At 42.7% G+C, this 60,003-nt stretch overlaps 2 protein-coding genes across 6 annotated transcripts; both read left to right on the forward strand.

Annotated features, from left to right (window-relative positions):
* The first annotated feature begins 8,089 nt into the window (after positions 1-8,089).
* Positions 8,090-13,169, forward strand: LOC141108158 (ankyrin repeat and SOCS box protein 12-like). 2 transcript variants are annotated; one of them, XM_073599463.1, is made up of 2 exons: positions 8,090-9,000; positions 12,449-13,169. In XM_073599463.1, the coding sequence occupies exons 1-2, from the start codon at positions 8,364-8,366 to the stop codon at positions 12,583-12,585; spliced, it is 774 nt and encodes a 257-aa protein (XP_073455564.1). In that variant the 5' UTR covers positions 8,090-8,363; the 3' UTR covers positions 12,586-13,169. The 2 variants fall into 2 exon arrangements, with proteins under 2 accessions (XP_073455564.1, XP_073455563.1); XM_073599462.1 differs by having other exon boundaries at positions 8,091-9,117.
* Positions 13,170-30,547: 17,378 nt separating this feature from the next.
* Positions 30,548-59,153, forward strand: AMER1 (APC membrane recruitment protein 1). Of its 4 annotated transcripts, none has more exons than XM_073599465.1 (4): positions 30,548-30,694; positions 44,755-44,923; positions 45,309-45,461; positions 53,807-59,153. In XM_073599465.1, exon 4 carries the CDS (start codon positions 53,902-53,904, stop codon positions 57,160-57,162), a length of 3,261 nt encoding a protein of 1,086 aa, XP_073455566.1. In that variant the 5' UTR covers positions 30,548-30,694; positions 44,755-44,923; positions 45,309-45,461; positions 53,807-53,901; the 3' UTR covers positions 57,163-59,153. The 4 variants fall into 4 exon arrangements, with proteins under 4 accessions (XP_073455566.1, XP_073455567.1, XP_073455565.1 ...); XM_073599466.1 differs by lacking the exon at positions 44,755-44,923 and adding an exon at positions 45,542-45,653; XM_073599464.1 differs by lacking the exon at positions 44,755-44,923.
* Positions 59,154-60,003: the final 850 nt, after the last annotated feature.

Here is a 60,003-nt window from a genome sequence, read left to right on the forward strand (position 1 = left end):
ACAGAGCACTGTTCAATTCATCTTTCGGAAATGGAAAGGGTATGGCACAGTGGCAAACCTACCTATATGGCCCTCCACCTAAACTGACAGGCCGGGCAAGGAGAACATTAATCAGAGAAGCAGCCAAGAGGCCCATGGTAACTCTGGAGGAGCTGCAGAGATCCACAGCTTAGGTGGGAGAATCTGTCCAAAGGACAACTATTAGTCATGCACTCCACAAATCTGGCCTTCATGGAAGAGTGGCAAGAAAAAAGCCATTGTTGAAAGAAAACCATAAGAAGTCCCGTTTGCAGCTTACGAGAAGCCATGTGGGGTTACAGCAAACATGTGAAAGAAGGTGCTCTGGTCAAATGAGGCCAAAATATGTGTGTGGCAGGAAACTAACATTGCACATCACCCTGAATACACCATCCACACTGTGAAACATGGTGGTGGCAGCATCATGTTATGGGGATGCTTTTCTTCAGCAGGGACAGGGAAGCTGGTCAGAGTTTATTGGAAGATGGATGGAGCCAAATACAGGGCAATCTTAGAAGAAAACCTGTTAGAGCCTGCAAAAAACTTGAGACTGGGGCGGATGTTCACTTTCCAGCAGGACAACGACAATGAACATACAGCCAGGGCTATAATGGAATGGGTTAGATCAGAATGGCCCAGTCAAACTCCAGACCTAAATCCAATTGAGAATCAGTGGCAAGACAAAAATTGCTGTTCACAGACGCTCTCCATCCAATCTGACAGAGCTTGAGCTATTTTGCATATAAGAATCGGCAAAAATTTCACTCTAGATGTGCAAAGCTGGTAGAGACATCCCCAAAAAGACTTGCAGCTGTAATTGCAGCAAAAGTTGGTTCTACAAAGTATTGACTCAGGGGGCTGAATACAAATGCATGCCACACTTTTCACATATTTATTTGTAAACAATTTTGAAAACCATTTATCATTTTTCTTCCACTTCACAGTTATGTGCCACTTTGTGTTGGTCTATCACATAAAATCCCAATAAAATACATTTACCTTTTTGGTTGTAACATGACAAATTTTCAAAGCGTATGAATACTTTTTCAAGACACTGTATATAACTTATGAAAACAGGAAACTAATTATAAAATGGTCACAAGATGGCGCTGTACTCCCCTCATTCTTACAAGAATTTCCCTAAGTCAATCCACATCTGGTAATAGTGTCTATTAATAAAAGATTTCTAAGAACAGATACACAAAAAAAAAGAACAAATTACTCATACGTCTCCCACATTCCACCCATCACTTTATCTTTTACATCATAATTCACCTTTAGTAAGGAAATATATAGAAAAAAATTAACTATTTATTTGGTTTTCTTTAATTTCACTTCAACGGACTCCTCTAAAGTAAAATTGTTGGTAATAAGCTGTGCTAATTATGTCTTTGAAATTGAAATTATTATAAATAAAAATGTAGTTCTGGTGACTTAATCTTAAAGTGTATTTCAATTTTTCTTCTTTTGCAGACAAACTGGGATAACATCTACATTATATTTGTTACTTGTTCTCATTCACATAACATAATTTGAAGAGGGGGCTGGGGAGATTAATGTCTACCATAATAACCCTGTCTGTAGTGTACTGACCAATCTCATTATCAATTGTAATCTAGATTTGAACACTGTTTGTCCTAATAAAAGGTTAAAGATCTAGAAGCTGGACTAGGTTGTATGTTATGGAGGGAAACTCAAACAGGGGAATTCATAAATTGTGTCACAGAGACTCTTTAGAACTCCGTCAGGGTGCAGCCCTGAAAGTTCCAGCGCTTGCACCCAATCATGTACCAGTTGTGGACAGGTTCATCAATCTGTCTGTGTCTGCACTGTGCAGTCATTAGCCCGCCTCCTTCCCTCCCCAGCCACTGTGCCCCTCTTACCGAAAGGCGCATAGTTGAGAAGTTTTGTACTGGGGTGGGCAGAGCCTAATGGGGAACTGAAAGACTAATTCCCCATCAGGTCTTCTTCACTTTTGATTTACAGCGGGCAGGAGTAGGCCAATCAATAAGCGAGTGCTCAACTGTTTTCACATCCTAGCAACAAGTCAGAACATGGAGAAGTGGGTGTTTTTCAACTAGGCTTCCAGGAGGACCCAAATAGCTACAGGTATAAGAATAAAATTAATAAACATTTTGCAAAATGGCAGTTTTTTTAATAGAAAAAGATATAACTAGCATACTGTGTAGACACATATACAGTGGGGACGGAAAGTATTCAGACCCCCTTAAATTTTTCACTCTTTGTTATATTGCAGCCATTTGCTAAAATCATTAAAGTTCTTTTTTTTTTCCTCATTAATGTACACACAGCACCCCATATTGACAGAAAAAAACAGAATTGTTGACATTTTTGCAGATTTATTAAAAAAGAAAAACTGAAATATCACATGGTCCTAAGTATTCAGACCCTTTGCTCAGTATTTAGTAGAAGCACCCTTTTGATCTAATACAGCCATGAGTCTTTTTGGGAAAGATGCAACAAGTTTTTCACACCTGGATTTGGGGATCCTCTGCCATTCCTCCTTGCAGTTCTGTCAGTTCTCCTTCCTCTCCAGTTCTGTCAGGTTGAATGGTAAACGTTGGTGGACAGACATTTTTAGGTCTCTCCAGAGATGCTCAATTGGGTTTAAGTCAGGGCCCTGGCTGGGCCATTCAAGAACACTCACGGAGTTGTTGTGAAGCCACTCCTTCATTATTTTAGCTGTGCACTTAGGGTCATTGTCTTTTTGGAGGGTAAATATTCGGCCCAGTCTGAGGTCCTGAGCACTCAGGATGAGGTTTTCATCCAGGATATCCCTGTACTTGGCCGCATTCATCTCTCCCTCGATTGCAAGCAGTCGTCCTGTCCCTGCAGCTGAAAAACACCCCCACAGCATGCTGCTGCCACCACCATGCTTTACTGTTTGGACTGTATTGGACAGGTGATGAGCAGTGCCTGGTTTTCTCCACACATACCGCTTAGAATTAAGGCCAAGAAGTTCTATCTTGGTCTCATCAGACTAGAGAATCTTATTTCTCACCATCTTGGAGTCCTTCAGGTGTTTTTTTAGCAAACTCCATGCGGGCTTTCATGTGTCTTGCACTGAGGAGAGGCTTCTGTCGGGCCACTCTGCCATAAAGCCCCGACTGGTGGAGGGCTGCAGTGTTGGTTGATGTTCTACAACTTTCTCCCATCTCCCGACTGAATCTCTGGAGCTCAGCCACAGTGATCTTTGGGTTCTTCTTTACCTCTCTCACCAAGGCTCTTCTCCCCCGATAGCTCAGTTTGGCTGGACGGCCAGCTCTAGGAAGGGTTCTGGTGGTCCCAAACGTCTTCCATTTAAGGATCATGGAGGCCACTGTGCTCTTAGGAACCTTAAGTGCAGCAGAAATTTTTTCGTAACCTTGGCCAGATCTGTGCCTTGCCACAATTCTGTCTCTGAGCTCTTCAGGCAGTTCCTTTGACCTCATGATTCTCATTTGCTCTGACATGCACTGTGAGCTGTAAGGTCTTATATAGACAGGTGTGTGGCTTTCCTAATCAAGTCCAATCAGTATAATCAAACACAGCTGGACTCAAATGAAGGTGTAGAACCATCTTAAGGATGATCAGAATAAATGGACAGCACCTGAGTTAAATATATGAGTGTCACAGCAAAGGGTCTGAATAATTAGGACCATGTAATATTTCAGTTTTTCTTTTTGAATAAATCTGCAAAAATGTCAACAATTCTGTGTTTTTCTGTCTATATGGGGTGCTGTGTGTACATTAATGAGGAAAAAAAATGAACTTAAATGATTTTAGCAAATGGCTGCAATATAACAAAGAGTGAAAAATTTAAGGGGGTCTGAATACTTTCCGTCCCCACTATATAAACAGCATGCTGGCATACTATATAGATACATATATGAATAGATAACTGCATAGATACAGATACAGTGCTTTAAAAAGGTATTCATACCCTTTGAAATTTTCCACATTTTGTCATGTTACAACCAAAAACGTAAATGTATTTTATGTAATAGACAAACACAAAGTGGCACATAATTGTGAAGTGGAAGGAAAATGATAAATGATTTTCACATTTTTTTTACAAATTAATATCTGAAAAGTGTGGCATACATTTGTATTCAGCCCCCCTGAATCAATACTTTGTAGAATCATCTTTCTCTGCAATTACAGCTACAAGTCTTTTTGGGGATGTCTCTACCAGCTTTGCACATCTAGAGAGTGAAATGTTTGCCCATTCTTCTTTGCAAAATAGCGCAAGCTCTGTCAGATTGGATGGAGAGCGTCTGTGAACAGCAATTTCAAGTCTTGCCACAGATTCTCAATTGGATTTAGGTCTGGACTCTGACTGGGTCATTCTAACACATGAATATGCTTTGATCTTAACCATTCCATTGTAGTTCTGGCTGTATGTTTAGGGTTATTACCCTGCTGGAAGGTGAACCTCTGTCCCAGTTTCAAGTCTTTTGCAGTCTCTGGGATTTCTTTCACAATTGCCCTGTAATTGGCTCCTTCCATCTTTCCATCAACTCTGACCAGCTTCCCTGTCCCTGTTGAAGAAAAGCATCCCCACAATGCTGTACCCACACAAAATTTGTGTCTTTTTTTCCCACAAATAGAGCTTTCTTTTGGTGGTATTTGATCACCTCTGCTGCTTTTAATTTTTGCACTATAAACAAAAAAAGAGCAACAATTTTGAAAAAAAAAACAATATTTTTTACTTAAAAAAATATCCCCCAATTTAAAAAAAAAAACACATTTCTTCATCAGTTTAGGCCAATATGTATTCTTCTACATATTTTTGGTAAAAAAAAAATCTCACTAAGCATATATTGATTGGTTTGCGCAAAAGTTATATCATCTACAAACTATGGGAAAGATTTATGGCATTTTTAATATTATTTTTTTTACTAGTAATAGCGGTGATCTGCGATCTTTAGCGGTATTGCGAAGGACAGATCGGACACTTTTGACACATTTTTGGGACCATTGACAATTATACAGCGATCAGTGCTATAAAAATGTAGATTATTGTGTAAATGTCACTGGCAGGGAAGGGGATAACACTAGGGGCAATCAAGAGGTTAAATGTGTGTTCTCTCAGTGTGTTCTAACTGTATGGGGATAGGACTGACTGGGGGAGGAGACATATCGCTGTTCCTACTTACTAGGAACAAACGTCATGTCTCCTCTCCTCTGACGTCACAGGGATTTGTGTGTTCACACACATCATAGGGATTTGTATGTTTAGACACACAAATCCCTGTGCTGGTGCTCGTGCACCTGATCGCGTGTGGCAGGCAGCGATCGTGACCGCCGGCCACATGCATCGGGTCCCCCGCCATGCAGCGGGCGCGCAGACCCCCTGGTGGCTGAAAAGGGTAAGGACGTACCTGTACGGGGTTTCACCCAGGAGAGCCATTCTGCCACAGTATATCTGCGTGAGCCGGTCGGGAACCGGTTAATGTGACCTATAAACTGTACAAATCAGTTGAACAACAAACTGAAATCTTTTAGATGGATGGAAGTAAAAATAAAAAACTAAAATAATATGGTTGCATAAGTGTGCACACCCTTAAACTAATACTTTGTTGAAGCCCCTTTTGATTTTATTACAGCACTCAGTCTTTTTGAGTATGAGTCTATCAGCATGGCACATCTTGACTTGGCAATATTTGCCCACTCCAAATTTGTCAGATTGTGAGGGCATCTACTGTGCACAGCCCTCTTCAGATCACCCCACAGATTTTCAATCGGATTCAGATCTGGGCTCTCGCTGGGCCATTCCAAAACGTTAATCTTCTGGTGGAGCCATTCATTTGTTAAATTGGATGTATGTTTTGGGTCATTGCCATGCTGAAATATATAGTTCCTCTTCATGTTCATCTTTCTAGCAGAAGCCTGAAGGTTTTTTGCCAATATTGACTGGTATTTGGAACTGTTCATAATTCCCTCTGCCTTGACTAAGGTCCCTGTTCCAGCTGAAGAAAAACAGCCCCAAAACATGATGCTGCCACCACCATGCTTCACAGTGGGTATGGTGTTCTTTTGGTGATGTGCAGTGTTGTTTTTGTGCCATACATATCTTTTGGAATTATAGCCAAAAAAAGTTCAACCTTGGGTTCATCAGACCATAACACATATTTTCCCACAAGCTTTTCGGAGACTTCAGATGTGTTTTTGCAAAATTTTGGATGTTTTTCTTCGAAAGAAAAGGCTTCTGTCTTGCCACTCTACCCCACAGCCCAAAAAATATGAAGAATAAAAGAGATTGTTGTCATATGTACCACACAGTCAGTACTTGCCAGATATTCCTCAGCTCCTTTAATATTGCAATTTTGGAGGGACGTCCAGTTCTTGGTAATGTCACTGTTGTGCCATATTTTCTCCACTTGATGATGACTCTCTTCATTCATAGTGTTCCATGGTATATCTAATGCCTTGGAAATTATTTGTACCCTTCTCCTGATACCTTTTAATAATTAGATCCCTCTGATGCTTTGGAAGCTCTCTGCGGACCATGGCTTTTTAGGATGAGTGCCGGTTCACACAAGGGCGACTTGTCAGGCGACCTAGTCGCCTGACAAGTCGCCTCCCGTTCTGTGCTACGGAACCGTTCTAATAGGAGCGACGCAAGTCGCTCCGACTTAGAAAAAGGTTCCTGTACTACTTTGGGGGCGACTTGCATAGACTTCTATGCAGAAGTCGTTTTGCAAGTCGCCTCGGAAGTAGTTTGCAGGTCGCCTCGCTGAGGCGACCTGCAAGTCGTGCCGCCCCTGTGTGAACCGGGGCTTAGACTAAGAAAATGTCAGGGAAGACCTACTAGAACAGCTGAACTTTATTTGGGGTTAATCAGAGGCACTCTAAATGATGGCAGGTGTGTACTGACTTCTATTTAACGTGAGTTTGAATGTGATTGCTTAATTCTGAACACAGCTACATCCCCAGTTATAAGAGGGTGTGCACACTTATGCAACCACATTATTTTATTTTTTTATTTTTACTTCGAATTCCCCCCCCCCCAAATAAAAAGATTTCAGTTTGTTTCTCAATTGAATTGTAAAGTTTATAGGTCACATTAAATGTGGAAAAAGTTCTGAAATTATTTATCTTTGTCTCATTTTTTTACATCACAGAAACCTGACATTTTAACAGGGGTGTGTAGACTTTTTATATCCACTGTAGCTATACACAGCACACTGTATAGACACTGCTATAAATAGAACACTGTATAGATACAGAATTAACTGGCATACTGTATAGATAGATATATAAATAGCGCACTGTAAAGATACAGATATAAGCTGTACACTATATTATAGATATAGATACAAGTCGCAGACTGTATACAGATATAAATGGCAGACTGTATACAGATACAGATATAAATGGCAGACTGTATATATACAGTAAATGGCAGACTGTATACAGATATAAATGGCAGACTGTATACAGATATAAATGATAGACTGTATACAGATATAAATTACAGACTGTATACAGATATAAATGATAGACTGTATACAGATATAAATGGCAGACTGTATACAGATATAAATGACAGACTGTATACAGATATAAATGACAGACTGTATACAGATATAAATGGCAGACTGTATATAGATACAGATATACATGGCAGACTGTATACAGATATAAATGGCAGACTGTATACAGATATAAATGGCAGACTGTATACAGATATAAATGACAGACTGTATACAGATATACATGACAGACTGTATATATACAGTACATGGCACACAGGACACGTTGTTTGGAGACGTCTTTACAAGAAGACGACATGAGTTTGTAACGATCTGCCATCTAGCGGTGAATTGAGGGAACTTGATCTAGGAAGTGGTCAGCGATGTGATGAACTCTCCTCTGTAGATGATATTATAATACACAGCGATCGTGTAGAAGAAGTATTACATGATGAATGCATTCCGGCGATCTAACTCTCTCCCCCGTGCTGTGTGTTATCCTGTACAATAGCAAGTACATCGGCTGGCCTCCAATGCTTGTCTTTGCCCGCCCTATGTGAGCTGTGATTGGTTCAGCCTGTTGTCAATCATAAGCAGGAGCAGGAAGTGTTGACTTCTGGTAGACAGGATCCTCCTTTCTGGGTGTCATTACACTGATGGATACAGCTTGGATACAAGCTGAGGTTATATGAAGGTTTCAGGAAGTCCCAGCTATTTGGAGAAGGCCATGTCTGCTGTGCTGTAGAGGATTGTCTCCATAGGATTACACTCCTCCTGGTTACATGTCAGCCAACTGAGCCTTAAAGTGGGTTGGAAATTGAAGTGTTCCTGTGTTTGGACTATTTCAGGCACCCCCAAGAATCCCCCATGCTAAGATACAGAGGACTTGAGGATGATCATATGGAAAGTCAGGAGCTCCATCTTGCTGTGTCAATGGACAACCCAGAACTCCTATCCAAGTTGTTATTTAAAGAGAGATATAAGAACTATGTAGACAGCAGGAGTGGTTGGGGTGTTCCCATGACTCCTCTACGATTGGCTGCTTCTAATGGCTTTGTGGAATGCCTGAACATCCTTCTGGCCAATGGCTCAGAGGTGGACTGCCTGGATGTAAAAGCCCAGACTCCCCTCTTTGCTGCTGTCAGCGCTGGTCATTATGAGTGTGTTAGAGCATTGCTAAAGGCTGGAGCCAATCCCCGGGGCAGCATCCACAATAACAGCACCCCTGTACTTACAGCAGCTAGAGATGGTAATGCCAAAATCCTTGAGGAACTTCTTGATTATGGAGCTGAAGCCAACGTCAGAGCAAACCTGACAAACAGAGCTACTCCCAACCCAAGCTATAGTGGACCTTTATACCTTGCGGCAGTGTACGGCCACTTGGAGTGTTTCAGAAGTCTTCTTCTTCATGGTGCTGACCCAAATTACAATTGTCCAGAACTCCAACTTATCCAAAACATGAAGCGTCCACAGTCTGTGCTTGAGATATGTTTGAAGCACCGATGTGAGTGGGAATTTGTGAAACTACTTATTGATTTTGGTGCTGACTTGTATTTACCCAATGTGCATGCTATGTCATTGGCAGACAGTCCATCATTAAAACTTATCGAGAGGGAAAAAGGTAAAGGCCATTTTTATCCTGAGTAATAATGGAAATTCATCGACAATTTGCAAAGTGTAATAATTTGGTCGGTCAGCATTCAGATTATATTAACCAGTTAAGGGGTGATTTTTGATCGGATACTTTTTACTCAATCTATATCCCATATTTTGCATAAATTTCTGTTTTTTTAGGGTCCTTTCACACGGGTATAATCCGGATACAGTTTACATCAGTTTTTACATCCATCTTCAGTTCAGTTCAGTTTACATCTGTCAACATCCAGTTTTGCATCCGTTTTTTTTTTTTTTTTTTACTTGTTGCAGAAACCAAGCAAATGTATGATCAAAAAATGTATCATGCCTAAAAATGGACATAAATGGAACAGATGTATATGGACAGCTTCTGTATAGATCTGTCTAAATGAAAAAAGATGCAGGCTTGTTCCATTAACAAAAAAAACCCCGAACAGACACCGATGTAAGCAGATGTAAATGCATGCTCATCCATTTACATCCGCCCACCTATAGACATATTGTGGTTCAGTCTGTACCGTTTGAAAAACTGATAGATGGATCTAGGCTGAACACCCCCGTGAAAGGGCCCTAAAAGCTGAAGTTTTTCTTCTTTTTTGAGGGGAGGTGGAGGGAATACGGTACCAAACACTTCAGCTATATGTAATGGAGTGTATCCCATTACCTGCAGGTCTCTGCTTCTGCTAAAAAGATTCCCTGTTGTGCTTCTTTCTTAAAGAGGAAGTAAACCCTGATGGGTTTTTCTTCCTTTCTTCTTCTCTGCAAAGCAAAGGCATAATGTGCTAGTATGCATTGCATACTAGCACATTATGTGACCCTTACCTGCAAACAAAGCCCGTGCTGTCCCCACTGCAGGCCGCATCCATGTTCACCCGTCTTCCTTCCTGGGCCGCGTACTCTGGCTGTGTGACTGGCCGGAGCCACGTGACGTCACTCTTGGGCATGCGTGCAGGAGCTGCCGGTCACGGCACACGCTCCTGAAGAAATGGCACGGGCGGCCCCGATGACATCGTCGGCGCAGTATACAGTTCATATCTCATAAACGGGGCACGTTTAGGAGATATTTACAATACCTACTGTATCTCACAAAAGTGAGCACACCCCTCACATTTATAAATGAATCAATAATTTGTAAAAGCGCTGCAAATGCGAACTGAATCGCCTCAAGGCGCTAAATGCGTTTGTGTTGAACAGCTTCTTAGAAGAGGAAGGTTTTGAGTTTTTTCCTAAAGGCCAGATGGTTTTCTTCCATGCGGATGTGAGTCGGAAGAGTATTCCATAGCCGAGGTCCCTGGACTGCGAATCTGCGTTCTTCCCTTGCTTTGTAGCGGTATTTGGGAACGAGGAGGAGATTTTGGTTGGATGATCGCAGATTGCGATTGGGTGTGTAGTGTTTTATTTTCTCTCGGAGGTATTGAGGGGCGTTTCCTTGTATGCATTTGTGTGTGAGGCAGAGGGTCTTGAATGTGATCCGATTCTTTACCGTTAGCCAATGTAGGCTCCTCAGGGATGGGGAGATGGACTCCCAGGGTTTTTTTCCTGTTAACAGTCTTGCCGCCGCGTTTTGAATGGCCTGTAGGCGCGCAAGCTGATATTGGGGTAAACCTGTGTAGAGTGAGTTTGCGTAGTTGAGACGGGAATTGATGATTGTTCCAACTACTGCTGCTTTGTCCTTTTCTGGGATAAAGGGAATGAGTCTGCATAGCAGACGGAGGAGATGGTGAGATCCGCTAACTACTGATCCTATTTGTGCATCCATTGTCATTTCTGAGTCAAAGATAACTCCGAGACTCTTGGCTTTGGTGCTCGGAGAGATGGTCTGTCCAAAGATGGTGGGAGGTGTCCATGGAGTCTTGGTTTTAACAGATGGTCAGCAGTAGCAGCAAAGAACCTTGCAGCTGCCTGCATTGCCCAACAAGGCCACAACATTACCTTCCATGTGATGGTACAGAGCTGGAATGGCCTTACTTGAAAAGAAACAGCGACAGAGAACCTGCCATTGTGGTACAGCACATTCTGCAAAATCACAGAAGGAGGCAGAATCCACCAGATGGAAAGGCAGGAGTTGTAAAGCCAGCAGCTTTGACAAGCTTAAATTTAAAAGCTGGGCATGTGTGTGGCAGTGACTGTATTTTTTTTTTCTCTGCAGCAGATGGGGCAAAGAATTTTGTCTGCTATAGTCTACAGCTGGTGGTGTGCTATAGATAAAATGACACTAAAGTAAAAATGAACGGTCGCACTACTTTCACACTGTACTATCACTAGATTCACACTAAACTGATACTTTACACTCACAATAGAAGCACAATAGCACATTATAGCACCCTAACTTGCTAATAGCACTGAACAAAGCCCTGTTCTATCTCTCTCCATGTCAATATCACACTGCAAATGGCTGCAATGGGAAGAATATTTTTATAGGGTGGGGTGGGACTAAGAACAATAAGCCATGATTGGATAAAGTCATCATTACAGTGTCCAATCTTGGCTCAGTGCTATGTGCCCCGATTGGGCCAAGCTTTCATTGCTTCAGCCAATCAGGGCTTCCAATGCACTGTGCGGTGGTGCAGTGCATTGTGGTTGTTCGGCCTGCCGAATGAACGGTCGAACGTCCCAGTAGATTAAGACCCTCTAGTCAAGCATCCATCGGGGGAAAAGGGAGGAGGATACCCCACAATTGGAACTCCACCATAAGGCTTCTGACATTCTGGAGTGAGGTGAGAGTTCTGTGAGCACAATGGTGTTTTGGAGGAAGCACACAGCTATTAGTCTTACATCGAATGGGAGCGGATCACAGAAGTGGATTAAACATTTTATTGCACTTGGACATTCAATTTTAGTTAAGTTTATGCTGAGGCACCTGTGATTCATGAGATGTTGGTTTAATTTGTGTTTGATTAGGGTATTTACAGTATTATGTGGGTTTTTGTAGCACAAACTGCACATTATACAGTTATGTAAATACTTATATACAGATTGCACAACATCATGTAGATTTGATTTAATAAAGCACGACACAATAAAATTACCAACAGCAATTAGTACCAAATAAAACTAAATTAAAACTATACCCGAATAAATGTTCATACTATTAAAATACAACATAGAATAAATAAGACAGACTAAAAAATAACAGGAAATCAAACTACCAAAATGCAAATAGTACACCACTTTCTATAGCATTACCCAAAATCATAATTAACCGAATATCAACATACTACAAAAGCTAAATAAAAATCTGTTTTAATGTTTTTGTCAAAGAATTTAAAAATATGCTAAATACAATTACTTAATTTTTTTTTTCCTTTGCATTTTAGGCCACCCAAGGTCTCTTATGTCCCAATGTCGTGTGACAATACGGAGACTGCTTAAGCAAATGGGAAAACTACATCTCATTGATCAGCTGGAGATTCCTAATAGCATAGTGGGCTACTTACAGCACCACAACAGTTAATGTCAAAGACAATACCTAGACAATACTGTATGTAGTCAAATGGTGTAACACAAGTGAATCAAGTGAGCATTCTGCTACTAATCTAATGCAGCTCAGCTCCCCCTTAACCAGAGGCAGCAAGAATTGAACTAAGAGTGTATGACTTGTAAATGATGTGATGGCTATTAGAAGGGTTGTCTTCTTCCTATAGGGTGGATAAAACTTGTGGCAATGTTTACTCTTTCTGTGAATCCTCCTATGAGTTGGGTATTAATTTTATTCTCCTTCGTTTTATGGGAACATTTTAGAATTCCAATAAATTGGCAATGCTAATTTGAACTACGTACAATATCATTTATAAATCATGTAATGAGATCCATGTATTCTGGTACATGTTTGATAAAAAAACTCTAGTTTACCTGGTTTTTGTATGACCTACTACATGCCCATTTATGTACTTCTTAATAATTCCTTTCAAAGGGTTAGAATTACAGAACTAAGGCTGACCAGGAATTTCATATGAAATGAGGAAATTAGAGTGGGAGAACTTTTGTGAAATGTTTTAATAATGACAACAGGTATTACAAACAGAAAGATCAGCATAACTTGGTGTGTGTGTATTTATTTATTACAGGTATCGATAATTTACACAGCTCTTTACATGTATATTTCACATTCAGATCAGTTCCTGCCCTCAAGGAGCTTAAAGGTTTTCATCAGCTGTTGGGTGCTGCCACCGCCATTGCGGATAAGGGAACTTGGCAGTGTAGCATTACGGCTTCACGTGGAGTCCCTACTGCGCATGCGCATGCTCAAGGCACCACTGTGCTCTCCTACTGGCCCAGCAGCAGGGAAGGAGGGAAGAGGAGGAGGGAGCCAGGCTGTGGCGAAATTCGTCATGGCCCAGACTCCGGTGAAATGGTGACAGGATACCTGTCGGAGACAGGTATCCGCTCCCCCCTCCCCCCTGAAAAGGTGCCCAATGTGGCACCGGAGGGGGGAGGAGACAAATGAGCGGAAGTTCCACTTTTGGGTGGAACTCTGCTTTAACATGAAAATTACACTGAAACCTCCTAAAATGATTCTTGACTGAGAAAAAGTTATAATAGCTTTTTTTAAAAATCACAAGATACTTATTTAAAGCATTAGACCGAACAGCCTTGTGAAGATAATCCTCAAGTGTGTGCTTAAATGCCCCTTTCAGAGCAGGGTCATGGATAAGGGGTTACCACTGATCCTCCTGTATGGGGCCCGGGCCAGTAGGGGAGCCCAGGCATCAGGGTGAATTGGATGTGGGCAGGGAGGGAGAGTAATGTTGCACTTACTGGAACCAATCCCCTGTATGGTTCTCTCTGCAGCAGCTGAAAGCTGTTGTTTTATGTCCCACGGCTGAGCAGAGAGAGAGCCATACAGGGGACTGGTTCCAGTAGTTAAAAATAGAGGTAATCTCCGCACTCAGGATAGCATAAGGTTGCAGCCTCCCCTATTCAGTTCCAGTAATTGCCCCCCCCCCCCCCCCCCATCCGGTCACACTGATCAGCCTCCCTGTGCACCATACGTTTCCCCCTTGCAGCCCAGGCCCCCCTGTATGCCCCTACCCCTGCAGTGCTTCTGATTTCCCTCCTCTCCTTCCCGCTGGCAGCACCAAGCACACAATAGGATCCTTCAAGATGAAGAGTGGGGGAAGGGTTCGGTAAATATGTCATATTTACCAGCCCCTTCATTTTCTGAATGAACACAATGAGTAATGGGTAATGGTTCATTCATAACTCAAGCATTGGCAGTAGGGGGCCCCATGGTTTCTAACAGCAGTCCTGTTTCAGAGTGCCCGACTCCACACTTAACATTATCAAGTGGTATGAACCTTAAGTCTACAAACATCTACAGTATTATTAGATGATTCTGAACTGGAAATAATTTGGGAGCAGTGAAGGTTGTATTTATTTTTGTTTAGAATATTGCTTTTATTTTTGCTAAAAAATTGATTTTAAATAACACATAAGTGTCTGCTTGGTATTGCCATGTCAGACACCATGTTCATGGGTTAACAAGGACATCTTGAAACAGTTCTCCACTCATGCTTGTAACAGTTATGTGAAACAAATCACATTCACATTCCTAGGATAGAATCAAAGTATCAATAATATATAATCTTATTCCATATACCAACACATACTCCTAGCTACCGATCAGTATGGGAGACATCCCTAATATAGTTATGCTTATATTATATATTCAAGTATTCTAGATACACAGGGGAAACATTGAGATCAAGGGCACCACATCCCAATTGAAAATGCATCATTGGAAAAGATACCTTAGGATTTTAAGGTGCCACAAATAAAGAAAACTTAATAAAAAAAGCAAATTATGAAAAAATCTTGCGAGCCACAGATGGATTAATGCCTCTGGAATGTATACCAATTATAGACAAGCTGCAAACACTAATCACGTTTCATTTAGTGTGTATGCAAAAAATATATATAAATAATTGTGTCTGCGCTAAAAACTAAAACTAAAAAATATATAAAAAATGTGCTGAATAAAGAACAACAATATTGTAAAACCTAAAAATGCCAGTGCAAAACAAATACGTATAGTAAACAATGTTAACTGCAATCCTTTTGTGAAAATATGCTCAAAAGTGCAACATGCAAAAAGGAAAACAATATATACATATAACTATGAATATAAAATCCAAGTGCTGGTTGTGTAGCGATCAAGTGTCCACTTCAAAATAAAAATCAACTCATAGATGGCAAAACTTAAAATGCAAATATATAGTATCCATAAAAGTTAGTGTCCAACATGCTCCTCCTGAATAGTGTCCACAATAAAGCATGCTTCAGTGCTCTCCTGTGACCCCCCAATCGTGCTTGCGCTCACCTCTAGGCGTGTGACACGGTAATTAAACAGTGTCTAAACACGCATTAGAGCCACTCCTGGGCTCATTCAGGGTATGCTGATGTAAACTCCAACCCTCTCAGATGACATCAATAGTTCCACATACAAGTAAGGAAAATTTCCATAGTGTGATATAGCCAAGAATTTATTAAAAGTAAATTTAAAATTCCCATCAGGAGGGTACTCACAATATACAGGTGCGTGAGTGCACCAACCTATCCAGAGTGTAGTATACAAACAACTGCTCGTATGGCGTGCGGTGTGGTGTGCTTCCTCTACTCCTCCGTGCTGACAGCTCCGTCCTACCCCTCCCCTACGCGTATTCGGCACAGGGATCACGTGCCTTCATCTGCAGGATCTGATGAAGCAACATAGGCAAATAAATTGCTTGTTGTATTAGGAATAGGGGGTGAAAAGAAAAATATGCCCACAGAAAGGATGTTTTTTTTTTTAAATCAATGTCAAGACTAATCAGAAAGTGCACTCTATGACAAAACCCTGGTGGGTGGAGTGAAATGCGCCAGAGGGCGTAGCCAGAGCAGCACTGGCTGAGGCCATACACAGTTACATTCATATCTGAAGCACATCTGCTCACACTTCTATACTCAGTCACCTTACACTTAAAAAAGTACATGAGCTTTTCCCTGCTGGCCTCTCCTCAGAAACATCCATACATGCTGGCCTGGGAGAGGGACCTTGCATGTGACTCCTACAAAGGGATATTAAATGTTCCTCTGATAGAGGCAGGTATCAAAGTCCTGATAACATGGTAGTTGGTCCTTGCTTGCCTGGCCAGAATGTATCCAACGGCATAGGCAGAGTGTTACAGAGGATGCTCCCTGTGTGGCACTATGCTCCACATTTGGTGGGAATGCCCTAGGATCCGCAGTTATTCAAACAGGTTCTTCTGTATGCTTTGCAAATTGACAGGTGCCCCTATTGCTCAACTGGTCCATATTTTTTTGCTCAATGATTCCCCATCAGGATTATCATGCCCTATGTGGCACTTTGCTTACTTTGTATTGGCAGCCAAAATCACTATTGCGGGATCATGGAAGTCATCCTCTGTCTCCATCTGCCATTTGAAACACAAGGTTTCCTGGATTATGGCCCATTAACAGATTGCTAGTGTGATCAATGATAAACAAGCTTTGTTCCACCAAACTTGGGAACCATGGGCAACCTATATGAAGGTATCTTTATCTTCTTCCCAACTGTTATTGCCAGATGCATATGCTACCTGTGATCTCTAGGTCTCCTGTCTTCTCCTTCATCTCCTCTGCTTCTCTTCTCTTTCCCTTTTCTTTTGGGTTTATTCTGCTGTGTTTTTCTATCCTCTTCTCTTAATTCCTTTGGATTTATGGTTACATGGATGTCATTATCAGCCTTTCTCTCAATTATTGTATCTTCTGATATGTGACCTCTGACAGTCTACAGTGTGAAATTATTCTTTGGTCCCTGTTTTGTATTCAGTATTGTAATAACAGAGTCGTGTGGGGGCCATCATTCCCTCACTCGACTTCCTGTCCATCAGGGGAAAGGATCGGATCGCCTCTGGCACTACCACGGCTCCGGTAAGCGGCAAAGATGATGGGACGTGGCAGGAGGGGGCACCTCTCCCATCGCCAGTAAAAGTGATTTCACGGGGGGCGTGGCTGGCCGCGGAGCGAGATGGCCACCTGATACCTCAGCTCCGCTCAGCCGTGGGACATAAAGCAACCCACAGCACTCAATCTCAGTAAATTCCCCCTCTCTGTCACACCAGAGGGGAGAAGAACCAACTGGAACCCGAGCGGCATGTCCAGAAGGAGAGGTACTAGCCTACACAAGCCGCGCCACCTCACTGACTATGCAGAACGGCAAAGATGGTGCCGACGCGGCGCCCTGCGCCTCATCCCCAGACAACAGAGACCCACAGGACCATCTCACCAGCCCTGAGTAGATAGCACAGCTCCGGACACAGATTCCTCTTAGCCTTCTCCCGCTGATCAAGGTAAGAGAGACGCTCAGTCTCCAGCCCTCTCGCCTAATAAAGCTCCCCTGCTCAAAAGCAACACTGGGATCCTCCAGTAGCTATAGGCCCTGAAATATTTTGCTCTGACTCCCTAGCCACTCTGCCTGCCTCTGACCAGCCAGCATCTGAGCACACTTTCAAGCTCATGCTGTTTTCCCTGCAGAATGATATGCGCAATGAACTAAGGTCCTCAATCTCTATATTACACTTCAGAATTGATCAGGTAGAAGACCGCACTGATGATCTGGAAAAACAAGTCACTGAACACACTGCGGCCTATAATGAAATGGCGGATGCCCATGATCAGCACACTGAGGAGATGCACTATCTGCAAGCCAAAGTCGCAGATTTAGAGTACCGTTCGAGCAGGAATAACAAGTTTCGGGGTGTGTACCAGAAACTGTTAAACCTCCCGATTTGATCCTCTACATCCAACAACTATTCCTCACACCCATTCCTCAATTGCGCCAAACCAACATGGTTATTGACCTGGCACATCGCATTGTCATCTTTCCCTCGTGACATATTAGCCTGCATCCACTTCTTTCAGGTGAAATAAAAAATCATGGCGGCTGCCAGATCCATCTCTACACTACCTGACCCCTAGCCTGCATTCTCTCATCTCAACAATGTCCCTGATGAGTGTAATACTGACTGTGCTCTTTACTCTCTCCCTGAGAGTAACAGTTCTTTTTTTTTTTTTTTTACATATATATTTTTACTTTTATTTCTTACCGGTTCTGTTTTATTGCAATACTATACTACTGGTTAACTTTAGACTGTTAGCTGTGTTTTGCCTACTGTGTAACACTATTACAGGTATAACACCTCTTACACCTATCTGTGTGCGACAACTGAAATTGTAATCCTCCCCCCCATTAAATACTTGCCAAGATGTCTATCACCTTCACTTCCATCAACGCAAAAGGCTTAAATTCCCCTTACAAACAAAATTTATTATGGAAGGAAGCATTAGCCCAAATTTCTGACATACTATGCGTACAGGAAACTCATTTTATCTCCAGCACTTCGTTACTTCGCTGACTCCGCCAAGAAAAAAGCGGGGTTTATGCTTGCCATACGTTCCTCAGTTTCCTTCCAGCCATTTCACACCGAAATAGATCCTGAGGGCAGATTTATAATTCTAAATGCCGCTGTCAACAACCATACAATGACTATTGCTAACATTTACTCCCCCAATACCAATCAGCTCCGCTTCTACAAAACCATAATGAAGAAATTGGAACCTTTCAAACAAGGTCCCTTGATCATATGCAGTGACTTTAACCAAATTGGAGATCCCTCACTAGACACCTCAAACCCTGCCTGTAAACGTTCTACCTCTCTTTCCTCCCTGATCCACTCGGAGTAACTATGTGACCCCTGGAGATGCCTCCATGATACAGAAAGGGATTACACTTTCTTTTCACACACACAAAATGCATATTCTCGGATAGATCTCGTTTGACTGACAAACATACTTTACAACTGGTCCAAGAAACTAAAATTGGACTTATTACGTGGTCTGACCACGCACCGATCTCAAAGAAGCTGTTTCCAGCACTCACAACCAAAAACAACACCATTTGGAGGCTCAACACCTCTATTATTGCACGCCCACAATATCAAAAACAGATCCTACCCGAACTGCAACGGTATTTCATGACCAATGTTGGAACTATAGACAACCCCACCACACTGTGGAACGCCCACAAGGCCTACATAAGAGGCCTCCTGATTAAGTTGGGGGCCCACGAGAAAAAAACAATACAATACCACCACGAACAAACTTCTAGAGAAAATACGCATACTCAAACTAGCCAACAAACCTCGCCCCCCCTCGCTTAGCTCTGAACTACATACAGCTAGAAAAGCTCTCAGTGACCACCTCCACACAAACTTTGACTACCACTTTAAACGCCTCCGCCTACAATCCTACTCACAACACAACAAACCTGGAGCATATCTAGCCAGACAACTTAAACGCAAACTAACACAAACTAAAATCCCATACCTTACTGACCATCTCAGTACATGACTCACCAATCCTAAAGACATTGCTGATCAATTCAGCTCCTTTTACTCTAAATTATACAATCTCACCAACTCCAATTCTGCCCCACCACCCTCCTTTGCTGACATAGATAACTTCCTGAAAGACATACACCTTCCCTCACTATCACAGGACCAATTACACTACCTGTCGTCTCCCCATTAGAAGTAGAAACAGCCATTGTTGCCCTACCACTTCATAAAGCTCCAGGCCCTGACGGGTTCAGCAACGAGTACTATAAAACTTTCTCTAAGCTCCTTACCCACATCTATGCCACGCCTTCAACTTCGCTGCTAACACTGGCTCCATCCCACCAGAATCTCTCCAAGCCACCATTGCCACTATTCCAAAACCAGGCAAACCCGACCGATGACCCTGCCAGCTACAGACCCATCTCCCTACTAAACACTGACACTAAACTATATGCCAAACTCTTAACTACATTCAAACATCAAAAATTATCCCACAACTAGTATATATCGACCAAGTGGGATTTGTGGCTGGCAGACAAGCATCGGACAGTACCCGCAGATTTATCGACCTACTACAGTGGGTGGAACACCACCAAACGCCTTCTCTGCTCATCTCCCTTGATGCAGAGAAGGAATTTAACAGGGTGGACTGGTCCTATTTGACAGCGGTCTGGTGGAACCCCATGCAACAAACCACCTGGTTTCAAATAGAAAGAGCAGCAATCGCCTTCCATCCCAAACAGATTCTCAGCGTCCTCCTCCTGCAACACCAAGAGACTCACTCATTCCTCAATACTATCAATGCTACGATCAAGACATGGAAAACCACTATACAATCTTCTAAAGGCATCCCACTATGTCTACTCTCACATATACCTCTGGAAGCACTCCACACTCTCACACCTAACATCAATTTCTCCGACTGGATCACCACAGGCATCTCAACTATCGGAAACTTATATGAAGGTCCCACTCTCATGTCCTTCCAACAACTACAAGCTACCCGGCATTTTGGAACTAAAGATTTTTCAAATACCTCAGGACACTCTCAATCCTCTCTAAAGTAAAATGGTTTGAAAACCTACTACCATGGCATGTGACAAGATTTTTCAACCCCAACGCGCCTTATTGGCGTGGAATCTCATTTATCTATAAGCTCATCAATGATACCTGCCACACCTCTAAGACCACGACACCGCTACTGCAATGCTCCTACACCTCCCAGCAATGGTACCACTCGCTCCATGCGCCTTTGAAAATCTCAAGATGTGTACTACATTGGGAAACTGTCCAAAAGTTATTCCACAACTGGTACGTCACATCAACTAAGCTCACCCGCATCTACTCAACCTCCACCAATCTCTGTTGGAGAAAATGTGGAACCCCAGGAACTCCACTACACATTTGGTGGGACTGCCCAATCCTCATCGCATTTTGGACTATGTTCTCGAGACTCCTCCTCTCCATTCTACCAACTTCTGTATCCCTAACGCCTCAAATGGTACTATTGGGCCTGGACATGGATTTATGGCCCTGACCTTCCCATATGGTCATCTCCCATGTACTTATTGCTACTCGACTAGCTATTGCCAAAAACTGGAAAACCCCCAACCCCCCCTCTAGCTCAGAGCTAATTGCTCTTCTGAATAACCACTGCCTGACGGAATTTATGTACGCCAAAGCCCACTTACAAATTCCTAAATTCCAAAAGCACTGGGATCTTTGGCTCAAACACCCTAAATGCCTACCTCTCATGAATGCTCTACCACAGTGATGGTGAACCTTGGCACCCCAGATGATTTGGAACTACATTTTCCATGATGCTCAACTACACTGCAGAGTGCACGAGTATCATGGGAAATGTAGTTCCAAAACATCTGGGGTGCCAAGGTTCGCCATCACTGCTCTACCACATATCTGAAACCCTAATGCCTTGTCCAATCCTATTTGCCATATCTTTGCTCATATACCTGTCATACACAACACAGTACAAATGTTTACCTCTACCTTTAATTGCTAAACCTCTGTTAGAAGTATTCAACTGCTTCTTAAATGTCTTATGTATACCTTCTATTGATATGGTAACCTGCTTTTCACCTGACTATTCATATGTTGATCAACTGTTTGACTTTGTATTTTTCTTACTCTGTATAATTTACAATAAAATTGAGTTTAAAAAAAAAAAAAAGTGATCCCATGACAAATCAGCCACTGAGACCACTTTTACCTTAAAGCGAGCCGCCAGCTGTTTAAAAAAATATCAAGATTATGGCAGCTATTTGCTGCCATAAAAACGTTTTTTAACGTCAAAGTATCGACGTATATCGGCGATGGGCGGTGAATTGATGGAAGTGGGGCTACAAGAGGGAACTAGACTAACCTCTATAACAATTGAGCAAACTGAGGGCCTAATTCAATCCTAGGCTTACCATGCATTAAGTCAAAGAGGAAGATTTTTTGTAGATCTGTTAAAAAATCTCCCTCTTCGCCATAGTGCATGGTAAGCCTGAATCTGAATTAAGCCGTCAGTTTAAAAAAAAATAAAAATAGAACATTATTATGAACCTTGAAGTAAAAATGCAAATGGTACAATACATGAAAACAATGCCATAACCGTGACCATCCAGCAGAACAATAGTGAACGGAAGGACCCCACCATGGCATAGTTGAAAAGACATAAGACATAAAGCACCAGGATAAGATAGCCTCCAATAAACAGTAGGATATCATAAGAGGGCCATGTCCTTATTACAGTGGCACATGTAGATGAAAAAATATATATATAAAACACAAAGCGCTGTGATGCTAAATAGCTGATAATTACACATAAAACCAAGTGAGTCTGCTATCAAAAGAGAGTGTTTTCAGAGTCACTTAAAAAGAATAAATAATAATATTTGAAGCGCTTCACAATGTGCATGAAAATGAATATATAAGAATAAATATAAATAGTCAAATAAATCCAGCGGTGAGTAAAAATTCCTAAAAAATCCAGCAATCAAAATAGTGTAAAATTATAAAAAATTAGTGACACCAAATGTGTAAAAAAATTCACATAAAAAATCCACATAAGAAATAAATATATAGGGATGTATTCAGAAGGTTCAATTATACAGGTGTAGAATCCTGATTGGTATAGAGCTTTTGATCACTAGCAAAGCTGTTTAAAAACACTTGCTTAATTAAGGTGCTCATTGACCTTCATAGTAACAATGTGCTTTTTGCTTCTATTCACAACCAATGTGAGAATCATAAACAGGCAGATAAGAGAAAAAAACAATCATTGTGCAATAGTTAGGATACCAAGGTACACAGGCAAACTTCAATCCACTCACGTGTGCCTTATAATGATAAGGCATATGCAGGTTTTACTATAGCAGTCAGCCGCCTTAGACAGGAGCAGATTCAGTGCAGTACACTGTGTGATACTGCTGATCTGCACAGAGCGTCCTTGGCTCCTCCCACGCGTTACATCACAGTCACGTGACTTTTTCAAGGATGAAAAAAAAAGTCACGTGACTGTGATGTAACGCGTGGGAACCCATTGGAAAACATGGTGTGTGACTTGTCATGTCACAAGTCGCAGAACAAGTTGCACAAGTGTGAATGGAATCTAAAGAAGATAGGTGCCATGGGGACCTGAGATATGGGGAGAGTGTAGTGAATTAGTAAACCTTTAACCCTTCTGCATTGCAGAGACCAGAAAAAACATTTCTAATAAGTTCTGCATAAAAAATTCTAAATCTAATATTGTAGCCACTCAGTTAATACCAAGATATGAAAAAGGAGCTGGAGAAATATAACGCAAGCTTTAGGACTGTCGTTCCTCTTGGCGGCTCCAATGTCATTACAGGACATAGTAGTGAAGTAGGGGCGATGGATTGAACCAGAGAACAGCATTGGACCAGGAATAGGGATGAGTCGAACACCCCCCTGTTCGGTTCGCACCAGAACATGCGAACAGGAAAAAAGTTCGCTTGAACACGCAAACACCGTTAAAGTCTATGGGACACGAACATGAATAATCAAAAGTGCTAATTTTAAAGGCTTATATGCAAGTTATTGTCATAAAAAGTGTTTGGGGACCCGGGTCCTGCCCCAGGGGACATGGATCAATGCAAATAAAGTTTTAAAAACGGCCATTTTTTCAGGAGCAGTGATTTTAATAATGCTTAAAGTCAAACAATAAAAGTGTAATATCCCTTTAAATCTCGTACCTGGGGGGTGTCTATAGTATGCCTGTAAAGGGGCGCATGTTTCCCGTGTTTAGAACAGTCTGACAGCAAAATGACATTTGGAAGGAAAAAAACCCATTTAAAACTACCCATGGCTATTGCATTGCCGACAATACACATAGAAGTTCATTGATAAAAACGGCATGGGAATTCCCCACAGGGAAACCCCGAACCAAAATTAAAAAAAAAAAATGACGTGGGAGTCCCCCTAAATTCCATACCAGGCCCTTCAGGTCTGGTGTGGATATTAAGGGGAACCCCGGCCAAAATTAAAAAAAAAAAATGACGTGGGGTTCCCCCTAAATTCCATACCAGACCCTTCAGGTCTGGTATGGATTTTAAGGGGAACCCCGCACCCCAAAAAAAAAAAAAAACGGCGTGGGGTCCCCCCAAACATCCATACCAGACCCTTATCCGAGCACGCAACCTGGCAGGCCGCAGGAAAAGAGGGGGGGACGAGAGTGCGCCCCCCCCTCCTGAACTGTACCAGGCCACTTGCCCTCAACATTGGGAGGGTGCTTTGGGGTAGCCCCCCAAAACACCTTGTCCCCATGTTGATGAGGACAAGGGCCTCATCCCCACAACCCTGGCCGGTGGTTGTGGGGGTCTGCGGGCGGGGGGCTTATCGGAATCTGGAAGCCCCTTTAACAAGGGGATGCCCAGATCCCGGCCCCCCCCCTGTGTGAAATGGTAAGGGGGTACTTACCCCTACCATTTCACTAAAAAACTGTCAAAAATGTGAAAAATGACAAGAGACAGTTTTTGACAATTCCTTTATTTAAATGCTTCTTCTTTCTTCTATCTTCCTTCATCTTCTTCTTCTTCTGGCTCTTCTGGTTCTTCCTCCGGCATTCTCGTCCAGCATCTCCTCCGCGGCGTCTTCTATCTTCTTCTCCTCGGGCCGCTCTGCACCCATGGCATGGGGGGAGGCTCCCGCTCTTCTCTTCATCTTCTTCATCCTCTTCTCTTCTTCCTTCTTCTCTTCTTCTCTTCTTCATTTTCTTCTCCGGGCCGCTCCGCACCCATGCTGGCATGGAGGGAGGCTCCCGCTGTGTGACGGAGTCTCCTCGTCTGACGGTTCTTAAATATTGGGGGGCGGGGCCACTCAGTGACCCCGCCCCCCTCTGACGCACGGTGACTTGACGGGACTTCCCTGTGACGTCACGGGGAATGCCACAGGGAAGCCCCGTCATGTCCCGTGCGTCAGAGGGGGCGGGGTCACCGGGTGGCCCGCCCCCCGTTATTTAAGAACCGTCAGACAAGGAGACGCCGTCACACAGCGGGAGCCTCCCTCCATGCCAGCATGGATGCGGAGCGGCCTGGAGAAGAAAATGAAGAAGAGAAGAAGGAAGAAGAGAAGAGGATGAAGAAGAAGATGAAGAGAAGAGCGGGAGCCTCCCCCCATGCCATGGGTGCGGAGCGGCCCGAGGAGAAGAAGATAGAAGATGCCGCGGAGGAGATGCTGGACGAGAACGCCGGAGGAAGAACCAGAAGAGCCAGAAGAACCAGAAGAAGATGAAGGAAAATAGAAGAAAGAAGAAGCATTTAAATAAAGGAATTATCAAAAACTGTCTCTTGTCATTTTTAACATTTTTGACAGTTTTTTAGTGAAACGGTAGGGGTAAGTACCCCCTTACCATTTCACACAGGGGGGGGCCGGGATCTGAGGGTCCCCTTGTTAAAGGGGGCTTCCAGATTCCGATAAGCCCCCCGCCCGCAGACCCCCACAACCACCGGCCAGGGTTGTGGGGATGAGGCCCTTGTCCTCATCAACATGGGGACAAGGTGTTTTGGGGGGCTACCCCAAAGCACCCTCCCAATGTTGAGGGCATGTGGCCTGGTACGGTTCAGGAGGGGGGGGCGCACTCTCGTCCCCCCCTCTTTTCCTGCGGCCTGCCAGGTTGCGTGCTCGGATAAGGGTCTGGTATGGATTTTTGGGGGGACCCCACGCCGTTTTTTTTTTTTTTTTTGGGGTGCGGGGTTCCCCTTAAAATCCATACCAGACCTGAAGGGTCTGGTATGGAATTTAGGGGGAACCCCACGTCATTTTTTTTTTTTAATTTTGGCCGGGGTTCCCCTTAATATCCATACCAGACCTGAAGGGCCTGGTATGGAATTTAGGGGGACTCCCACATCATTTTTTTTTTTTTTATTTTGGTTCGGGGTTTCCCTGTGGGGAATTCCCATGCCGTTTTTATCAATGAACTTCTATGTGTATTGTCGGCAATGCAATAGCCGCGGGTAGTTTTAAATGGGTTTTTTCCTTCCAAATGTCATTTTGCTGTCGAACTGTTCTAAACACGGGAAACATGCGTCCCTTTACAGGCATACTATAGACACCCCCCAGGTACGAAATTTAAAGGGATATTACACTTTTATTGTTTGACTTTAAGCATTATTAAAATCACTGCTCCTGAAAAAACGGCCGTTTTTAAAACTTTTTTTTGCATTGATCCATGTCCCCTGGGGCAGGACCCGGGTCCCCAAACACTTTTTATGACAATAACTTGCATATAAGCCTTTAAAATTAGCACTTTTGATTTCTCCCATAGACTTTTAAAGGGTGTTCTGCGGCATTCGAATTTGCCGCGAACACCCCAAATTGTTCGCTGTTCGGCGAACTTGCGAACAGCTAATGTTCGAGTCGAACATGAGTTCGACTCCAACTCGAAGCTCATCCCTAACCAGGAATCCAATGTTCCTGGAAGTCTAGGATTCTGCAGGATCAAGTGGAGCTCCCACTCGCCTGCTGACCTCTTTGGACAGCCGACTTTTGGGTACCGATTACTGTCTGCTTTCATTGGCTGGGCCAAAATTACATCACTTCCACACATGCATTGGAGTTCGTTCATTTTGGCATTGCCACATTTCTACAATGAGCTGCACATGAGCAGCTCAGTGTACAGGAGCAGATAGGCAGGTAAGTAACTTTTAATGCAGAAGAGACAAAGGGGTTTATTTAATAAAACTGGAGAGTGCAACTCTGCATAGAAACCAATCAGCTTCTAGGTTTTACTGGCAAAGATTAATTAAACAAGGTGAAGTTAGAAGCTGATTGGCTACCATGCACAGTTGCACCAGATTCCAAGTGCAGGAGCTTTAGTGAATCAACACCAATGCATCAAATAGAGACAGTACAAAACACGTAAACAAATTCAAAAAGGGCAGACTCGATGGACCGCTTGGTCTTTTTTCTGCCATCACTTTTCTATGTTTCTATGTATGTGTTTTCTGCATTAGAAATCCTGCTAGTTCCTCAACTTTATATTATTTTCATGAAGTTCCACTTTAAAGTGTTTTCCCACTTTTGCAAAGAAAGGTGGATAACACCTACTTTATGTGTGTTATACGTTTAGATGGCATAACTTTAATTACAAATTGCTGCTTACATTTTATGCTCTTTTATGAAAACTATGGAGAAGGGGGCTATGGAGTTAAAGCCTAAGTTTAGTATAGAAAAAAATCAGCACAAGGGACATTACTTACTATTATTCCAATGTATCCCTTGTGCTGCTGGCTCCTGCATTTGTTGAAATCCTTCTCCTCCAATCTCCCCCTACCCCCACTGCCATAATTGTCTAATGCAGTGAGGGTTAATAGAGCTGAGGAACCTGTCATATGTACTCATCAAGAGTACCAAGAGAACCCACCCTTTCCGCCCACCTCCACCATTCATAGAAGCTTTAAACTGTACTATAAACATTCTGGTATCTTTATTTCAAGGTTACAACTTTTTTTGGGAATGAGTAGGGGTACTATGTACCCCATATTCACTCACTTGTATGGGGGGCAGTATCTGATGCCCCCCTCGTTATTAAAGTGGGATTACCGATTCCAATGAGCTCCCCTGCCTGTAGATCCCCACGACAACTTGGCAAGGGTTGTGGGTAAAAAGCCCTGGCAAGGCATTCCCGTTCCCTATGTGGCCTGGTATGGTTCAGGCATAGGAGATTGCATACTCATCTCCCCCCTCCTTTCCTGCCCATACTGGTTGCATGCTCAGATTCACAGTCTTATATGGGTTTCCTGAAGGACCCAGCACAGAGACCGAGCTGTCTCAGACAGCTCCAGGGCTTGTACTAAAGATCAGCTATCACAGTGATCAGTAATTGTGCAGCCTGCCTGTGTTATTTTCTCCTTTTGAATGGAGAAAAAGATACATTGTATCTTTTTCTCCTCGCTAGGGCTGGACAGCGTGCTCTGTGATCAGCGAGTCCATGAGACTGGGCTGATCACAGATCAAAGTAAGGGGCCGATCCTGGCTCTTTACCACGTGATCAGCTGTCAGCCAATGACAGCTGTTAACGTGATGTGAACAGAAGCCGAGGGGGGAAAAAAAGCATGATTATCGGCTTGTATAAACGGGACATCGGTCCTGCACACGGACACCCACTGCTGCTAAACAGTGCCCACCAGTGCCACCTACCAGTGAATATCAGTACTGCTAAGCAGTGCCCACCGGTGCCACCTATCAATGCCCACCAGTGCCACCTACCAGTGAATATCAGTACTGCTAAGCAGTGCCCACCAGTGCCACCTATCAATACCCACCAGTGCCACCTATCAGTGCCTCATCATTAGTGCAACCTATCAGTGCTGCCTATCAGTTTCACCTACCAGTGCCCACCAGTGCCACCTATCAGTGCCCATCAGTGCTGCCAATCAGTGCCTCATCATCAGTGCAACCTATCAGTGCTGCCTATCAGTGTCACCTACCAGTGCCCACCAGTGCCACCTATCAGTGCCCATCAGTGCTGCCAATCAGTGCCTCATCATCAGTGCAACCTATCAGTGCTGCCTATCAGTGTCACCTACCAGTGCCCACCAGTGCCACCTATCAGTGCCCATCAGTGCTGCCAATCAGTGCCTCATCATCAGTGCAACCTATCAGTGCTGCCTATCAGTGTCACCTACCAGTGCCCACCAGTGCCACCTATAAGTGCTGCCAATCAGTGCCTCATCATCAGTGCAACCTATCAGTGCTGCCCATCAGTGCCACCTTTCAGTGCCCATCAGTGCCACCTTTCAGTGCCCATCAGTGTCACCTTTCAGTGCCCATCAGTGCCACCTATCAGTGCCCATCCGTGTCACCTATCAGTGCAGCCTCATTAGTGCTTCCTGATCAGTGCCCACCAGTGCCGCCTCATCAGTGCCCTTCAGTAAAGGAGAAAAATGACCTGTTTGCAAAATTGTATAACAAACTATGAAAACTGATTTTTGTTTTTTTCTGAATTTTCGGTCTTTTTTTGTTTGTTTAGCAAAAAATAAAAACCCCAGTAGTGATTACATACCACCAAAAGAAAGCTCTATTTGTGTGAAAAAAATATATAAAACTGTAATTTGGGTACAGTGTTGTATGACCGCACAATTGTCATTCAAAGAGTGACAATGCTGAAAGCTGAAAATTGGCCTAGGCAGGAGGGGGGTTTAAGTGCCCAGTAAGCAAGTGGTTAATGTAAGGGGGGAGGGAGTGTCTGCTCTAATGTCTGGCTCCAGCTAAAATATTTTCTTTTATTTTGGTCAGAGTGGGGAAGAGTTAGCAATGCTCTCCAGCTTATATCAGCATCTGTGTATTTCCCCTCATTTCCTCCTAGGATGGGAAGTGATAGGCAGCAAGGACACAGACATTTCTAGTAAAGTGAGGAAGGATCAGAACTTCTTACAGTGTAGTTATTGCTGTCCGTGACTTCCTGTTCCAGGGATGACGGCCTTCCTATTTCTTGTTAGCACAGGAAGTGAAGGAAAATCTCCCCAATGGGGTCACAGACAGAACAAAAAACATAGAAGAGATTTTTTTTTTTTTTTTGTAAATTCTTTATACAAGACACAGATGTCATTATTAATATTATACAGGATTTATATAGCTCCAACAGTTTGTGCAGCACTTCACAAACATAGCAATGACAGTGTGGAACAAAAGGCAACTTTTTGTTTTCTTTTAGATAGATTAAGGGATCAGAACACCTGTCAGGTTCTTTGTGCTGTCAGCGTCCTCTGTGGAGAGACTTGCCCTCTCTATTTGTCCTGGTGACCGTTATCACAGGGTGAAAGGGAAAGAAAATTCCACATTTTGAGTGTCCACCAGAACAGAAATAGAGGGGAAATCTACCAATGGGGACACTAGTTCTAGTGACTACCAGGGATTTCCTTTCACTTCCTGTTTTGGCTCTGGGACAGGAAGTGAGTAGAAATCTCCCCAATGGGAAAAAACTGACAGGGGTTATAACCTCCTCTTGCTCTATCCAAAATGAAACATCTTATAAAACAAAAAAGTTTGCCTTCACTTCTACTTTCATCCAACGTACAGAAAAATATACAGCACTGGATACTAAACTGTAAAATGTTGTTACTGTTTGTTAGATAGGGGAGGAATGTATTGAGAAAAGAGGAGACTGACAAAGATTTAAGTTCTCACTTTACCCAAAAACTAAAAAAGAAAAATCTTTCTGGAGACTTGCTTTAAAAAAGCCCAGTGCCTCCTCAATATGGACCTCAACACACAGAAAGGAGTGCTCCTCGGTACACAGCATCGCCCAGTCTCTAAAAATCAGGACATTTGGCGTACCATAACAGCCGCCCTGATAACTGTCGTAGTAAACTGGAGTGTCAACACAAAGCCCAGAGGTGACAATGTAGTAGGCGGAGAGTCAATTTGTATATTTACTGTCTGATTGGCTGCCTCTGCAGTCAATTTCACAACGCGCCAATAAGCTGACTGTTTGCTATTCCCTGATTTGTTGGTCGTTGGCTTATCCGCAGAGGGTAAGCGAATGTCGGTGAGCGCGCTGATTGGTCGGCAGGGCTGCCAGTCACCGGATTCCTGGGGGGGGAGGTGGTCAGGTAGAGGCCGCGCTGGTACAGAAGCATCAGTTTGCTGAGAAGGGAAGCTGGAGTCCAGGGCGGCCAGAGCAGGAGACGGCGGAGGCTCGGGGCCTAGTGCGGAGTGCTGCAGGTTAGATATGTACGAGCTATGCAGGTGATACCTGAGCCGGGGAGAGATACACACACAGCGGGGTTATTGTGCTTCGGATTACAACATGGCCCCATGTATAGACAGGGAGTGCAGGGACCTGTAGGAGGGGAGGAGTGTGTCTGATCCCATCGCCTGTCCTCCTCTACAGGCTGAAGTCACTGTTCTATGTGCCTCATATCCATCCTGGGGGTATAGAACCCCTGCAAGGGTTTGTGTGGGAAGATTTCCTTCCACTTCCTGTCCTGGACACTTAACAGGAAGTCAGGGGATCTCTTCCCACTCTCAACACATCCCTGCCTAAGCTGACCATACAATCTGATAGGCCCTGGCACTGCATAGTAGATGGGCAAACAGCTGGCATAGTCTAATCCAATTCATGACATTACCAGCCTGGAGTTTGCATGTTCTCCCTGTGCCTGGGTGGGTTTCCTCCGGGTACTCCGGTTTCCTCCCATGCTCCAAAGACATGCTGGTAGGATAATTGATAATGTCTAAATTGTCCCTAGTATGTGAGTTAGGGTCCTTAGATTGTAAGCTCCTTGAGAGCAGGGACTGATGTGAATGTACAATATATCAGGGGCGGCCCGTTCATTAGGGGCACCCCCCGGTCTATCCATGCATCTGGCCCCCTTTTCAAGAGGAACTGCAGTCTGATCACATAATTTGTAATAAAAACATCTTTGCCATTCTGAAGCTTCCCTCCAACCACTTTGCATATTTTATTAATATTGTGATTCTGTACTTGCCAGATATGCAGCAGAAATCTCCCTCTACTGAGTCTGGCTGCATCCATTTTAACCAATTTTAACACCCCCCCCCCCCCCTTTCCTGCCCAGGCCAATTTCCAGCTTTCAGCGTTGTCGCTGTTTAAATGACAATTGCGCGGTCATACAACACTGTACAGAATAATTTTTATCATTTTCTTCCCACAAATAGAGCCTTCTTTTGGTGCTATTTGATCACCTCTGCAGTTTTTTATTTGTTGCTAAACAAATAAAAAAAACATTTTTTTTCTTTTGTTTCTGTTATAAAATGTTGTAAATAAAGGGCCACTGAAAGGCGACAGAGGGCCACTGAAAGGCGACACTGAGGGCCACTGAAAGGCTGCACTGATGGATACTGATGATTTGGCATCACTGATTAGGAGGCACTGGCAGGTATTGCTAGTGGGCACTCATTGCCACCCATGGGCACCAGGGATACCATACCTGGTGGACATCCGAGGGGGGGCTGCGCTGATAAACAATCAGCGCAGACCCCCCTGTCAGAGGAGGGGCCGATTGGCTCTCCTCTACTCACGTCTATCAGACGCGAGTGAGGAAAATCCAATAAAAGGCTCTTCCTGTTTACATCGTGATTGGACACGGCTGATCACGTGATAAAGAGTCTCTGTCAGAGACTCTTTACCTAGATCAGAGTTGCGGTGTGTCAGAGTGACACGCCGCGATGCACGCCCCCCGAGGGTGCGCAGCGGTTTGTTATCCTGACCACGTCATATAACATCCGGTCAGGATATCGCAACCACTTTGCTCACGTCATTTTTCTATATGGCAGGCGGCAAGTGGTTAACTGTGGGCAGCTGAAGCTGCTGCCTGTTCACTTCCTGGATTTTCACAGACACACCTCCAGCTGTGCGGCTGTCATTAGCTCTAGTATGACTTCCGTTTCCCGATTGGGGGGGGGGGGGTTGCCACTGTTTGCTGCCCCCCCCCCCTAAAAAAAAAATTGCCACTGTCCGCCATTGCAATATATGTGTAAATAGTGAGTTCATTGAACAAGCGTGCCACCACCTTAAGAAAAACTCACCAGATGGCAAGCAAAACCAGTATATGGCTATAGCCCAGCCAAGGCCTTTGCTTGCACTGAAGATCGCAGAGATAGGCAATGGATAGATTGCACAGATAATTTCAAACACTGGTGACACCGCTCAATCCAGGACCATTAAACCAGCAAATCACTCAGCAGTAACCTTTAAGAGGCATTTATCCCCAAACTAACTCAGGACCATGACTCCGCACCAAGGTTTTCCTTATGATCAGCATGAGCTGCATTCAGGGGGAGAAAAGAAAGTTATCTGAGAAACTTGTAGACTGCATGTAGAGGTGCTGTGGTATTGTGTGTGTGGTTATCCAGGACGGTAGACTGGAGGGCTGCTGAGAATGTCCAGACCCACTGGAGATGGCAACTGGGGCTGACGGCATAAGCAACTACCAAGACTCCCACCGCCGAATGACCAAAGGGTAAGGTCCCGATGGAGAGACGTCCCGATGGAGAGACACAATACCACAGCACCTCTACATGCAGTCTACAAGTTTCTCAGATAACTTTCTTTTCTCCCCCTGAATGCAGCTCATGCTGATCATAAGGAAAGCCTTGGTGCGGAGTCATGGTCCTGAGTTAGTTTGGGGATAAATGCCTCTTAAAGGTTACTGCTGAGTGATTTGCTGGTTTAATGGAATTGAGCGGTGTCACCAGTGTTTGAAATTTTCTGTGCAATCTATCCATTGCCTATCTGTACGATCTTTGGTGCAAGCAAAGGCCTTGGCTGGGCTATAGCCATATGCTGGTTTTGCTTGCCATCTGGTAAGCGAGTTTTTCTTAAGGTGGTGGGACACTTATTGAATGAACTCACTGTGGTGTTAATTGAAGAATTGATTAATTTTATCCCACAATTTTTGCTATATGAGAGATGTTTTTCATTCCTACAATCAACTATCTGTTAATTGGACTTTATTAGCGCAGCTTCTTCTTCCCCTTTTTTTTTTTTTTTTTTTTTTTTTTTTTTTTTTTGTTTTCTGTGTATATCTCACATCGAGCTGCTGCTTACTGAAAATTCTTTTTAGTATATTTTTAATGATACATTAGCACAGTTCCCCCCCCCCCCCCTTATATGTGTAAATAGCTGCGTAAATTGAGGCGCCATATAAAATAAATACACTTGTAGGAATTGTTTTAGGCTTTTCTTCTAAATATAACAAGCAAATGATAGAAAAAGGCTTGGCATGCTTTAGATCAGGGGTACCTGTAGCCCCCCAGCTGTTGCAGAGCTAAAAGTCCCATCATGCCTCTGGGAGTAATTGTAACTGCAATCCTTGCAATGCCTCATGGGAAATGTAGTTCCACAACAGCTGGATGGCCCCAGGTTGTCTACCCTTGCTTTAGATGTACTTTAAAGCAGTAATAAACCCTAAGGCAAACCTTTTTATTGTATTGCAGCTTACCAATTTTTAGAAATTATGGCCGCATTGGTTTTCTGTTGTAAGCGTGTCTTCTTCTCTTCATCTGGTGATCTGGCCAGTAAGTCTTTTTTTCAAATATACAAGCTCTTTAGCAGACTGTATTAGTTACAGGGACGAGACAAACAATTTGCCACTGACAGGGGTGGTTATAATAATTGGCTTTTATTTATGTAAAACCTTTATCCCAAAGGGGGAAAAAAAACTAACTGATTATAAAGTGAGCTGAATTTGTTAGTGTATCTAAATCTGCTAGTGCTCTTAAGACTCCCCTCCCTCCAGACTGACAATGCTGTTTTATGCTGTGCCTCCTGTCCTTATTCATCCAGAGTGGTATCTCACTAATACAGGAGGTGTGTTACTGGCAAGATCACCAGGGGGACCCCTAAAAAAACGAATACAGCCACCTCATCTAATGATTGATAAGCTGCAATATATTACATTTTGGGTTTAATACCACTTTGAGCCTTGGTCCACACTAGGAACCGCACCACATTCCAGTTCATTTCACTAGCAATTTAGTGCTGTTTGATTTGAGCCCATTCATTTTGAATGAGTACAAATCGCACCGCAGCAAAAGTAATGTATGTACCAGTTTTGGAACTGCACTGGAAGCAGATCGCATGCTACATTTGTACCATTAGGTAAGTGTAAGAAAATTTGTGTGTAATATAGGTTGTTCCTATCCACAAACATATAAGAGATCTGACATCGCAGAACACGTTTATATGAACTCTGATGGAATATGTTCATTGTAACATTCTGCTGTGTAGAAATGGTGCCTTCTGCGTGCTATGGTGACCCTCCAGTCCCATTAAAGCGGAGTTCCACACAAAAATGGAACTTCTGCTTTTCGGAACCCCCCCCGGTGCCACATTTGGCACCTTTCAGGGGGGTGCAGATACCTGTATAATACAGGTATTTGCACCCACTTCCAGGCAGAGACTCCCGCAGGGGGTCTACGCCACTTCCCGTCCCCCCCACTATCTGCTCGGAGACACACAGGTCCTAAAGACAGCAGGGACCATTCATATTGCGCAGCGCAACTCACACATGCGCAGTAGGGAACCAGGAGTTGAAGCCGCAATGCTTCACTTCCTGATTCCCTTACCAAAGATGGCGGCAGCAGCACCCGAGGGACAGTTCGGCCTCGGGTGCTGACATCGCGGCCGCCCTGGACAGGTAAGTGTCCTTACTTTAAAAGTCAGCAGCTGCAGTATTTGTAGCTGCTGACTTAAAAAAAAAAAAAATGTTGGCAGACCTCCGCTTTAAGGTGACACTTGTATGTTGTATTGTACATATTGCTGAGATGGAGTTAGAAGCCATCGTTGTGCAGTTTGTTGGATCCTGGCAGACCTGAACACTGTGGTTATGTTTGCTGTGTAATCCTAATTAATCAATATGAGAGCTCCCTTCTGCATGAGTGACTTACGCCTTTTATATTGTCCCTCGATCCGCAGCGTATTCTGTAAGTGGTTCTAAAGGCAGCTTCCCAAGCCCATAAAATGCAAAAAACACACAGGGGGCACAAACGCCTTGTGCATTGCCATAGACTAGGGTTGTACCGATATTGGTATCGGTACCAATACTAGGCATTTACACAAGTATCGGTACTCGTGAAAATGCACCGATACTTAAAACTGATACCTTCTGGCTTAGTTGTTATCGGGATTGGAGGAGGAGGAGGAGGACGAAGGATGATAGCATGGTCCTCAAAAGTTGTGGGGCCAACAGTGCTGAGTTTTGGCAGTGCTGTGTTTCTTCATCACTTGGTCTCATCCAGATGGTAATATTACACAGTGCACTGATAGATGGAGGTCCCCCTCCCTGCTCCTCCTAATCTTGATCTTCTAAAATGCCGGAAATAGGTATTGGTAATTGGTGGTATTGGTGCATCCCTACCATAGACAATTGGATACTCACAAGCCGATAGAAACAGCAAGCATGTAACTGGTAGAGTTCAGCTGAATGTGGTGAAACCCATCCTGGGACCAAATGATTGGAAGGCTGATGCATTTCGGAGGATAAGCCCCCTTCTGAGCGATGCTTCTGCTGTGATTAATCACAGCAGAAGCCAATCTGTATGTGCCGGGCACTGGATGTCAAAATACACAGAGCGGGGATCTGTCTATGTAAACAAGTCAGATCTCTGTTCTGATGGGGGAAGGGATGGATTTTGTGTTCCTGCAAAACGGGGAACAAAATCTCTCTTCCCCTAGAAAAAGCACCTTACACAATACACAAACACTGGTTAGGCACACAGTTAACCCTTTGATTACCCAAGCTGTTTAACCCCTTCCCCCTCCAGTGTCATTAGTACAGTGACAGGGCATATTTTTCGCACTGATCACTGTATTAGTGCCACTGGTTCCTGCAGAATGTCTGCCGCAATATCGCCCTCGCAGACTGCTGGCCCTGCATTGTACGTGATGACAAAAGCCTGGGAGAGGGGAGAGGCTTCGGGGGGGGGGTTACACCATGGAGAAATTAGGAATAAGGTAAGTATAGCTGCTTATTTCTCTACTCTTATGCTGGCCATACACTATATAAAAAATCGCCCGAGTCCATTCTTGAAAAACGGACATTCGGCCGTGGGAGCAAACGATAGTGCCATTATGTAATGACCGATAAATTGTTCAATGGACATAAATGAATCAATTTTGTGTTCGTTTTTTTTTTTTTTACATATACCTAGTGCAGACAGTTCGGATGGGAAACACATTAACCTTTCAATTTATCGTTCGTTCAGCATAAAATTTCGAAGCTTTTTTTAGGCTCAAACGTCCCAATCGACGATTATCTATTTTGTGCCGATTAACCGGCCAAAAAACGAACGAACTGGCAAAATGACCGAATTTCGGACGATTTTACATATGGTGTATGGCCAGCATTAGACAAAGCAAACATTTAACTCCTGTTTGCAGGGGAAGTCGGCACACAGCAAGGGACTTGTCTAGATCAACTAGCTAAGAAGTTCAGACACTTGTTTCCAGCAGTTTTGTTTTGGATGTAAATAAAACATTCTGAAGTCGGACACAGCCGGGCATTCAGCTTTTTTAGCCATAGGCCTGCAATGGCAGCCCTCCATTCTAAAATGGAATAACCTGGCTCCTGATCATTACATAGTTACATAGTAGGTTAGGTTGAAAAAAGACACAAGTCCATCAAGTCCAACCTATGTGTGTGATTATGTGTCAGTATTACATTGTATATCCCTGTATGTTGCGGTCATTCAGGTGATTATCTAATAGTTTCTTGAAGCTATCAATGCTCCCCGCTGAGACCACCGTCTGTGGAAGGGAATTCCACATCCTTGCCGCTCTTACAATAAAGAACCCTCTACGTAGTTTAAGGTTAAACCTCTTTTCTTCTAATTGTAATGAGTGGCCACGAGTCTTATTAAACTCTCTTCTGCAAAAAAGTTTTATCCCTATTGTGGAGTCACCAGTACAGTATTTGTAAATTGAAATCATATCCCCTCTCAAGCGTCTCTTCTCCAGAGAGAATAAGTTCAGTGCTCGCAACCTTTCCTCATAACTAATATCCTCCAGACCCTTTTATTAGCTTTGTTGCCCTTCTTTGTACTCGCTCCATTTCCAGTACATCCTTCCTGAGGACTGGTGCCCAGAACTGGACAGCACACTCCAGGTGCGGCTGGACCAGAGTCTTGTAGAGTGGGAGAATTATCGTTTTATCTCTGGAGTTGATCCCCCTTTTAATGCATGCCAATATTCTGTTTGCTTTGTTAGCAGCAGCTTGGCATTGCATGCCATTGCTGAGCCTATCATCTACTAGGACCCCCAGGTCCTTTTCCATCCTAGATTCCCCCAGAGTTTCTCCCCCCAGTGTATAGATTGCATTCATATTTTTGCCACCCAAATGCATTATTTTACATTTTTCTACATTGAACCTCATTTGCCATGTAGTCGCCCACCCCATTAATTTGTTCAGGTCTTTTTGCAAGATTTCCACATCCTGTGGAGAAGTTATTGCCCTGCTTAGCTTAGTATCGTCTGCAAATACAGAGATTGAACTGTTTATCCCATCCTCCAGGTCGTTTATGAACAAATTAAATAGTATTGGTCCCAGCACAGAACCCTGGGGAACCCCAATACCCACCCCTGACCATTCTGAGTACTCCCCATTTATCACCACCCTCTGAACTCACCCTTGTAGCCAGTTTTCAATCCATGTACTCACCCTATGGTCCATGCCAATGGACCTTATTTTGTACAGTAAACATTTATGGGGAACTGTGTCAAATGCTTTTGCAAAATCCAGATACACCACGTCTACGGGCCTTCCTTTGTCTAGATGGCAACTCACCTCCTGATAGACGGTTAATAGATTGGTTTGGCAAGAACGAATCTTCATGAATCCATGCTGATTACTGCTAATGATACCGTTCTTATTACTAAAATCTTGTATATAGTCCCTTATCATCCCCTCCAAGAGTTTACATACTATTGATGTTAGGCTAACTGGTCTGTAATTCCCAGGGATGTATTTTGGGCCCTTTTTAAATATTGGTGCTACATTGGCTTTTTTCCAATCAGCTGGTACCATTCCAGTCAGTAGACTATCTGTAAAAATTAGGAACAATGGTCTGGCAATCACTTGATTGAGTTCCCTAAGTACCCTCGGATGCAAGCCATCTGGTCCCGGTGATTTATTAATGTTAAGTTTCTCAAGTATAATTTTAATTCTGTCCTCTGTTAACCATGGAGGTGCTTCCTGTGTTGTGTCATGAGGATAAACACTGCAGTTTTGGTTACTGAAGCCCCCCGATTCACTCGTGAAGACTGAGGAGAAGAATAAATTCAATACCTTCGCCATCTCCCCATCCTTTGTAACCAGATGTCCTTCCTCATTCTTTATGGGGCCAATATGGTCTGTCCTCCCTTTTTTACGGTTTACATACTTAAAGAATTTCTTTAGATTTTTTTGCTCTCCTCTGCTATGCGTCTTTCATGTTCTATCTTAGCCGTCCTAATTGCACCCTTACATTTCTTGTTGCATTCTTTATAAAGTCTGAATGCTGAGGATGATCCCTCAACCTTGTATTTTTTGAAGGCCTTCTCCTTTGCTTTTATATGCATTTTTACATTGGAGTTAAGCCATCCAGGATTTTTGTTCGCTCTTTTAAATTTATTACCCAATGGGATACATTGGCTAATGCCCTTATTTAATATGCTCTTAAAGCAAACCCATCTCTCCTCCGTATTCTTTGTTCCTAATATTTTATCCCAATTTATGCCTTTTTAGCAAGGTTTGTAGTTTAGGGAAGTTGGCTCTTTTGAAATTCAGTGTCTTTGTATTCCCTTTATGTTTCCTATTTGTGTGATTTATACTGAAACAAATTGACCTGTGATCGCTGTTACCTAAATTGCCCCGTATTTCCACATCCGTGATCAGGTCTGTATTGTTGGTAATCAGTAGATCCAGTAATGTTTTATTTCTAGTTGGTGCGTCTACCATCTGACCCATAAAATTGTCCTGCAAGACATTAAGGAACTGGCGAGCCTTAAATGAATGCGCGATTCCTTCCGCCCAGTCTATGTCTGGATAATTAAAATCCCCCTTTATGATAACACTTCCCATCCTTGCTGCTAATCCAATTTGTGATAGGAGATCTGTCTCCACTTCCTCCCTCAGGTTAGGGGGCCTATAGCATACTCCCAGTATTATTTTCCCCTTAGCTTCATCCCTTTGGAGCTCTACCCATAAGGATTCCACCTCCTCCCTAGCTCCCTCAGTGATGTCATCTCTCACATTCACTTGTACATTATTCTTGATATATAGGCATACCCCTATCCCTTTTTTACCCTCTCTATCCTTGCGGTATAGGGTATACCCTTGAATGTTTGCCAGCCAATCGTGAGAGCTGTTGAACCAGGTCTCTGAAATTCCCACAAAATCCAAATCCTCCCCGTACAACAGTATCTCTAGTTCACCCATCTTGTCCGCCAGGCTCCTGGCATTGGTGAACATGCCACATAGTTTAGACCGTCGCATATTGTCCTCGTATTGGGTGTTTCGAGATTGCAACTAGGACTTGCTACTATACTTACCTTGTGTTTTTGTGCTTTGGTTAACCTACCACTAATGCCCCCAATACTACCCTCTAGAATATCTTCCGCGCTGACTTTCTGTCTCTGGACACTCCCCCCATTGCCTTTTTGTAGCTCAGTTGCTGGGATGAAAGAAAATGCCCAGCACTTCCAGGCATGTTACTCCTCTTGACAGTGACAAGATTGGTGCTTGATGATTGGCCCAGCATTGTCATATTTGAGCAGAAGGATGGTCGATTGTGTGAAAGCTCTGATTGTAACATGACTAAAGCCAACACAGGGCTGTCTTTCCTCACTCTCTGGGAAGGTGAAATTTAAGTGATCCTTAGGCAAAACCAGGGTGGATTTGATTTAAATCAACTCTATTTTAAATCCACTCGATTTTTAAATCCTAATTTTAAAAGGGCAACTGTCATTGCTGACCCGCAGCGGCTCCTCCTCTGACCCGCTGTTGACTCACCGACAGTCCCATTCACTTTAATGGGATGGCTGGTGATGCAGCAGTGACGCAACAAGGTGAGGGACGTGGCGGCAGCAGGTGAGTGGATGCCTGCCAACAGGGGCTGCCATGATGGATCTGAAATGACAGGTGCTCTTTAAATGTAAGGACTTATTCTTTCTGGTAGTTCTTTAATATTTGCAAACAAAATGAAGGTTTCCTATTTAGAATAAGAAGCTGTGAGGTCAGTAAAGCAGCGATATCAGAACTGATTCAATCATACAGTTTGTGGTGTACATAGATTTGCAAAACAATGGAATAAAGGAATATTCCTGAACTTTGTTTTATCTCATGGTTACTGTGAAATTGTGTGAATGAATCAATGCAGTGCATGTTATCTCAGCTTGCAGAGCTTGGATTCATTGGATAAGTTTACCAAAAATGTAAATATTGCAGAATATACAGCCTGATGCTACATAACTAAGCTCCGTTTCATGCTGAATAAACTAAATCCTTAATGTATCTTAAATAGAAAACTATCTTTAGATAGATTTTTAATCCAAAAGCATTTTATTAGAATACATTTGATTAAAAATCCAATTTAAATAAAAAAAAAAAGACGTGTGTTTTTTTTTTTTTTTTTTTTTTTTTTTTTTTTTTTTTTTATGCACCCTGGGCAAAACCTATTAAGAAGGGGAAAAAAAAAAACCTTGCTACAGTACTCACTCCATCAAGGATCTGTACTCTGAAGACTCCTTACTCCAGATACCTAGCGTTACTGACTGAAGACCAGTGTCATTAACCACCTGCCTGTCTCAGCCTAGGCTGTCATTGATACACCCCTTGGGGGAGCGTCAACATGTTGGCCTGGGTTCATAACATCTGTGCAGCTCTCTGCATTATGGAAGACCATCCTTTACAGTCTAATTCTAGAGGGGGTATTAGAAAAAAATAAGAAGGGGGGGGGGGGGGGGTCTCGACTTTTTTCTTTTTTCTTTTTTTTTTTTTTTCTTAGGCCCTTTTTACACTGCCGCAACTTGAAAGTCGCACGATTTTGGGGAATGCCCGTGTAAACTTGAGGTCTATGGACCTCAACTCGCATCAGAGCAGTACAGGGACTACTTTTGAAGTCGCACAGATATGAATGGTTATCATTGGGAATCGTGGGGTATGACTTGTCATGTGACTCTGTCCAAAGTCGCAGGAAAAGTCGCACAAGTGTGAAAGGGGCCTTGTGGGTGATCTGCTTTATATTTTTATGCAATGTTTTGATTACAAAGCAGTATACTACATTTCCATGTTACACTACATTTCCAGATCCTCTTCAGATCGTGTTCATACATAATGCTTACATGTCTGCATCTTCTGACATTTACTGATGAGTTTTTGTCTTAACACGTCCCATCAACAGATTAACTTTGTTATGGCTACAGAAATTCTTAGGTCTCGCTACAGCTGCTGGCTTTGTCTATTGCTATTGTCTGCCTTCATAGAAAGTAATCGGGACATGTGCCCCCTTTCTAATTTCCCACACTGCCCCCTAATACCATTTTAAAAATAGTCTTCTGCTTCGCTTTGCTGCCTTATTTTCATCTGAATAAGCCTTCCTAAGTTAATTTGGGTCACCTTTTACATCTTCTAACACTGTGCTACCACAGGACATGGTTTATAAAAAGCATTCTTTTACTTTTTTTTTCTTTGTATATACTGATCCTGGCAGTTCCGTCTGCATATGAGTCAGTGATCCAGAACAATGGGCATAATTCTCAATTGTCCTGACAACTGATATTTGCACACTTTTGTTGTGGGTCAATGACTGAGCATGTACCTCCAAAATCAAGTCTCTAATAACCAATCGTATATATTTATCCTGACCGCTTCCTTTTTAGTTGACCCTAAAGTTGGTATAAGCCATGATTGAAAGCTAAGTAAAGCGAGAGGGGTAGGTTCTTCAAAGTGGCAGTATTTTCTAATTCACTATTTTTTACTTGCTATATTCCTCAGTCTGTGCACTCGGCATGTATCCAATGTTAAGTATGAGTTTGATTACGTTAGTGATTTGTTGCTTCAGTAGAGTGCTTGGATGGAGAGCGTGTAGATACTGGAATTGTTTTCTAGACTAAGACTTGGTTCACATATATGTGACTTGGATGCGTTTTAAACCGCATCCGATTCACATGACATGTGAAATAACTAGGGTTGCACCGATACTACTTTATGACCAAGTACCTATGCTTCTCCCCCCCCCCCCCCCCCCCCCAAGTACTCGCCGATACTGATACTTTTTTATTTTTTTTTATTTTTTTTGTCATGTGGCACTAATTTGCAGTACCGATGAGGCGTGGACTGTCAGTAGTTTTTTTTTTTTTTTTACAATCACACACACCCAGGGCAGGACTTAGGGTGGTGGGGGCCCATGGGCTTGAGTCATTTTTGGGCCCTACCTTCTATACATATGCACAGCTCTGCAGACAGCTCTTCATACAAATTTTTCCATCCGATTTTCATATCGTGTGTAGGGGCCTTTACACTGCCCTCTCCTCAGAATAGCAATGCTGCTATCCAAAGGTGTCTGTTTCTTCCCCATCCAAAGTAGAGACACCTTAAGACAGGGATGGATTGCTAGGTAAGCTGCAATATTATTATATTTTTTGTTTTTTAAGGTTAATATAGTGTGTGTGTGTGTGTGTGTGTGTGTGTGTGTGTGTGTGTGTGTGTGTGTGTGTGACGGGGGATTTTTTTTTTTTTTTTTTTTTTCCCTTCTACCTTGTTCCTGTCGTGAGAAATAGCTTTTATTGCTCCCTTCATACCAGCCTGGTAAAATTATTGCAGGGACAGTTGCTGAGACATAGGCGGACCCCCAGAGTGACATCTCCCAATAATCCTTTTCCAACATGCAGAAGCTCTTTGGGTACAACATTGTTTTGCTGGGAAAGAACTCCATGTATGCATGCAGGAATAGAACAGAAGGGTGGGGTTCTCTAGTCTGACAGGCAGGGCCAACAACTCTGCAAACTAACCTTGTAGTCAGCCCAAAGGGGCTGCTAATAGCACACTAGATTTATGGCAGATGAACAGGTGTGTTTCTGTACTTGCAGTATTAAATTTTGCCTCTTGCTGACAGACAGATATGCAGCATTCTGTCTGTGGCTGGCAGTAGAGTTGCATTAGTGTACTTTGTGGTCTCCTTGCAGGGAGAACTTTGAAACCATAATGAAGGTGAGCACAGTTTCTGCATCCCACAGCTGTGGGACTAAGCTCAACTGCTAAATATATTGAAGGAAAACTGTATGTTACCCAAACATTTCATATTCTTGATGTGTGTCTGTACCATGTATTTGCATTAAAAAAATATCCTGTTCTCTTTGTATTGCTCCCTTTGTGTGAAATCCTTGGTGTTCCTGCCAGTCCCCCTGTTTCCTATTCCAAACTGACCACACTAGGCATGAGAGCACATCCAGCCCTGGGGGGGTCAGTTTTCTGGCTGTGCTGTGCTGGGAGAACAGCCTTCTGCCTGTCCTCCAATGATCAGACTTGTGCTGTTTCTCCAGCCCCACCTCTCTATTTTCCTTTAGGCAGCAGAGAACCAGGGGACATGTGATCAGCAAGAAAACAGTTTTTGTTTTTTAACCACTTCTGGACCAGTCGCCACAGTTTTACTGCGGCAGGTTGGCTCCCCTGCGCGAAATCATGCGGGGTCCAGATAGCAGGCGTACGCCTGCTGCACAGCGGGGGTGCCGATGCTCGTGGCTGATGGCCTCAATGACTGCCGGCCACGAGCGATTGTGACCAGGAGACACAGAACAGGGACGAGCGTGTGTAAACGCACACTTCCCTGTCCTGTTCTGACAGGAGTGACAGATCCTGTGTTCTTATTAGCTAGGAGCCATGATCTGTCACTTCATGTAGTTAGTCCCTCCCCCTTCAGTTAGAATCACCTCCCGGAGAACACAGTTAACCCCTTCACCGCCCCCTAGTGTTAACCCCTTCACTGCCAATGACATTTTTTACAGCAATCAATGCATTTTTAATTGCACTGATCGCTGTATTAATGCCAATGGTTCCAAGAAATGTGTCAAAATTGTCCAATGTGTCCGCCATTATGTCGCAGTCACGATAAAAAATTGCAGATCACCGCCATTACTTTTTTTTTTACCAAAAATATGTAGAAGAATACATATCAGTCTAAACTGAGGAAAAAAATAGTTATTTTACATATTATTAAGGGATATTTATTATAGTAAAAAATAATGCGTTTTTTTCAAAATTGTCACTCTTTTTGTTTGTTTATAGCGCAAAAAATAAAAACCACAGAGGCGATCAAATACCACCATAAGAAAGCTCCTTTTTGTAGGGAAAAAAGGACGTCAATTTTGTTTGGGTACAACATCACACGACCGCGCAATTGTCAGTTAAAGCAACTCCATGCCGAATCGCAAAAAGTGCTCTGGTCAGGAAGGGGGTAGGTAAATTCTTCTGGGGCTGAAGTGGTTAATATACAAAGATGGATTTATGAAATGTTTATATTTCCCCACTCAAAAATGTTTTGTGGTTACTGAACTTCACACGTACTTTAATGCATTTAGTGTGCTATAAAACATATTTGCACATACAATTTGATATGCAGGTCAACATGCCATAATTGTGACATCGTTTTACTTCTCTCCATATTTGTGTGTACTGGCCATGCTGGGAATAAGTGGTTTCCCTTGTCAAGGCATTTTGCCTGCACCAGTCAATTGGGAAAAAAAATGGCCAACTGCAAGTGTGAATAAGCTGCATGTGTTTTTTGAGAGCTTTCTGTAGCACCATTGTATTTATTAATGTTTCATTGTTTCCAATCATAGGTCCGATACATGTCCAGAGCAAATGGCAATCTTGTGGTGACATTCATTTTGGTTACAATGTGTGTGCAGTCTTTCAATAAAAGTGAGCACCATCTGGATTATTATGTCTCCCATTGTCACTTTGTGCCCTTCAGTTGTCTTCTCTAAGACGTGGTAAGTAACACCAAGTAAGCTAAAGCCTCGTACACACGATACGATTGTTGGCCAACAGAGCGTCTGATTTTTGTCTTAAGGGCGTGTGCCAGAATCTTGTCGTGCAACAAAAACGAACGTAGTGATGTACTACGAGGAATTTCAGCTCTTGAAGCGCCACCCTTTGGGCCCCTTCTGCTAATTTCGTGTTTGGTGAGCATTGATTCCGAGCATGCGTGTTTGTACTTTCGACATTTGTGTGACGAATTTCTGTACTGACCATACAAAAATCTGACAAAAGACTGAATTTATTAGCTTGCCATCCAACATTTGTTGGACAACAATTGTCAAAAGGAGCATACTAACGGTCAGATTTTAGGACAACACACAATCCCCTTCCAACAATCGCATCCTGTGTACGACGCCTTAAGGAGTTTCTTCTTGCCTGCTCTGTGCAATGGTATTACACAGAGCTGCCCCTTACCTCCTTTTTCTGGGGTCCCTCGCCAATGCTGTTGTCTCCTCTTCTCCTTTGTGTGCCCCCATAGCAAGCCGCTTGCTATGGGTGCACGTGTGTGGGCAAGCCCCCAAGCCGGGCTCGGTGCGTACATTGACACAGCATGGCTCGGCCACTCCACTGCATTGGGTGGAGCTTTGTCAACTCCACCCTTTTTTCCCTGCTGTGTCTTGGCTGGTGCAGAAAGTTGCACACCACCTCTATGCATATATGGGAGGAAGTGTGTAACTTGTGTCTATATTGGTAGTGTAGTTGCAACTCAAATTAAATCACATGAGCTGTAACACTAGGGACACGGAATACTTTCCTTGTTGCGAATCCTTACTCAGTAGGGAAACTGCACTAATATTTTGGTCACACTCCGTTTTTGTGTTTTCTTTTTTCTATGTTGTCGTTGTAGTATTTGAATTGACTACATTTTAAAATACACATACAGGTGCACCTCACAAAATTAGAATATCATCAAACAGTTAATTTATTTCAGTAGTTCAATTCAAAAAGCGAAGATGCGTTACACATAGTGATATATTTCAAGCATTTCTTTTAATTTTGATGATTATGGCTTACAGCTAGTGAAAACCCCAAATTCTGTATCTCAGAAAAATTATATTTGTTACTTGAGGCCAATAAATAAATTTTAATACAGAAGTGTTGGCTTACTGAAAAGTATGTCCATGTACAGTATAGTATGCACTCAATACTTGGTCGGGGCTCCTTTTCGAATGAATTACTGCATCAGTGCAGCGTAGCATGGAGGCCATCAGCCTGTGGCAATGCTGAGGTGGTATGGAAGCCCAGGTTGCTTTGATAGTCTCCTTCAGCTCGTCTGTGTTGTTGAGTCATTGATTTAATTTTCCAGCAGGACTTGGCACCTGCCCACACTGCCAAAAGTACCAATACCTGGTTTAATGATCATGATATCACTGTGCTTGATTGGCCAGCAAACTCGCCTGACCTAAACCCAATAGAGAATCTGGGTATTGTCAAGAGCAAGATGAGACACCAGACCCAACAATGCAGACGAGTTGAAGGCCACTATCAAAGCAACCTGGGCTTCCATAACATCTCAGCAGTGCCACAAGCTGATCGTCTCCATACCACGCCGCATTGATGCAGTAATTTATGCAAAAGGAGCCCCGACCAAATAATGCATGCATACTATACTGTACATGTACATAGTTTTCAGTAAGCCAACACTTCTGTATTAAAAATCTTCTTTTTTTTTTTTTTTTTTTTTTATTGGTGTTGTGTAGTAATCAAATTTTTTGAGCTACTGAATTTTGGGTTTTCACTAGCTGTAAACCATAGCCATCAAAATTAAAAAGAAAAATGTTTAAAATATATCACTCTGTGTGTAATGCATCTATATAAAATGAGTTTCACTTTTTGAATTCCTGAAATTAAAGTTTTGATTACATTCTAATTTTTATGAGATGCACTTGTACAGGCAAAGCCAAGATCAATATGCAAGTTCCCTGAGCCTATAAATGAATGAAATGCTAGAGCTTTGTGTATTCGCATTTGGAAAGCAGTAGGAATAAACCTCTATCAGTGTTGTGGTTAACACTATGTAATGCTATTGGGAAACAGAGCGTGTGTGTGTGTGTGTATGGTGTTGTGTGTTTTTTTTTTTTTTTTTTTTTTTTTTTTTTTTTCTCCTACGGTGGTTGAATGTAATTTCCTGTAGTTTTAGACTGCATATTGTATTTGATAAATATGTAAAGTTGTATTTTTGTTACTCCATATATTTCTTTGCATGTAAGTGTAAAGAACAATGGGCAAATATTAGCAAAAACACCCTTTTTATGCAGATATGTACTGCCTGTTTATGATAATAAGTATTTTGAAATGCCGCTAATAAAAAGGAAAAAAAAAAAAATCCTAAACCTGCATCTGTGGTTTTAGTAGCCTTGCATGGTGCTGCCAGTATATTCTGAAGCCCAAAGATGATCTCATCAATACTTTTCCAATCAGCTGGCTAAAGGAGAGTGGTTACTATGGCAGGAGAGTTTCGACCACAATATTTCCCATATAGTCTCCAATAAGATGTTTTACTGCTATTACCATAATATTGTTGATCTGTGCATATGGATAAAGTTTGCACCTAAAAGATATCCGCTAATGTCACACTTACGACTGTTTAGCATTCTTGTCACTGGCGGAATCACTTTTGAGGACTCGCAAGGGTAGTGAGACACCTACATATATAGCTCTATTGCTGGTGACTTATGCCGCGTACACACGGTCGGACTTTCCGGCATACTTGGTCCGGCGGACCAGAGTGTGCCGGACAATCCGCCCGTGTGTGGGCGCCGGCGGACTTTTTCCCAAAAGCCCGCCGGACCTAGATTTGAAGAAAGTTTTAAATCTTTCCGCCGGACTCAGTTTCGGGCGGAAAGCCCGCTCGTGTGTGTGCTGGTCCGACGGAAAGCCCGCTCGTGTGTATGCTGGTCCGACGGACCAGATACGACACGAGGGCAGGGTATTGCATCTCGCGCTTGCTGCAATAGGAAAAACAAATTTTCCTATTGCGGCGAGCGCGGGGCATACCAGGCCCTTAGGTCTGGTATGGATTATAAAGGGAACCCCCTACGCCGAAAAAACGGCGTGGGGTCCCCCCTAAAATCCATACCAGACCCCGATCCGAGCACGCAGCCTGGCCGGTCAGGAAAGGGGGTGGGGACGAGCGAGCGCCCCCCCCCCCCCCCTCCTGAACCGTACCAGGCCACATGCCCTCAACATGGGGGGGTGGGTGCTTTGGGGGAGGGGGGCCGCCCTGCGGGCCCCCCCCCACCCCAAAGCACCTTGTCCCCATGTTGATGAGGACAAGGGCCTCTTCCCGACAACCCAGGCCGTTGGTTGTCGGGGTCTGCGGGCGGGGGCTTATCGGAATCTGGGAGCCCCCTTTAATAAGGGGGCCCACAGATCCCGGCCCCCCACCCTATGTGAATGAGTATGGGGTACATGGTACCCCTACCCATTCACCTAGGGAAAAAGTGTAAGTAATAAAACACACTACACAGGTTTTTAAAATATTTTATTAAACAGCTCCGGGGGGGGATCTTCCTCCGGCTTCGGGGGGTCCCTCCGCTTCATCTTCTCCCGGCGTCCGGTTGGTTCTTCTCCGCTCTCTTCTCTCCAGTTCTTCGGCCGGCTCCTCTGCTGTCTTCAGGTAGCTCTCTTGCCAGCAGAGGTCCGGACTTCTTGTCTTCTCTTCTCCAGATGTTGACACGACGCTCTCTCCGGCTGGACTGCTCTCCGAGGGCTGCGTTGTGACTTATATAGGCGGAGACCCCGCCCCCTTTTGATGTCACAGTCCCTGGGCATGCTGGGACTGTGACGTTTTAAGGGGCGTGGTCAACATCACCCAGTGACCACGCCCCCTAAAACGTCACAGTCCCAGCATGCCCAGGGACTGTGACATCAAAAGGGGGCGGGGTCTCCTTTTGATTGATATTCTGTCTCTACACACACACACACACACACACACACACACACACACACACACACACACACACACACACACACACACACACACACGTGTGTGTGTGTATATATAATATTACAAACACACGGGATGGAAAATTACTGTACACACAGCACCCCATATTGACAGAATTGTTGACATTTTTGCAGATTTATTAAAAAAGAAAAATGAAATATCACATGGACCTAAGTATTCAGACCCTTTGCTGTGACATCATATATTTAACTCAGGTGCTGTCCATTTCTTCTGATATCCTTGAGATGGTTCTACACCTTCATTTGAGTCCAGCTGTGTTTGGTTATACTGATTGGACTTGATTAGGAAAGCCACACACCTATATAAAACCTTACAGCTCACAGTGCATGTCAGAGCAAATGAGAATCGTGAGGTCAAAAGAACTGCCTGAAGAGCTCAGATTGTGGCAAGGCACATATATGGCCAAGGTTACAAAAAAATTTCTGCTGCACTTAAGAGCACAGTGGCCTCCATAATTCTTAAATGGAAGACGTTTGGGATGACCAGAACCCTTCCTAGAGCTGGCCGTCCGGCCAAACTGAGCTATCGGGGGGGAAAAGAGCCTTGGTGAGAGAGGTAAAGAACCACGCAAAGATCACTGTGACTGAGCTCCAGCGATGCAGATGGGAGAAAGTTGTAGAAAGTCAACCATCACTGCAGCCCTCCACCAGTCGGGGCTTTATGGCAGAGTGGCCTGACAGAAGCCTCTAAAAAAACACCTGAAGGACTCCAAGATGGTGAGAAATAAGATTCTCTGGTCTGATGAGACCAAGATAGAACTTTTGTGCCTCTAATTCCAAGCGGTATGTATGGAGAAACCAGGCACTCCTCATCACCTGTCCAATACAGTCTCAACAGTGAAGCATGGTGGTGGCAGCATCCTGCTGTAGGGGTGTTTTTCAGCTACAGGGACAGGACGACTGGTTGCAATTGAGGGAAAGATGAATGCGGCCAAGTACAGGGATATCCTGGACGAAAACCTTCTCCAGAGTGCTCAGGACCTCAGACTGGGCCGAAGGTTTACCTTCCAACAAGACAATGACCCTAAGCACACAGCTAAAATAACGAAGGAGTGGCTTCACAACAACTCCGTGACTGTTCTTGAATGGCCCAGCCAGAGCCCTGACTTAAACCCAATTGAGCATCTCTGGAGAGACCTAAAAATGGCTGTCCACCAACGTTTACCATCCAACCTGACAGAACTGGAGAGGATCTGCAAGGAAGAATGGCAGAGGATCCCCAAATCCAGGTGTGAAAAACTTGTTGCATCTTTCCCAAAAACACTCATGGCTGTATTAGATCAAAAGGGTGCTTCTACTTAATACTGAGCAAAGGGTCTGAATACTTGGGACCATGTGATATTTCAGTTTTTCTTTTTTAATCTGCAAAAATGTCAACAATTCTGTGTTTTTCTGTCAATATGGGGTGCTGTGTGTACATTAATGAGGAAAAAAATGAACTTAAATGATTTTAGCAAATAGCTGCAATATAACGAGTGAGAAATTTAAGGGGGTCTGAATACTTTCCGTCCCCACAGTTCTAATATTGTATTGCCCCCTTTAACATCAATGACAGCTTTGAAGTCATTTGTGGATGAGGCTCTTTATCTCCTCAGACGGTAAAGCTGCCCATTCCTTTTGGCAAAAAGCCTCCAGTTCCTGTAAATTCTTGGGCTGTCTTGCATGAACTGCTTGTTTGAGATCTCCCCAGAGTGGCTCAGTGATATTGAGGTCAGGAGACTGAGATGGCTACTCCAGAACCTTCACTATATTCTGCTGTAGCCAATAACAGGTCGACTTGGCCTTGTGTTTTGGATCATTGTCCTGTTATGTCCAAGTACATCCCATGCGCAGCTTCCTGGCTGATGAATGCAAATGTTCCTCCAGTATTATTTTGATAACAACCTACTTCCTTCATCTTGCCATCAATTTTTGACCAAATTTTTCCTGTGCCTTTTTGTAGCTCGCACATCCCCAAAACATCAGCAATTCACCTCCCATGTTTCACAGTAGGAATGGTGTACCTTTCATCATAGGCCTTGTTGACTCCTCTTCAAATGTAGTGTTTATGGTTGTGCCCAAAAATCAAAATTTTTGGTCTCATCACTCCAAATGACTTTGTGCCAGAAGGTTTGAGGCCTGTCTCTGTGCTTTTTGGCATATTGTAGGCAGGATGCTTTGTGGCATTTGTGTAGTAATGGCTTTCTTCTGGCGACTCAACCATGCAGCCCATCTTTCTTCAGGTACCTCCTTATTGTGCATCTTGAAACAGCCACATCAGATGTTTTCAGAGTCCTGTATTTCACCTGAAGTTATCTGTGGGTTTTTACTTTGCATCCCGAAAAATTTTCCTGGCAGTTCTGGCTGAAATTTTAGTTGGTCTACCTGACCGTGGTTTGTTTTCAACAGAACCCCTCATTTTCCACTTCTTGATTAGAGTTTGAACACTGCTGATGGGCATTCTCAATTCCTTTTGGATATCTTTTTTATTTCCCTCTCCTGTTTTCTACAGTTCAACTACCTTTTCCCGCAGATGCGTTAACAATTCTTTTTTGCTTTCCCCATGACTCAGAATCCAGAAATGTCAGTGCAGCACTGGATGAAGGATGCAAGGGTCTGTAGGAGACATTTAATGGTCATTTAAACCCCTTTGTGTCAACTTGGTAATAGAAAAGGGGATTTGGGAATTTGAATAAGGTTCAAGACGTGGTGGGGGTATGTTTGAAGAAAACACATGTTTATTTACATGGAGGATAAATGAGTGAAAATATCTGGGTCATAAGGTTGCACATAAAAACATACATATGCATCATGGACATCAGACACATAATCATATCAACTTGGAAACTCATGACCATATGGCAGATACATTATGTAACATGGTACATCAAGGATACAAAATAATAATCAACTTGGAAGCACATGACAAATTAATGAAAACGAAAATTAAATGAGCAATTCCCATGAATTCATTTAAAATATATATATATATATATATATATATATATATATATATATATATATATATATATATATATATATATATATATATATATATATATATATATATATATATATATATATATTTAAATTTAAATGAATTCATGGGAATTGCTCATTTAATTTTCGTTTTCATTTAATTTGTCATGTGCTTCTAAGTTGATTATTATTTTGTATCCTTGATGTACCATGTTACATAATGTATCTGCCATATGGTCATGAGTTTCCAAGTTGATATGATTATGTGTTTGATGTCCATGATGCATATGTATGTTTTTATGTGCAACCTTATGACCCAGATGTTTTCACTCCTTTTTTCCTCCATGTTAATAAACATGTGTTTTCTTCAAACATACCCCCCACCATGTCTTGAACCTCATTTTGAAGTCTATTACTTTGTACCAGGGATGGAGGCACACTAGTCATGTGCCTCATTCAAAGTCCCTCCTGTGTTTTCACTCAGCCCCCCCCTCCCCCTTTTTCTTTGTGTCAACTTGTGTGCATGTTATCAGGCCAAAATCACCAGGGTATGTAAACTTTTGATCAGTGTCAAAGAGTAAACACAGTTGATCATAAATGGCTTCAGCGAAACACTAACCAAACCATAAGTGAATTATTATTTATTTTTTTTGTGTTATTCATATTCTCTGAAAAATGGCCAAGAAATCAAATTCTGCCAGGGTATGTAAACTTATGAGCACAAGTGTGTGTGTGTGTGTGTAATCTATATTTCACAAAAGTGAGTACACCCCTCACTTGCCATGTTGAACTTCCAGGGACAAATATAAGAGTGATAAAACCAAATTGAACACACCTGCCCCCATTCACACCTGAGACCTTGTAACACTAACAAGTCACATGACACCGGGAAGGGAAAATGGTTAATTGGGCCCAATTTGGACATTTTCACTTAGGGGTATACTCACTTTTGTTGCCAGTGGTTTAGACGTTAATGGCTGTATGTTGCGTTATATTGAGGGGACAGCAAATTTACACTGTTATACAATACAAGCTGTACACTCACTACTTTATATTGCAGCAAAGTGTCATTTCTTCAGTGTAGTCACATGAAAAGATATAATAAAATATTTACAAAAATGTAAGGGGTGTACTCACTTTTTGTGAGATACACTGTGTGTGTGTGTGTGTGTGTGTGTGTGTGTATCTATCTATCTATCTATCTATCTATCTTATGCCATTAAATCAGGAAAATGATGGGCTATAAAAGAGAATAAGTCTATTAACTGCAACATTAATTTCTTATTCAAACTGGTATGGATTATGTTTTTCGTGTTTTATGAACTGGTTTCTGTGCAAGTGCCTGAGTTTTTTTTGTTTTTTTTCCCAGGTCTGCAAAGAATGTTTTTTATTTTAACCAAATTCCAGTGCCTCTACAATCCTACTTTTAAAACCAGCACTCCCTTTTGATGTGTAACAGTTGTCATGGAAACTGGCAAAAGTTGCCAAGAAGAAAACACTATAAAATCCACTTCCATCTGTGCAATACAAGATGATGGCCACAATGCAGGAGAGCACTCCAGAGTGGATGTGCACTCTACACAGTCTTGTACGGACCAACAAATTCAAGGGAAACAGAAAAAAACTCCTTTCAAATTCTTTGGAGGAAGAAAAAGCATTGTTACTTTACCCAGCTTCTTTGGAGGAAAACACAAGGGATTGGGAAAAGGAAATGCTAGAAAGTCAATGAGCAAAAGCAAGACCCATGATGGCATCAGCGATGTACCTAGGGAAGATGGAAAGAGGGGCTGTTATGATAATTCTATTAACAAGCATCATGGACATGACCTGTGTAAGACGGGGACTATTCTTCCCAGCTCTCTTAGTGCAGATTCTGGAATTACGTCTCCGGTTAAGCTTGATTTCAGTTTCCATGATATATCTCCTATGGGCAGCACAGAGTGCTTTGAGAAAAAGATGAATGGAGATAAATCCTTCTCCTTCCCGAGGCCAAAGAAAGGGTTGAAGGGTTTATTTAGTAGCATCCGTAGACACAAGAAAAACAAAACCCCTGACCCTGACAAGTGTGAACGGTATGATCCTATTACTGAGACTGTAATTTTAGAACAACTAAATAAGTATCCATCAGTGGATGCGGAACTGCAGTGCAGCAGTGAGCAACCAAAGATGACGATCCAGGAATTGGGAGTCTCCTCAAATGGTTTACAGAATCTGACAAGTGTGTGTGAAAATGAGGAGACTCAGCAGGGTTCAGTGAGCATGCCCAATTTAACACCACAGAAAACTAAAGAATTTGTTGTGGAAACCAATGAGGGACTTTGTAATGACCAAAATCCTGTCACCAATTCCAAACCTGACTGCCCTGCTGATGGTTCAGTCTCTGAAGTGTGTGCTGATAATGTAAATGCTGACTTAAACAGTGAAGTCTTGCCTAACTCTGCTGCTGACCATCTCAGTCTTATGTTTGAGGATGTGTCATCGCTTAAGAGTTTTGACTCCCTTACAGGATGTGGCGACATTATTGCTGAACAGGATGTTGACAATATTAGTGATACTTCCCTTTCCTTAGAAAGGAGCAGGGAGACAACTAAGAGAAGTTCATGTCTTGTTACTTATCAAGGAGGTGGAGAGGAGATGGCAACACCAGATGACATGGAGGAAGAGTACCTTCAGAGACTTTTGGAAGATGGCACTGAAGCTGATGCAAGCTATGAACTAGAAGAAGAAAAGGTACATGAAGAGATGTCTAAGGGCTTTACTGAACTGCAGCCACATGCTTATTCAATGGGTGCAGAAGATGCCTTCGTTGACAGAACTGTCCTTGGCAGTGCAGAGTTGCTTACTCCCCAAAGTGACCAGCAAGAATCTGCACCAAATAGTGATGAGGGTTACTATGATTCTACCACACCTGGTCCAGATGATGATGGCGGAGAAGGCTTCTCCCATAAAGAACGTCTTCCAAGAGACAGCTACAGTGGGGATGCACTTTATGAGTTTTATGAGCCTGATGACAGTCTTATGAGTCCTGCTCCAGGTGGAGAGTCCTTGTATGAGAGTAAAACACTATGCTCTGAAATATTTGATCACTTTTTTGACTTCAGTCTTCCCATAAATGGTGGGCTAAGCCAGAATGTAGAACGCAAAAAGGGTTCAACTGAAACAGAAGAGGAGCGGTTGGCAGTAATTCAAAAACAGCTGCTGTTCTGGGAAATGCAAAGAGAAGCCGCATTGAAAGGATTAGGACATGTAAACAAAGATACTTTTTCCAAAGAAAAACAAATTGAATGTGAAATCAGGACTGTCAACTTAATGGGCAGAGGCAAAGACTGCCCTACAAGAGAACACATTTTGATACAAAATGTTAGCAAAGATGTTGACAAAGGAATACAGCACACAGAAGCTGGTAAACAGACTTGGAAAGACTATCAGGAAACCCCTTCAAAAGACACTGATTACCACACAAGTTACTTACATCATATAGATGGAAATGGCCTTGTGGAGAATTCTGGTTTTGAGTTGAATGTTAGTAGCCTTGAAGCTCAGAACCAGAGTGACACTACATTGGCAAATCTTGCCAAACTTTCCAATTCTAGTATTACACCTATGCATCATGCCCAGAATGTATTTGGTACTGAATTTTCATGCCTATCTAACTACAGTGCAGAAAATGAATGTGAGCAAGCTGTAGACTTTGCTGATAATGGTATGTTGTTTTCAAGTATTTCTGAAAGACTTGGCAGTGCTGTTTCTAATTCATCGTTTCATCACAACTTAAATGCTCTTCCCACTATGGTCACTTTTGATGTAGTTGATGTTGAAAATGAAGGTGAATGTGAGCAGCAAGTTGACCTAAGTCCAGATGAAGAGGTTGGATCATCCTTTGACACATTTGACCACAGATATGTGCAGGAGTCTTTGGCTGAATGTGATGAACACTTATTGCAGATGGACTCTCGTCAGTCTTTCCAAAACTATAACTGGGGGGTGACAAGCCTTCCACGTCATCTTGAGCAATATAAGCTAAGTCCTTTTAGGCCAGTTCCACTTTCTGTTAACAGAAGAAGCAAATCGCTAGACACAGAAAGCTTGGAGACTGAGCTTGGTGGAATACATATGTCTAAAGGTGGCTTAAAATCTTATGATTTGGTCACTCCTTGGGAGGATAAAAAGAATTCTTGGCAGTGTGAAGATCATTGCGCACGTGCAGACGAAGCAAGGTTTAACAGCTGTAAAATGTTGGGCCAAATTGTTCTTACAAACGAAGAAACAATTGAAACATGTAGACCCGTTATGTCTCCTAAGCAGAGTTATAGAAGAGAACTGTTGGGTTCCAACTCCGGTAGCCAACTACCACTGGATAGCAGGGAGTTGGCAAATGTCACTACTGAGACTGTGCAGTTTAACACTAGGCAGTTTCAAGAGGACTCCAAATCCTGCAGATACTCTAGAGAAAACACTACAAAAAAGCTTGCTCGTGTGCTACCATTGGAGGAACAGAGGTGTGTAGATACACAGTTCAGTTGTGATTATGATGCCTCTCAAAAGCAAATTAAGACCAAACCTATAGGTGTTACACAAGCGATTCCCCAGCAACATAAAAAAGACTATGAACTACAGTCAGACTTTGTGGAAAGGTCTGGACCTTCCAAGAAAGGCATTATGGAGCACAGGGATATATCACCTGTTGACTGGAGTAATCAATACAGTGAATGTTCAAACAGCTAATCAATACCCACTGCCAACAAGATTTTTAATATATAGATTAAAGATTCTTCATTAGTGAAATGAGAATATAAAAACAATACAAAATGGCTTGTAGCCTAGCCAACTTGCAACTGAATGAAGGAATGTTGTACAAATGTTTTGCAAATGTCAGTACTTTTTTAAAATTTTATTTTACCCACAATTGGTAACATCACTGTTGGAAGTAAAAAAAAACACCGTAGTGCTTTACACTTAAAATGTCCTTTTAAAAAAAATGATGCAAGTTGTGTACCCTGGTATTGTCACACATCACTTGTGGCTGAGACATCGAACAGCTTAAAAGGTTAATCAAAAATGCAAAACGCTGCCCTCACAAGAAACTGAATTCTGTTACTCATTTTCCTATGCAGTGCTACACAATTATATTTTAAAAGTTTACCACAGACTTGGCATAAGCCCTTGTATAAATCATGCTGACACTAAGTGAAATAGAAAATACATGGCAACCTATAAAGGCACAAGATGCACTGTGATGCACCTGATCTTTGTGAGCACACAAGGCCAGTGTGCATTGGCATTCCTGTAGGCCCATTTTTTTATTTTTTTTCATTCATGCTTGATTTGAGTTCAGGTTGCTTGCATGCTTCAACTCTCAACTATAGGATATTTTCCTACACTACATTATTTTTTAATTGTTGGAATGTTTGGAAAACTTAGGAACATGTTTGTGTTTGCAAGATTTTCAGGGGAAAAAAATGTCTCTTTTGTGCTTTTTCTGACATTATTTAGAAATTAGGCTGCCCTATTACACAAAGCTACATTCATAGAGTTCACTTCACTCTTTGGTGTCTGAACTATCAAAGGATATATTGGCCATATTGTATTGATCTTAAAACTTCCCACCTAATGTTACAGCATAAATTATGTCCCACTGCAGAAAATGTGTTCAGGAAGCTAGGCCTGCTATTTAAAAAAAAAAAAAAAAAAAAAAAAAGGGAGAGGGGAGGAGCAAATTGTCAACGTAGTGCATCATTGCCTTTTTTTTTTTTTTTTTTGAACAATGTTCAAACCACACATGTGAGGTATTGCTGCGAACATTAGAGCGAGAGCAATGATTCTAGTGCTAGACCTCCTCTCTAACTCTAAACCGGTAACCTGTAAAAAAAAAAAATTTAAAGCGTCGCCTATGGGGATTTTTAATTACCGAAATTTGGAGCCATTCCACGAGTGTGCGCAGTTTCAAGGCATGACATATTGGGTATCTATTTACTTGGCGTAACATCATCTTTCACATTATGCAAAAAAATTGGGCTAACTTTACCGGTTTGTGTGTGGTAGTGTTTTTTTTTTATTTTTTTTAAAAAATTTTATGCATGAAACATTATTTCCAAAAAAAGCGTTTGAAAAATGACTGCGCAAATACCATGCAAGATTAAAAGTTGCAACAACCACCATTTTATTCCCTGGGGTATCTGCTAAAAAAAACATATATAATGTTTGGGGGTCTGCGTAATTTTCTAGCAAAAAAAATGATACAGAGCGAAGTGTCAGAATTGGCCTGGGTAGCAAGTGGTTAAGTGTTTTGTTATGCTATGTGAATGGGATCATGTAACATATATAAAGTTGGTGTTATCCCAATTTTGGCTGCATATATTCTGGGAGAAATTAATTTAGAAAAACATGCTCTGCCCACTACAAATAAATGTAATGTTGCTGTGGATGAGAGATGGGTGTGACAGTGGCTGCACTGTTCTAGCTCTCGGGGCTTCTGCACACTGTGGTCACAGACCTGTTCCTGCTACTCGGCATAGGCTGTCAAAGGAAACCATGTTTAAAATGCATAGCTAAGAAACTCACAAGTAGTAAATCCATTTCACAACATAATTGGGGTATCCAAAATATAAATATTTCAGTAGCTACAGAATACTCCAATGAAGCTTAGAGCAAATCTCTTTGAAATCATTATTCATGTATTTTTTTTTTTTTTTTTTCTGTCCTAGAGACAACTGCTCCCCCCCTTCTTCCCCCCCCCCCCCCCCCTTCTTCCCCCCCCCCCCCCCCCCGATTTTACACTGAGTTGTTGTGATGCAATCTCCCCAAAGGGGTTACAGACAGTAGAAACTGTACAGAAGTGATTACTCTTTCCAAATCTGTCTGGAGTTTGGGTTACATTCTGCATTCAATCATTTTTTGAAATATATTTTGTGTGAACACTAGTAAGCAAAGTTGAACAGCTGGCTAGCACTGTGTTTTTAAATGTTTACCATTAGTCAGGATAACCTAGTAATATTAATGCACATACACTGACCATCATTAAATTGACTTTTAAATGCTGTCTGGCTCAAATAGCTCATAAGGTAACTTAACATTTGAAACAAACCCAGCTTTGGCTTTGCATGCAGTGACGTTCATTCACTGTGTAATATAGTAAAGCTGAACTACAAGCAGTTGTAAAACACATTAAAGCAGCCCTGCATTCATTCATATATCATTAAATGTATTTGGTGCAAGTCCCTAAATTTGACTTGGTATCAGTCTCTTGCAATCCCTGTACAGCAGAACCCAGACTGGGGAAGGGAGAAGCCACATAAGGAGCCAGTCCGTTGTGTTAACAACAAAGTGCATTTTACTAGGAAGAGTGAGCTAAGTGACAAAGAAATTAGCTCATCAGTCTTTTGCTTCTCTCTTAAAGTAGAATTCCAGCTAAAGCCTAACTAGTCATAAAAATAATCCTTCCCCTAGTCTAACATTAACTGGGGGGGGGGGGGGGAGATTAACTACTTTAGTCCGCTCTGGTCTGGTCGTCAACCCCTGCAGCGTCTCCCATGGTGCAGATGGTGTTAATGGTTCCTCCTCTCCTGT

Source organism: Aquarana catesbeiana, linkage group LG09 (genome assembly GCF_042186555.1).
Source record: "Aquarana catesbeiana isolate 2022-GZ linkage group LG09, ASM4218655v1, whole genome shotgun sequence".
In the NCBI taxonomy this organism is placed as follows: Eukaryota; Metazoa; Chordata; class Amphibia; order Anura; family Ranidae; genus Aquarana; species Aquarana catesbeiana.

What these genes read in the sequence shown, in the direction of transcription:
- LOC141108158 (XM_073599462.1), top strand. Translation starts at nt 8,364, where the DNA reads ATGCTAAGATACAGAGGACTTGAGGATGATCATATGGAAAGTCAGGAG. An exon ending in ACTTATCGAGAGGGAAAAAG is followed by an intron (nt 9,118 to 12,448) that starts GTAAAGGCCATT and finishes TTTGCATTTTAG; the next exon opens with GCCACCCAAGGTCTCTTATG.
- AMER1 (XM_073599465.1), top strand. Translation starts at nt 53,902, where the DNA reads ATGGAAACTGGCAAAAGTTGCCAAGAAGAAAACACTATAAAATCCACT.